This window comes from Staurois parvus, unplaced genomic scaffold, assembly GCF_062004578.1.
Source record: "Staurois parvus isolate SC_StPar_1 unplaced genomic scaffold, SC_StPar_1.0 ptg000795l, whole genome shotgun sequence".
NCBI classification, from domain to species: Eukaryota; Metazoa; Chordata; class Amphibia; order Anura; family Ranidae; genus Staurois; species Staurois parvus.
The window spans coordinates 1,436,282-1,508,370 of NW_028318591.1; positions in this window are offsets into that span (position 1 = coordinate 1,436,282).

The following is a 72,089-nucleotide window of genomic DNA, read 5'->3' on the forward strand; positions in this document are numbered from 1 at the left end:
GAGTAATATGAGATTTTAATAAATACAAACGGTTTTTATTTACTGCACCATCATGCCTTTCCTTTATTTCTGAGTGGTATTGCCATATCTTTGGAGGATGATCGATATATAAAGGGTCTTGGCCATACTTCAGAGTGCTGCAGAGTATTGCTCCTGGTATCTGGATGATTTCAAACTGCAGAGTGTTGCTTCATGATTTGGATTCTCTCATCGCTCCCAGAGCAAATGCGCTTGTGCTGATTTATAATTTGATCAGCATTGAGCTCTGGGGAGTTTATTCCATTCATCTGGTGGTGGATTGAGCACGGTGTATTTATACGTTTAAGAAGAATTTTCTTTGGGGAGTTGGACTTTTTGCACTAATAATAATTTATGGATTGTTTCACTGGGATATTTTTTATATGTTGAATTTATGGTGTTTGGACTTTTTTGCACAGCATATGAATTTTGGATATAATTTAGCGCATTCCGATTTTTGATTTTACACCAATATTTGGGTTAGAGGTTTGCTGCTTTATAGGATTGATATTATTGATTGGCGCTTTCTTTTTCTTTTTTGTTCTTGCAGTAAATGGGTCATGGGTTCGATTCCCAACCATGGCACTTCCTACATGGAGTTTGCATGTTCTCCCTGTGCTTGTGTGGGTTTCCTCCGGGTACTCCGGTTTCCTCCCATACTCCAAAGACATGCTGGTAGGTTAATTGGATCTTGTCTAAATTGGCCCCAATATGCGTATGTATGAATGTAAGTTAGGGACCTTAGATTGTACACCCCCTGAGGGTTAGGGACTGATGTGAATGTTCAAAATATATATGTGTAAAAGCACTGCGTAAATTGACAGCACTATATAAGTACCTGAAATAAATAAATATAAACGGAGACAATATAGTTCAATACAAGAGGGATAGGAGGACCCTCATCCTGGGAGCTTACAATCTAAGAGGGAGGGGCTAGTGGTACAAAAGGTAGTAACTGTGGGGGATGGACTGGTTGGAAGAGTAGAGGATTCCATTATTAGCTGAGGGCAGGATAGGCTTCCCTGAAGAGATGGGTTTTCAGAGATCGCCTAAAAGTGGGCAGAGTAGGTGATAGTCTGATAAATTGGGGTAGAGAGTTCCAGAGGATGGGGGAGCTCTGGAGACGAGCATGGGAGGAGGAGACAAAAATTGTTATTGTACGTGAACACAACTTCCAATTTTCATTAATATGTATAGTAATTGTAGGGAAATAATCAAATAGAAAAAAACGCATAATCAAAAGCATAGAGAGTTCCAGAGGATGGGGGAAGCTCTGGAGAAGTCCGGGAGGCAAGCATGGGAGGAGGAGACAAGGGAGCCAGAGAGCAGGAGGTCTTGCAAGGAACAGAGAGTATGGTTCGGGTGATATTTAGAGACAAAATCGGTAATTTATTGTTTATGATTTTTTAGTGTACAGAGCACTAATGTTTTTATGTTTTGTATTTTCTGGTGTTCAGGGAAAGAGTAGCAGCAGTTCACTAATTGTTTCACTATTATTTCAGAATATATATTTTTTTCACACATTTATTCACATATTGCGTTGTCTGGGCTGTAGCGCAGGTTTTTTTTCCCCCTTTTTTTCTGCAATTAAAATCTGCCTAGCAACAAGAAAAAAAAAAAGAATCAAAACGCATTAAAAACGTGACAATGCAAAACGCAATGCAGAAACGCATCAAACGTAACCTGCATGAACCTAGAGCCGCCGATCCTCTTTACATCATAAAAGTTTGCAGGTTTTCCCTTACTTTTCTAAAGTGGGCGCGCTGCCGTGTGACATCTAGTGGGCAGCACAGAAATGACATGACCATTCTCTAGCCTTCTGTGAGTCTTTATTGCACATATGTTAAATAAATGACAAATTACCGCATGCGTTTCCGTCCGTGTCCCCCATCTGCTCCGCTGAGACAGCGCCGCTTTCCATCTGCGCCGTAATTAGAGCGTTGTCTTTCTTTCAGATGGCCCCAGTATTTGCAGACTGTGTACATTTAAATAAAACATTGTTTCCTTAGAATTAGCGTTTATTGTATTTGTTGTACTGAAGCCGCCGAGGAAGTTGTAAGCTCTGACAATCGAAGCTCATTATCCTTTTGTTGGCGCTTGAAAGAGCTGTCATTTTTAAGTCGTTTTTTGTGTTAGCGGCTATTGTATTGTAGACAAACCGCAGATTTGTTAGAGCCTGCCCTGACCGTGTACGCCTTCTGCTGCTGTGCTGATATAGTTCTCCCACGTAAAGGCCAGGCCATGGACATCGAAGGATTTAGATTTTCTTAACAAACAGTAAATTAGCTTTAAAGCAAGCTCTCGCTGACCTATGTAGCTGCAGGAACTGTGGAGCAATCCATACTTAAGGTTCACAGTAGAAGCCTTAACCCCTTCCCGCCTAAGGGTAAAACAAATCTAAATGCCTAAGCACAATTTTGCAACTTTGACGTGTGTTAGTAAAACTGTACATATCATCACAACTACTTTGTACATCCAGGTGGATTATACCTTGTTTTTTTCAGGACAAATTGGGCTTTCATTTGGTGGTAAATGGTAATAAATATCTCCTGGTTTTTTTTATTATCAAAGGAAAACTGGCCCAAAATAGTAATAAAAAAAGAATTTTTTTAATTTAGCTGTGTGTTTCTTGTTGCTACCATAACGTACCACCAAAGAGCAACCCAAACTAAATTCTACAGCTCCTGGCGATCGCAGTGATACCATATATGTGTATGTTATTTGTTGTTTGTACCCGGAGTACAGCCCAGAAACAATAGTGCGCAGTTTGTTTTATTGTTATCTAAAACACACTGACACTGATACCAGTTTTGTTTTTTAAATCCTGAACTTTGACCCTGACTTTGACCCCAACACTTCCCCTCACACTGAACTAGATCAAACCTTGATCTAGGTATATTTTCTTTATTTTTAAATATTTATTTTTTTATTTAAAAAAAAAAAAATTTACAACATATTTTTTTCTCTATGCCAGGAGTTAGAGAGATACAATGTATCTCTCTCCTCCATTCATAGAGGGAAAAAAAAACAAGGGAGCCGGGCTGTACAGTGACTGATCACTGTGATAGCCAATCAGAGGCTATCACAGCGATCATGTGACCAGGAATCAGGAGTCCCGATCGTTAGAACGGGACCTGGGACTCTCTGTGACACTGCGGTCTTTGTGCTGGGAGCGCGCTGTGCAGAGCGCTCCCAGCAGAAAGACAGGTACGCAAATATGCGGCCCCACGGGAAAAAGCCCAGTTCTGTGAGGCCGCATATTTGTGTTATGTCGGCATCAAGGGGTTAAAGTCCTTTTTCTTGGCTGCTCAGCTTCCCCTCCCAGGAGTGACTCAGGAGCTCTGCTCCACCTGCAGCCCCACCCAGTAGGAACACAGCAGCTCAGCCCCTCCTGCTCTCCTATCCCAGCAGCTCTGCTCACCCTGATCCACCCCCATCTCCTAGCAGTGATTCAGGAGTTCAGCTCCCCATGCACTCCCTTCCAGCAGTTGACTCAGCAGCTCAGCTCACCCTTATCCCCTCTCCCAGGAGTGACACAGGAGCTCTGCTCTTCCTGCAGCCCCACCCAGTAGGAACTCAGCAGCTCAGCTCCTCCTGCTCCCCTATCCCAGCAGCTCTGTGCACCCTTATCCCCCCATATCCTAGCAGTAATTCAGGAGCTCAGCTCCCCATGCACTTCCTTCCAGCAGTTGACTCAGCAGCTCTCCTTACCCTGATCCCCCCCCATCTCCTAGCAGTGATTCAAGAACTCAGCTCCCCATGCATTACCTTCCAGCAGTTGACTCAGCAGCTCTGCTCACCCTGATCCCCTCTCCCAGCAGTGACTCAGGAGCTCTGCTCCACCTGCAGCCCCACCCAGTAGGAAATCAGCAGCTCAGCTCCTCCTGCTCCCCTATCCCAACAGCTCTGCTCACCCTGAACCCCCTTATCTCCTAGCAGTGATTCAGGAGTTCAGCCCCCCATGCACTTCCTTCCAGCAGTTGACTCAGCAGCTCAGCTCACCCTGATCCCCTCTCCCAGGAGTCACTCAGGAGCTCTGCTCTTCCTGCAGCCCCACCCAGTAGGAATTCAGCAGCTCAGCTCCTCCTGCTCCCCTATCCCAGCAGCTCTGTGCACCCTTATCCCCCCATCTCCTAGCAGTGATTCAGGAGTTCAGCCCCCCATGCACTCCCTTCCAGCAGTTGACTCAGCAGTTCAGCTCACCCTGATCCCCTCTCCCAGGAGTGACCCAGGAGCTCTGCTCTTCCTGCAGCCCCACCCACTAGGAACTCAGCAGCTCAGCTCATGCTCCCCTATGCCAACAGCTCTGCTCAACCTGATCCCCCAGCTCATCTAGCAGTGATTTAGGAGCTCAGTTCCCCATTCACTCCCTTCCAGCAGATGACTCAGTAGCTCAGCTCACCTTAATCTTCTCTCCCAGCAGAGACATGGGACCCCTGCACCCCCTCGCAGCACTGACTCCACATCTCAGCTCAATATAATGTACAATATATATGTAAGGTGATATATAAGTACTTGTAATAAATAAATAAATAAATGGGCAGGTAGGTTTGTGTAGCTTTTCCACCCACTTTATTTGAACTTTACCTATAGGTGCGGCACATCGCATGTGATTCACACAGGAACCGCACCGCATCCCTATGCAAATCGCACCACATCTGCACCAAAAAAAAAGTGCAGGACACTTTTTTGTCCGCTCCAGAATCAGATGGCATGGGTATTCACATCCATGAGATCCATTTCTGCACATTGCGCCACGTTTTGAGAACTTATTTCAGGGTGTCGTTAACTTAACATGCACACCTGCATCGGTTCGTATGAACGTGGTGCGATTATGATGCAGTACGGAAATCGCACAGAAACCGATGCAAATTCTGCACTGCAACAGTGTGAACCCAGGCCTAAGGACATTACACGACATGCATTTCAGTTGCTTTTTTTCTGCATCCAAAACGCACAGAAAGTAGGTTCTATGGTTGTCAGTGTCATAGTTCACATCAGTGCTTGCAGTTCCAGTGCATTCTGGGTGCAGAAAAAAAAAAGTAGAACAGGCTGCATTTTTCCTGCACAGAACTGTACTGTCATGTAAAATGCACTGTATTGCACTGGAACGCACATGTTCCTATTTAACCACCTCCCGTCCGGCCCATGTATATAAATGGCCTCCCCGCCCCCTCCCTGGGAGCGATCCGGTGCTCGCTGTATCGTATGGGACCTCTGTGTGAGATCCCGATCATGTGATCACTGATTGGCCAATCAGTGATCACATGCAGAGTAGTAAGCAAGATGTCACTTCTGACATCATTGCTTACTACGTGTGAAATCTGTGAATGATCACAGAGGTCACATGGTACAGGACTATTCACAACAGCCTTGTACCATGTGACAAGCTGTGACCAATCACAGCTCACTCAGTAGTTCTCAATGGCTGCAAGAATGCAGACAGAGAAAGAGAAATTATCGCTTTTACAGCCTTTATGGGTGTAAAACCAATCAGTGTAAAAAAAAAAAAAAAATCTTCATCACCCCCCACAAGTAGTACAGTGACATTGTACTGCTAGGGTGACAGTATGTAAAAAAAAGCAAAAAAAAAAAAACAAGCTGCGACCAATCACAGCTCACACAGTATTTCTCAATAGCTGCAAGAATGCAGCCAGAGAGAAGGAGAAATAATTACTTTTACAGCCTTCATGGGTGTAAAAGCAATCAGTGTGAAAAAGAAAAAAAAAAAATCTTCGTCACCCCCCCACAAATAGTACAGTGTCACCATGGTGACACTGCACTGCTAGGGTGAGAGTATGTAAAAAAAAAAAAAAAAAAAAACATAAATAATAATATAAAAAAATAAAATAAAAATGTAAAAAAAGTTTAAAAATTATAATTTTTGATTATAAACTAATTTGTTTGTTTTTTTACTAAAAAGATAACTGAATAAATTTTGGCCAAGATTTATGATGATATATTATTTATTTGCTAAATTTTAGAAGAAAAACACTTTTTTTTTACATTTTTGAACTTTGTAATTTACATAGGAAAAAAAAATGAAAATCACAGCGGTGAATAAATACCACCAAAATAAAGCTTTATCTGTCTCAAAAAAAATTTAAAAATACATATGGATGCAGTGTTGCATGACCGCGCAATTGTCATTCAAAGTGCGATAGCGCTGAAAGCTGAAAATTGGCCTGGACAGGAAGGGGGTAACGTGTCCGGACTGGAAGGGGGTGAAAGTGTCCAGACTGGAAGGGGGTGAAAGTGTCCGGACTGGAAGGGGGTGAAAGTGTCCGGACTGGAAAGGGGGGAAAGTGTCCGGACTGGAAAGGGGGGAAAGTGTCCGAACTGGAAGGGGGGGAAAGTGTCCGGACTGGAAGGGGGGGAAAGTGTCCGGACTGGAAAGGGGGGAAAGTGTCCGGACTGGAAGGGGGGGAAAGTGTCCGGACTGGAAGGGGGGGAAAGTGTCCGGACTGGAAGGGGGGTGAAAGTGTCCGGACTGGAAGGGGGTGAAAGTGTCCGGACTGGAAGGGGGTGAAAGCGTCCGGACTGGAAGGGGGTGAAAGCGTCCGGACTGGAAGGGGGGGAAAGCGTCCGGACTGGAAGGGGGGGAAAGCGTCCGGACTGGAAGGGGGGGAAAGCGTCCGGACTGGAAGGGGGGGAAAGCGTCCGGACTGGAAGGGGGGGAAAGTGTCCGGACTGGAAGGGGGTGAAAGCGTCCGGACTGGAAGGGGGTGAAAGCGTCCGGACTGGAAGGGGGTGAAAGCGTCCGGACTGGAAGGGGGTGAAAGCGTCCGGACTGGAAGGGGGGGAAAGTGTCCGGACTGGAAGGGGGGGAAAGTGTCCAGACTGGAAGGGGGTGAAAGTGTCTGGACTGGAAGGGGGGGGAAAGTGTCTGGACTGGAAGGGGTTAAATTGAAGAAAAAGAAAGGGGGTAGAAATTAACTGGAAAGCATAAAAACCGCACCAGAACGCATCAAAAAAGCATAAAAAACGTGCATGTGGAAACGCATCCGGAGCGCATGTGGACTGCGTTTCTATAGTGTGAACCGGCCCTTATCCCAAATGTCATTGTATGAGCGCTGTGCACTAGTTGTGTGAAGTGTAAAGGGCTCATCCCATGAAAAGTGTGGCCCTTGCCTACATCTCCATCATCTCTGCACGGAGCCATCCAGCAGCCGCCGACAGACAAAGCTGCAATCGGGGTCTAAAAGGGTTACTGCAGATTCCTTTGAAGTGGGATAAGATTATATAGATCCCCGACTGCGCTCAGGAGAAAAAAAAAAAATCAGCGCAGCGCGGCACCGGCTCAATTTGTTTTTATTTCACAATTTTCTCTCCTCCATCACACAGCCTTTTATCTGATGCTGGTAGCTTAAGATGCTTTATCAAATCATACTTTCCGTTCCTTTATAATCAGCTTCAGAACGTGAATCGGAGAGATAGGATTTCCAGGAGCGCCTCGGTAAACGAGAAAGAAGCTCGTATATCGGCGGTCACCTTGTCAGCCCAAGTTCGATGGCTTTGCGTTCCTCCCGGAGGAGTGCAGTATATTTACACACTATGTATCACAGTCTCCTGCTTAGGACATTAGCTCGGTCTAATGCCGGCCATAGACGGGTCGAAAAGCGGACGATTTTCGCACTGTTAGTGGGTTAATTGGTCGGCCGTTTTTTTTGCACAGTCTTTTATTGGTCATGTTGAAAAATTCATGGCCGATTTGGACGATCGGCCGATTTTCCCGGCAATGATGGGCAAATCGGCCGATCGTTTTACCGATAAAAAATCTGCGCATGAGCCGTGACCTGCAAGGTTGCCAGCATTCTTTTTACTGTAAATGCGCACACACATACACACACACACATACATACACACACACACACGTATATATATATATTGTTTCTGAAAGTGCAAAATTAAATTGTATTCCTAGAAAAGGTAATGAGGTTCTAAAAAGGTCCTTTAAAATGTTCTATTTTCCAAGCAAAGATAGGTTTATAGGAGTAGAAAAAAACCAGTTGTTTCAGCAGATGTCCTGAGAAGTAGCAGAAGGAGAAGAAGGAGGAGGAGGAGAAGGAGGAGGAGGAGAAGGCGGAGGAGGAGGAGGAGGAGGAGGAGGAGAAGGAGGAGGAGGAGGAGGAGAAGGAGAAGGAGGAGAAGGACAAGAAGTAGAGGGAGAAGGAGGAGGAGGAGAAGAAGGAGGAGGAAGAAGAGAGGGAGAAGGAGGAGGAGAAGGAGGAGGAGAAGGAGGAGGAGGAGGAGGAGGAGAAGGAGAAGGAGAAGGAGGAGGAGAAGGAGGAGGAGGAGGAGGAGGAGAAGGAGGAGAAGGACAAGAAGTAGAGGGAGAAGGAGGAGGAGGAGAAGAAGGAGGAGGAGAAGGAGAAGGAGGAGAAGGACAAGAAGTAGAGGGAGAAGGAGGAGGAGGAGAAGAAGAGGGAGAAGGAGGAGGAGGAGGAGGAGAAGGACAAGAAGAAGGAGGAGGAGGAGAAGGAGAAGTAGAAGGAGCAAAAGGAGGAGGAGGAGTAGGAGAGGAAGGAGAAGAAGAAGAAGAAGGAGGAGAAGAAGAAAGAGAAGGAGGAGAAGGAGAAGAAGAAGGAGGAGAAGAAGGAGGGGAATGAGGAGAAGAAGGAGGAGAAGGAGGAGAAGAAGAAGGAGGAGAAGAAGGAGGAGAAGGAGGAGAAGAAGAAGAAGGAGGGGAAGAAGGAGAAGAAGGAGAAGGAGAAGAAGAGGAAGGAGAAGGAGCAGAAGAATGAGGAGAAGGAGAAGAAGAAGAAGGAGGAGAAGAAGGAGAAGAAGAAGGAGGAGAAGAAGGAGAAGAAGCAGGAGAAGGAGGAGAAGAAGAAGAAGGAGAAGGAGGAGGAGAAGAAGAAGAAGAGGAAGAAGGAGAAGGAGCAGAAGAAGGAGGAGAAGAAGGAGAAGGAGGAGAAGAAGGAGAAGGAGGAGAAGAAGGAGAAGAAGAAGAAGAAGGAGAAGACGAAGAAGAAGGAGAAGAAGAAGGAGGAGGAGGAGATGAAGGAGAAGAAGAAGAAGAAGAAGAAGAAGAAGAAGAAGAAGAAGGAGAAGCAGGAGAAGAAGAAGAAATCCACTATATATTTATATGAAAAAGTCTTGGGGTTGCAACAAATGTATCCAAATAAAAACATAATTTCTCTCATTTTCTATGTGCAATTGCTAGCTCCTGCGTGGGTGTGATTTGTTGCTCCTGTGTTAATTGCTATAAATTAATAAAACCATTGAAATACAAATGAAAACATAATGTCTTAGTATTGCTGTCACATTGTATGGTGCGCTCCCATATCTGTCAAACTGGTTTCTTGTCCCATTCTTTCGTGAGCATTGGTATCAGCATTGGCAACGGCACCGACTGATTTTTCATTTATCGGCCGACAATTTGGCCGATAAACAGCCCGTCTATGGCCTGCATAAGACCCGGCCATCCAATGTTTTCAGGGGGGGGGACGCATGGAATATTTTTCAAATATTTTGGGCAGAAAAAAAATCAGTTGTATAAACACGATTAGGATACAAATGAATAAATAAACTCTAAGAAATAAAATCACATCAGATCACCCCTCCCCCTTTCCATCACAGTCCCCCTTTCCAGCCCTCTATTACGTCAGAGCCCCCACTTCCATTACTTTCATTAGAGCCCACATTTCACATCAGAAGCCTCACTTCACATCAGAACCTCTCCCCCTTCCATCACAGTCCCCCTTCCATCACAGTTCCCCTTTTCCATCAGAGTCTGCCTTTAACATGTGAAGCCTCCAGTACATCAGAAATCCCCTTCTATTGGAGTCCCCTATCACATCAGAGCCACCCCCTTCCATCAGAGCCCCCCTTTCACAGCAGAAGACCCCTATTACATCAGAGCCCCTCTCCTACATAAAAAGTCCCTCTTTACATCAGGACACCCCCTTCTATCAGAGGACCCCTATCACATCAGAAGCTCTCATCAAATCAGAGCCTTCCTTTCACATCCAAAGCCCCCATTACATCAGAGTCCCTCCTTTCCATCAGAGTCCCCCTTTCACATGTGAAGCCTCCCCATTACATTAAACCCCCCCCCCTTCCTTCACAGTTTTCCTTTCACATCAGAAAGCCCCCCCCCATTACATCAGAGCCCCCTTTTCCAACAGAGAACCCCTTTCACATGGGAAGCCCCCCATTTCACATCAGAAGCACCCCTGTTACATCAGAGTCTCTCTTTCACATCAGAAGCCCCCCTTCACATAAGAGTCTCCTTTTCCATTAGGGCCCCCTTGCACATAAGAAGCTCCCCTATGTATCAGAGCCCCCCCCCCCATTCAAAGTCCACCTGTCACATCAGAAGCCCCCCCAACACATCAGAGTCCCCCTTTCCATTAGGGTCCCCCTTTCACATCAGAGTCCCTCCCCCAGCACAACAGGGCCCCATTTCCTTTCCAACAGAGTCCCCGAAGCCCCCCCCCCCCCCATCACATCAGAGCAAGCCCATCTATCATAGTCCCCTTTCACATCAAGAGACTCCCATGACATCGGAGCACCCATTTCTATCAGAGTCTCCCTTTCACATCAGAAGCCCCCCATTACATCAGAGCCCCCCTTCCATCAGGGTCCCTCTTTCACATCAGAGTCCCCCTTCCATTAGGGCCTCCTTTCACATCAGAAGCCCCCCCCCCCACCCCAGCACATCAGGTCCCCCTTTCCTTTCCCTGAAGCCCCCCATCACATTAGAGCACCTCCTTCCAGAGTCCCCCTTTCACATCAGAAGCACCCCATGAAACCAGAGCACCCCCCTTCTATCATAGTCCACCTTTCACATCAAAATATCCTAATCACATCAGAGCCCCCCTTCCAACAGAATCCCCCCATTCACATCAGAAGCCCCCCCCCCATTACTTTAGAACCCCCCTTCCATCAGAGTCCCCCTTTCACATCAGAGTCGCTCTTTCACATCAGAAGCCCCCCCCCCCCATTACTTTAGAACCCCCCTTCCATCAGAGTCCCTCTTTCACATCAGAGTCCCTCTTTCACATCAGAAGCCCCCCATCCCATCAGGAATTGCTGTGGGCCCAGGGTTAAATCTTGTGTAAACCCTTTTCTAAGACGTGGATTGTTTCTACAGAAGAAGACAGTTTAATGCCCAACTCCGGGCTTCTTCATTCTTCAGTAAGTTTTATTGAATCTTTTCAATGTTCAGAAGAGCTGTACCTGACAGGGATGAAGGTGTACAGAGGAGGAGGAGGAGGAGGAGAAGGAGGAGAAGGAGGAGAAAGAGGAGGAGAAGGAGGAGGAGGAGGAGAATGAGGAGGAGGAGAAGGAGGAGAAGGAGGAGGAGAAGGAGGAGGAGGAGGAGAAGAAGGAGGAGGAGGAGAAGGAGGAGAAGGGGGAGGAGGAGAAGGAGGAGGAGGAGGAGGAGAAGGAGGAGGAGGAGAAGGAGGAGAAGGGGGAGGAGGAGGAGAAGGAGGAGGAGGAGGAGGAGGAGGCGGCTGCTACTTCATGGAGGAAATCTGTCAGGACAATAAGTGAAGCGGTACATTCATATGAGGTGAAGCACAAAGCTGCAGGATCACTAAGTGAGGTTGTAACAATAGAAGTTCTGGGAGATAAGTTGCAACATGTAGATGACAGTTCAGTACATACATCATACTTCATACCTATTAGGGAGCTTTGGTTGGGGGGGGTGAAAAATGGAGTGCAAGCAGAGGCGGACTGACCATTTGGAAACTCGGGCACTGCCCGAGGGCCCGGGGTCAGTAGGGGGCCCCATGAGATGCCCCTGGTACCTTTTTCATAGGCTTTTTTGAGTTTTGGCAAGGACATAGGAGCCCCATGATCCCCTTTTGCCTGGGGGCCCCATGATCCCCTATTGCCCGGGGGCCCCATGAGTTGCCAGTCCGCCCCTGGGTGCAAGTGCTAAATGTCGGAGAAAAACGAGGCTGTGGACCCGTGAGGAGGTAGGAAAGTCGGGGAAAGAGCAATTTTTTAAAATTATTATTAAAAGATCACAAAGGAAAAGGTAAGAAAACAGAGGCTTCACCTCTACATGGTGGGGAATGTGCCCTCAATTCATGGTGGGGAATGTGCCCTCGATTCATGGTGGGGAATGTGCCCTCAATTCATGATGAGGAATGTGCCATCAATTCATGGTGGGGAATGTGCCCTCAATTCATGGTGGGGAATGTGCCCTCAATTCATGGTGGGGAATGTGCCATCAATTCATGGTGGGGAATGTGCCCTCAATTCATGGTGGGGAATGTGCCCTCAATTCATGGTGGGGAATATGCCATCAATTCATGGTGGGGAATGTGCCATCAATTCATGGTGGGGAATGTGCCCTCAATTCATGGTGCGAAATGTGCCATCAATTCATGGTGGGGAATGTGCCCTCAATTCATGGTGGGGAATGTGCCCTCAATTCATGGTGGGGAATGTGCCCTCAATTCATGGTGGGGAATGTGCCCTCAATTCATGGTGGGGAATGTGCCATCAATTCATGGTGGGGAATGTGCCATCAATTCATGGTGGGGAATGTGCCATCAATTCATGGTGGGGAATGTGCCCTCAATTCATGGTGCGAAATGTGCCATCAATTCATGGTGGGGAATGTGCCCTCAATTTATGGTGCGAAATGTGCCATCAATTCATGGTGGGGAATGTGCCCTCAATTCATGGTGGGGAATGTGCCCTCAATTCATGTTGGGGAATGTGCCCTCAATTCATGGTGGGGAATGTGCCATCAATTCATGGTGAGGAATGTGCCCTCAATTCATGATGAGGAATGTGCCATCAATTCATGGTGGGGAATGTGCCCTCAATTCATGGTGGGGAATGTGCCCTCAATTCATGGTGGGGAATGTGCCATCAATTCATGGTGGGGAATGTGCCCTCAATTCATGGTGGGGAATGTGCCCTCAATTCATGGTGGGGAATGTGCCCTCAATTCATGATGGGGAATGTGCCCTCAATTCATGGTGCGAAATGTGCCATCAATTCATGGTGGAGAATGTGCCCTGAATTCATGGTGGGGAATGTGCCCTCAATTCATGTTGGGGAATGTGCCCTCAATTCATGGTGGGGAATGTGCCATCAATTCATGGTGAGGAATGTGCCCTCAATTCATGGTGGGGAATGTACCATCAATTCATGGTGGGGAATGTGCCCTCAATTCATGGTGGGGAATGTGCCATCAATTCATGGTGGGGAATGTGCCCTCAATTCATGGTGGGGAATGTGCCATCAATTCATGGTGAGGAATGTGCCCTCAATTCATGATGAGGAATGTGCCCTCAATTCATGGTGGGGAATGTGCCCTCAATTCATGGTGGGGAATGTGCCATCAATTCATGGTGGGGAATGTGCCCTCAATTCATGGTGGGGAATGTACCATCAATTCATGGTGAGGAATGTGCCATCAATTCATGGTGGGGAATGTGCTATCAATTCATGGTGGGGAACGTGCCATCAATTCATGGTGAGGAATGTGCCATCAATTCATGGTGGGGAACGTGCCATCAATTCATTATGGGGAATGTGCCATCAATTCATGGTGGGGAATGTGCCCTCAATTCATGGTGAGGAATGTGCCCTCAATTCATGGTGGGGAATGTGCCCTCAATTCATTATGGGGAATGTGCCCTCAATTCATGGTGAGGAATGTGCCACCAATTCATGGTGAGGAATGTGCCTTTTGCGATAGAGAATACATGAATAAATGAAAACCGATCATTGTATGCACCAGAAGAACGAAAAAGTAGTTTTGTTTTGTTTATTCGTTTTCAAAGTCAATTCTAATTTTCCAAATTCGGTCAAATTGAATTCCATTCGACCGAATTCGAAAAATTCAAATCGAATTATTATTTATTATTATTATTATTATTATTATTATTATTATACAGGATTTATAGCGCCAACAGTTTGCTCAGCGCTGTACATTACAATGGGAGACAATACATAAGACAGTACAGTAACAACACAATGCGATACACGAGGGGTTCGAGGGCCCTGCTCCTTGGAGCTTACAATCTAGGAGGGAGGGGATAGTGGCACAGGAGGAGCTGTGGGGGATGGAGTGGTAGGAAGAGTGGAGGAGGTCGGCAATTCAAAAGGTATCGAATGGGCTTTCGAATTAGAATGTATTCTGTTTGAAATTCGAATTTCGGAAGACAGGTTTATTCTTTCTATTTTATTTTATTCTTTTCTATTCTATTCTTTTATTTGCAATTATTTTCTATTCTAATCTATTCTACTCTTTTCTATTTTATTCCATTCTCTTTTTTTCGAAATTCAGATTTCAGAAGGCAGCTATTTTATTCTATTCTATTATTTTCTATTTTATTCTTTTCTATTCTATGCTTCTTTTTTTTTTTCCATTCTGTTATATTCTATTCTTTTATCTTTAGATTGTAAGCTCCACGAGCCGGGCCCTCACATTCCTTCTGTACTGAAAGCATTGTAAATGTATTGTCTCCCTTATATTGTAAAGCGCTGAGCAAACTGTTGGCGCTATAGAAATCCTGTATAATAATAATAATAATATTTTCTATTTTATTTTACACTATTCTTTATATTCTGTGATATTCTTTTATATTCTATTCTATTCCTTTATTTTCTATTCTGGTCTGTTTTACTCTATTCTTTTACTTTTATTCTTTTCTATTCCTTTATTTTTTGTTCCATTTTATTCTATTCTTTTACTTTCTATTCTATTACACTCTGTTTACTCTATTCTATTACATTCATTTCTATTCTATTCTGTTTTATTTCTATATTTTTTCATTTTATTTTATTCTATTCTTTTTTTCGATTTAGATCTCATTTCCTAATTCGATTGGAATTTGAGACAAAATTTTGTTTCATTATTTCAAATTCATTTAAATTTGTTACTATTGTGATTCAGAAATTCAGATACATCTGAATCTCCGATTTACGGAAAATGCATCTGAACTTCAAATCAGAATGAAATGAACCATGCATGTCTAGTAAGCACCCCCATCCAGAGGTAAATGATTTGCCCCAACCCTGTAAACTGATACATCTGCAGGAGAGCTTGTTCTTTTGAAAAACAGGCTTACTGGCTGGATCATCAGTAGAAAAAAGAAAGACTAGAAAAAAAAAAGCTAATGCAGCCATCACATCTAAGTATTATTAAGCTGCAATATAATAACATTTTTCTTTTGGGTTTAATTCCACTTTAAAATTCATTAAAAATATTTTTTTCCTAAACATAATAAAGAAATAAATGATATGCAAAAACAAATAATTTAATTTAGTAATATCAAGTTTCTTTTACATTTTTTTCTGGAGGTTTAACATTTTAAATAAATAGGTATTTAACCTCCTCGGCGGTCTGATTATTTCCAATTTTTTGTGCTGAAAGCGGTACATTATTTTGCATGGAAATATGTAGTTTTTTATTGTAGGCTGTAATTTTTAGGAATAACTCACTGAAATCTGTCCGAACAAGAGTCTAGTAAACATCCCGGGTATGATAAAACTTGAAACACGAAATCATAAATTATAATTTAATAAATAATCATAAAAATAATAATATAATAATAATAAATTTAATTCAATAATATAATCAAACCAAAAACACTAAAATTTGAAATATAGCGCCAAGTTCGCACATCGCTGAGCAAAGTCGCAGAATCGTTTTCAGTGTCTGATGAGGAATTTCCCCCACGAATCATTATCACTCAATTCTGCAAGTGGTTCTGATTTACTATCGCTGTTCTCTAGCTGATCTAAAACCGCGTCTGACCTAAAGGGACGCTTTTTGGATGCCATGGACGTTTCTCAGTTTCCAGGCAGAAAGAACAGTAAAAATGCAGGCAGGGCGCCGGACAAAGCACTCGGGACAAAATGTATGTGAAATGGTTTGATACAGGAATGTTATACTATGTAATAGTCATTAAAAAAAAATGACATTTTTTAAAAATTTGCCGCCGGTTCTGGCACCCGTACGTCCCGACGTCACAGGGACCGGAACACGGAAGCCGGATGCCGGCATCGGCCGGAGGAGATGGCCGGGGACACTGCAGGGGACACATCGCGGGAGCGAAGGACAAGGTAAGTGCTGCAGGGACCCCCAGAGCAGCGCCGCATGGTAAGCCCGAGTGTAGCTGGGGGTTACCGCTCTTGGTACTCAAACTTTACCCCGAGCTACACTCGGGAATACCGCCAGGGAGGTTAAACAATTAATTAACTTTTTTTTTTATCCTGATTTCAGCCAGAACATTGTATTTGGGTTTGGAAGGGTTGGAGCCTTTGTAAGGTTTTTATTGCTGTCCGTGTCTCGTTTCAGGAGATGTTTGTGTTACAATTCAGTTTCAATTGAACATTTTTTGTTTAAGCTTTTATTTTTTGCAGCTGATACACAGCAAAGGTGGGAATAAAAGGAAGTTCCGGAGAGGAAATGAGGCATGACCTGTGCAGCAGAGGCGGTAGGATCTCGGCAGTATGGAGGTGTCATGGGTTGTTATGTCTGTTTGTATGGACCTGCCTGTGTTTGTATTTCACTGTTGTGTGTCATGCTGGTGCGCCGTCATGATATAACCAATCCCGTCACAGCGTTTTCTGTGGAATGGCAATGATGGGAATACAGAGCTTTATATACCTGCATTGTTGTGTCTATGTCCAGTTGGATAAACAATTATTTATTTATTTTAGGTATTTATACAGCACCATCAATGTATGCAGCACTTTACATATATATATTGTACATTCACATCAGTCCCTAACCCTCAAGGGGCGTACAATGGAGGTATGACTACTGCAACTCCCTCCTCACTGGCCTTCCTCGCCGCTGGCTATCCCCGCTTCAGTCGATCCTGAATACGGCTGCCAGACTCATTCACCTTTCCAACCGCTCCATCTCCGCCACCCCCCTCTGCCAATCCCTCCACTGGCTTCCGATTGCGCAACGGATCAAATTCAAAATCCTAACGCTGACGTACAAAGCCATCCACCATACTGCCCCGAACTACATCACTGACCTAATATCCAAGTACCGCCCAGCACGCACACTCCGCTCCTCACAAGACCTCCTTCTCTCTAGTTCCCGGGTCTCCTCCTCCCATGCCCGCCTCCAGGACTTCTCCAGGGTGTCACCCATCCTCTGGAACTCCCTGCCCCAACCCATCAGATTATCACCTACTCTCCTCTCCTTTAGGCGCACCCTGAAAACCCATCTCTTCAGGGAAGCCTACCCCACCCCCTGCTAACTTGCCGACCTCCTCCACTCTTCCTACCACTCCATCCCCCACAGCTATCTCCTCCTGTGCCACCATCCCCTCCCTCCTAGATTGTAAGCTCGAAAGAGCAGGGCCCTCGATCCCCTCATGTTTTACATTGTATTGGTGTTGTTCTGTCACATGTTCTGTCCCCCTTTGTAATGTACAGCGCTGAGCGAACTCTTGGCGCTTTATAAATACTGTATAATAATAATAATGAGGCACTGCATATAATAGAGAGTAATGAGGCACTGTGTGTAACAGGAAAGATGAGGTGCTGGGTATAATATAAAGATAAGAGGCATTGCATATAACATAGAATAATAATGCACTATGTGTAATAGGGAAAGATGAGACATTACGTATAATATGGATGTATTTATTTATTTCAGGTACTTATATAGCACCATAAATTTAAGTAGCGCTTTACATATATATTGTACATTCACATCAGTCCCTAACCCTCAAGGGGCGTACAATCTAAGGTCCCTAACTCACATTCATACACATACTAGGGCCAATTTAGACAGGAGCCAATTAATCTACCAGCATGTCTTTGGCGTGTGGGAGAAAACCAGAAGAAACCCACGCAGGCACAGGGAGAACATGCAAACTCCAGGCAGGTGGTACCATGGTTGGGATTTGAACCAACAACCGCAGTACTGCCAGGCGGAAGTGCTAACCATTTAGTCACTGTGCTGCCCAACAATCTCCTTTTGCACTTCTTCATTAGGGAGGAACATGTTAGAAAATTTTCACTTTGCCACAATTTCAGTGAACATCTGGGAAATTTTTAAGAAATTCTGCCATTTATGTGAAATGCATTGCAGCCAATGAGGAATGTAAAATTAAAGTGGACCTATAGGAAAATGTTAAAATGGCATGTACTGTATGATGCAGTCTGTCAGTAGCATTAACACAGCAGACTTTGTTTTTCAGAGTCTATCTGTAACTGTTTTTATCTATTGATCCTGCCATCAAATCCATCATAATCCTGTATAGTAGGTGCCCAGTGTAGTTCCCCAAATTGGCCACTAGATGTCACCACAGTTAAGGTCAGGAACCTTCCCTTACCTAGTGAAGTGATGAGCTCAGGTGTGTTCCGACACAAGCCTGACCCCGCCTGAGCTATTCCACTGGAAATCTATCAAATCTGACAGCCAATCATAGGAGGAGGAGGCATTTCCCACCATGGAGCCGTATGTATACATGCCCCTCCAGGGGCAGACTGACAACTCATGGGGCCCCCGGGCAATTGGGGATCATGGGGCCCCTGTGTCTTTGCTCAAACTCAAAACACACACAAAAAAGCCTATAAAAGGTACCAGGGGCATTTTATGGGGCCCCCCTACTGACCCCGGGCCCTCAGGCAGTGCCCAAGTGCTCAAATGATCAGTCCGCCCCTGTGCCCCTTCCTTACGTGTGGTGGCAGTATGGGGAATGCCACACTCGCCTATGTTTGGCTGTCAAAGCTTCCTGGCAGGATAGCTCATGCAGGTTCGGACTTGTGTCCAAACACACAACAAGTTTTTATTAGGTAAGGTTTCTGACCTTAACTACACCAGGCACCTTTGTGCCCCTACCCAACAGGCTAATGATTAATCAGTTTGCAGGATATATGTGTATTAAAACTATGTTACAGAATGACTCAGAATACCAAAATTTGCTGTGTCAATACTACTGACTGACTGCGTCATAATTGTCATTGTTAGAAAAAAAAAAAAGCCTGTCAGGGCCTGGATCACCTGTTGGTGGCACTGTGGTTCCCCGAGCAGAGGGTTGTAGTTACAGTGTCCACCAGCGGGTGTCTCCCAGCGAACAGCAGATCCCAGGAATCAGTCTCCCACTTGTTGCTGGCTGCTGGCAGGGTATTTAGTTCCTCTTCAACTAGTGCCTCTCATGTCAGTGTTTTTCCTGCCAGCCAAATGCATGCATGTTTAATCCTGATCCTGCCTTGCACCTATATCTTGCCCCTATATTATACCCTTCTGCCTTGTACCTGCCCCACTTGTTAATGAGCCCAGTCCTGGTTTCTTCGTTCCTTGCATCTTTGGTATTCCCTGTGATGTGTGCTCCTCATTTTGTACTCAGCACACAGACCAAGGGTCCAAGGGTCTGCTATGTTTTGTGGGAGATGTTTGGAGGGGGCCTATGTGCTGTTGTTTTTTTTTTTCTTTTCTAAAAAGTTGGAAATGAATGTCATTTTCCAGCAATTTAAACTGTTTTTCTTTGTAAATGTTATTTTTCCTGTAGAACATACAAGAATGGAAAATAAAATTTCATAGTGTATCTCCCTCAAAATCCACACCAGGCTCATTGAGTCTTGTATGGATTTTAAGAGGGACTCCGCACAAAAAAAAAAGCAAGAGGACCCTCTAAAAATCCATACCTGAGCCTTAATCTGAGCATCTGAGCATGCAGGTTGACCAGGAAAGGGGAATTGGGGGGGGGGGGGCATATGATAAGCATGCTCCACCCTCTTCCTCTTTCTGAACCATACCAGGCCACATGCCCTCAGTATGGGGGGGGGGGGGGTGTCCCCCTGGAAAAGCACTTTTTGCCCATGTTGATGAGGACAAGGACCTCCCAGATATCACCCTCCCTACGTGAATGAGTGTTGGATACCTGGCACATAGTTATGGGAGCCAAATCTATCAAATAAAAAAATGCCCATTTTATGGGCAAAGGGGTAAAATAGCATGGGGGTGGAGCACTGCCCCGGTGAACCAATGTAAAAAGTTTTTTGTTTTTTTTTTAATTCCAATTATTTGAACACTGTTTTTATTTTTTTTAAGCATTTCCAAAGGAAAAAGTGTTTTAAATTGCCAGTAAATGACTTTTCCCTGTCAGCATAAGGTAAGTCCACGTTGAGGGCATGTGGTGTGGTATGGCTCAAGGGGATGCAATTCCTAAAACTTTCTCTTCCCCGCACCTAACACAAACCTGTGCTGGAAATATGTGCATACCTACCCGGGGTGGACTGACCATTTGGAAACTCGGGCATTGCCCGAGGGCCCGGGGTCAGTAGGGGGCTCCATGAGATGCCCCTGGTACCTTTTTGTCACGATTGCGGTGTCAGACCCCAGACCTTCTCACCAAACTCGTGACCGAAGGACTAGCTGATCTAAAACCGCGATGTCACGTGCGTAACAATGCCACACCCAGCTGCACCCTGCACAACGATTTTCCAGCTAATTGGACCACAATCGATGAACCGGCAGCCTGAGCGATTGTTACTGGGTCAGGTTAATTACACAATTAACCCTTCACACTGCCACCACCTCCTTTTTGTACAGAGAAAGAGGAAACTCAGCAATCTCAGCAATAACACTATAATGGTTGAGGTAATCATCTGCATAACACGGTTAAACAAACACAGTAGCATTCTCTTTCGAGGCAGGAATTCGTAAATTGCAATAAAGCGCTATAGAAACAGTTCAACACTTTCAGAAGGAAAGATGTTTTACTAAAAGGTCAAACAGGTGCAATAAAAATATTTACAGAAAAGAGGTAACTAAGATATATATATATATATATATATATATATATATAAACATACAGAGACCAACAGCACAGCAAAGAAATATCAGAGAGAGCTGAAAGGGTTAAGGTATTTGCCAAAGTCCTGGGTTAGCAGATCCATGTTTCAGAGCAAAAGGGCACGGGTTTCCCCAGGTGGTATTGATGTTAAAATGGGAGACGTCTTCCACTTACTCTCTTAGGCCTGACAGCCTATTTTGTAGTCCCCAGCAGGGGGTGTCTCTGAAATCAAGGACCAATACCCCGCTTAGGGTGTGGAGGTATGGGTGGATACCTCAACTAGAGCCAAAATCTCCCGTAACTCATATTTTGGCCCATAACTTTCCATCTGCACAAGTGACATTCCACCCGCGGGTAGATTATTATGCAGACACGTCTGAGGATTGATTAGATATGAATTATGAAATTATACACTGAGCAGTTCACGAGATCTATTTTTCAGCTTTCCCATGTGTCCGAGACAAGGCAAGTGACCCATCAAACTGTTTGCCTGCTCATTGCCAATCTGACGATATGCCTGGTTTTTATGTAAGTCTCTCATATTCCAAGATATGAGACATAGGGGAAAGACGGATTTTAACAAAGGTTATCTGATTCTGTCACCTACGCTGAGTTAGGTTTATTAGGTTGGAATCTCTTTCAACTCCTGGGAAAGCTTGCCTTATCTCTTCCGAGGTGTTACAATTTGCAGGTTCCTAGGACAGGGAGGCCCCGGCTCCCTTGGGGGGCTTTATAGCTCCTATGACCCTCCTGTGACATTCCTAACACACACACATACTGGCCAAATGACGCTGGGCCTCTCCAATAGGGAGGGGGGAAGAATGAGGGAGAAATATGAAGATTCTTAAAATGGAGGCTGCGTCAGTCTATGGGTATACACTTGTTACACCTTTTTCATAGGCTTTTTTGAGTTTGAGCAAGGACACAGGGGCCCCATGATCCCCTATCGCCCGGGGGCCCCATGAGTTGTCAGTTGTACTTACCTATTTTCAGAGCAATTCGGACCGGTCACATGATCTCACCTGTATGAGCAAGCCCCAGCTACAGAGGAGAAGAGAGAGCGCTGGACAACAACTAATAAAGCCTGGGGTATTGACGTCACCCATAGACTTACTATGGCTCATCCATTGTTGGTGGCCCCTTCCCTCCCCTGCAGCCGCCCCTGGCTGACACAAGGGATCCAGATGACCGAAAAGTAGCGATCTCAAGATAGTGTGGTTGTAAATGGGATTCACCTGGAAAAGACACCAGTCACTAGTGGTGTACCACAAGGCTCTATACTAGGTACTACTCTATTTAATCAATATGTTAGGGAAACAACTAAAGGTTTGTTGGGTAAGGTATGTCTTTTTGCTGATGTCACAAAGGTGTGCAATAGGGTTGATATCCCTGGGGGTGTATGTAACATGGAACATGATTTGGCATTGCTGGAAGATTGGTTAAAAAGTAAAATGTAAAATGATGCACCTAGGGAAAAAGAAGCCCTTAAGAGAATACCACATTGGGGGTACATTCTTGGCCAGCACTACAGAGGGAAAGGACTTGGGGGTACTTATTTCAGATGATTGCAAAATGAGAAAACAGTGTGGCCAGGCAGTGGGGAAAGTGAATAGAATTCTTGGATACATCACTAGAGGTCACCAGCAGGAGGAAGGAGGTCCTGATTCTCCTATATCGATCTTTATATCACTAGGGGGGTCACCAGCAGGAGGAAGGAGGTCCTGATTCCTCTATATCAGCGTTTTTCAACCACTGTGCCGCGGCACACTAGTGTGCCGTGAGATATTGTCTGGTGTGCCGTGGGAAAAATTCCAATTTCATCTGTAACATGTGGCTTCGGCTCACAAATAGACCAATCATTAGAATCTAATGATTCAGTGGTCGGCAAGCCGCGGCTCGCGAGCCACATGCGGCTCTTTACCCAGTCTAATGCGGCTCTTCTGTGTGCCGGGCGCCTGCTCCCCTCCCTCCTCTCGGTCGGCCGCTCCCCTGCCTCCTCTCGGTTGGCAGCCCCAAAAGTCCGCGCGGACCTTTTAATCCGGCTTGCGGATGTGGCTGTCAGGATGTGTGTAGGCGGGGCAGCGTGCCGAACGTGAGGGGAGGGGAGCTAGGCTCCTCTCACAGTCCGCCCTGAAGACCCGAACGGCGCGGGAAGACAGCGAGAGGAACGCAAAAGGTAAGTGAATTGACACGGGGGACTTGGCTTACTAGAAGGGGGGGGGGGGGAATAGTACTGTGGGGGATGAAATACTATATGAGGGATGAATTACTTTATGAGGGATGAAATACTATATGGGGGGATGAAATACTATATGGGGGATGAATTACTATATCAGGGATGAATTACTATATGAGGGATGAAATACTATATGGGGGGATGAAATACTATATGGGGGGATGAAATACTATATGGGGGGATGAATTACTATATGAGGGATGAAATACTATATGGGGGGATGAAATACTATATGAGGGATGAAATACTATATGGGGGATGAATTACTATATGAGGGATGAATTACTGTATGAGGGATGAAATACTATATGGGGGGATGAAATACTATATGAGGGATGAAATACTATATGAGGGGATGAAATACTATATGGGGGGATGAAATACTATATGGGGGATGAAATACTATATGAGGGATGAAATACTATATGAGGGATGAAATACTATATGAGGGATGAATTACTATATGAGGGATGAAATACTATATGGGGGGATGAAATACTATATGGGGGGATGAAATACTATATGGGGGGATGAAATACTATATGAGGGATGAATTACTATGGGGGATGAATTACTATATGGAGGATGAATTACTATATGGGGGATGAATTACTATATGGGGGATGAATTACTATGGGGGATGAATTACTATGGGGGATGAATTACACTATGGGGGATGAATTACACTATGGGGGATGAATTACTATATGGGGGATGAATTACTATGGGGGATGAATTACTATATGGGGGATGAATTACTATATGGGGGATTAATTACTATGGGGGATGAATTACTATATGGGGGATTAATTACTATGGGGGATGAATTACTATGGGGGATGAATTACTATATGGGGGATTAATTACTATGGGGGATGAATTACTATGGGGGATGAATTACTATATGGAGGATGAATTACTATGGGGGATGAATTACTATATGGGGGATTAATTACTATGGGGGATGAATTACTATATGGGGGATTAATTACTATGCTTACTATGGGGGAATATTACTATACTTACTATGGATGACACATACACATCATTCATCTACTCTTGGTCCGGCCCCCGGGTCCAATTATAAAATACTTTATTATTTCATAATAAAGTAATTATAAAATAATTTCTTTGTGTTTGATTCCTATTCAAGAGAATTACTTTATATATAGTCAATATAGGCACAGAGGTAAATTTTTTTAACATTTTCTAATGGTGGTGTGCCTCGTGATTTTTTTCATGAAAAAAGTGTGCCTTTGCACAAAAAAGGTTGAAAAACACTGCTCTATATACATCTTTATATCACTAGAGGGGTCACCAGCAGGAGGAAGGAGGTCCTGATTACCCTATACAGATCTTTATATCACTAGAGGGGTCACCAGCAGGAGGAAGGAGGTCCTGATTCTCCTATATTGATCTTTATATCACTAGAGGGGTCACCAGCAGGAGGAAGAAGGTCCTGATTGCTCTATATAGATATTTATATCACTAGAGGGGTCACCAGCAGGAGGAAGGAGGTCCTGATTCCTCTGTATAGATCTTTATATCACTAGAGGGATCACCAGCAGGGGGAAAGAGGTCCTGATTCCTCTGTATAGAGCTTTATATCACTAGAGGGGTCACCGGCAGGAAGAAGGAGGTCCTGATTCCCCTATATAGATCTTTATATCACTAGAGGGGTCACCAGCAGGAGGAAGGAGGTCCTGATTCCTCTATATAGATCTCTATATCACTAGAGGGGTCACCGGAAGGGGGAAGGAGGTCCTGATTCCTCTATATAGAGCTTTATATCACTAGAGGGGTCACCGTCAGAAGGAAGGAGGTCCTGATTCCTCTATATAGAGCTTTATATCACTAGAGGGGTCACCAGCAGGAGGAAGGAGGTCCTGATTCCACTATATGGATCTTAAGTGAGACCTTATTTAGAATACTGTGTCCAGTTCTGGAGACCTCACTTACAAAAAGATATTGATAAGATAGAACGAGTACAGAGACGGGAACAAAAATGGTGAAAGGTCTGGTGGATAAAACATATCAAGAGCGACTTCAGGAACTTAACATGTACAGTCTGGAGGATAGAAGGGAAACCTTTAAATATACAGTCATGGCCGAAATTGTTGGCACCCTTGATATTTTTCCTGAAAATCAAGTATTTCACACAAAAAAGGTATTGCATTAACACATGTTTTGCTATACACATGTTTATTCCCTTTGTATGTATTGGAACAAATATAAAACAGAGGCAGAAAAGCAAATATGACATAATGTCACACAAAACCCCAAAAATGGGCTGGACAAAAGTATTGGCACCCTTAACTTAATATTTGGTTGCACACCCTTTGGAAAACATAACTGAAATCAGTCGCTTCCTATAACCATCAATAAGCTTCTGACACCTCTCACCCGGAATTTTGGACCACTCTTCCTTTGCAAACAGCTCCAGGTCTCTCTTATTGGAAGGACACCTTTTCCCAACAGCAATTTTAAGATCTCTCCACAGGTGTTCAATGGGATTTAGATCTGGGCTCATTGCTGGCCACTTCAGAACTCTCCAGCGCTTCTTTGCCATCCATTTCTGAGTGCTTTTTGACGTATGTTTGGGGTCATTGTCCTGCTGGAAGACCCAGGATCTTGGACGCAAACCCAGCTTTCTGACACTGGGCCCTACAGTGCGACCCAAAATCCTTTGGTAATCCTCAGATTTCATGATGCCTTGCACACAGTCAAGGCACCCAGTGCCAGAGGCAGCAAAACAACCCCAAAACATCATTGAACCTCCACCATATTTTACCGTAGGTACTGTGTTTTGTTCTTTGTAGGCCTCATTCCGTTTTCGGTAAACAGTAGAATGATGTGCTTTACCGAAAAGCTCTATCTTGGTCTCATCTGTCCACAAGACGTTTTCCCAGAAGGCTTTTGGCTTACTCAAGTACATTTTGGCAAACTGTAGTCTTGCTTTTTTATGTCTCTGTGTCAGCAGTGGGGTCCTCCTGGGTCTCCTGCCATAGCGTTTCATTTCATTTAAATGTCGACGGATAGTTCGCGCTGACACTGATGCTCCCTGAGCCTGCAGGACAGCTTGAATGTCTTTGGAACATGTTTGGGGCTGCTTATCCACCATCCGGACTATTCTGCGTTGCAATCTTTCATCAATTTTCCTCATCCGTCCACGACCAGGGAGATTAGCTACAGTGCCATGGGTTGCAAACTTCTTGATAATGTTGCGCACTGTGGACAAAGGCAAATCTAGTTCTCTGGAGATGGACTTGTAACCTTGAGATTGTTGATATTTTGCCACAATTTTGGTTCTCAGGTCCTCAGACAGTTCTCGTCTCCTCTTTCTGTTGTCCATGCTTAGTGTGGCACAGACAGACACACAATGCAAAGGTTAAGTGAACGTCTCTCCTTTTTATCTGCTTTCAGGTGTGATTTCTATATTGCCCACACCTGTTACTTGCCCCAGGTGAGTTTACAGGAGCATCACATGCTTGTAACATTCTTATTTATCCGCAGTTGTGAAAGGGTGCCAATACTTTTGTCCAGCCCATTTTTGGAGGTTTGTGTGACATTATGTCGAATTTGCTTTCTTTCCTCCCTTTTTTTGTTTTGTCCCAATACACACAAAGGGAATAAACATGTGTATAGCAAAACATGTGTTAATGCAATACGTTTCGTGAGAAATACATGATTTCCTGGAGAAATATCATTGGTGCCAACAATTTCGGCCATGACTGTATATCAGGGGGGTGAATAAGGTTCAGGAGGGTCATTTTGAATTGCTGAAATATGCTCTCCATCCCTATCTATGGTAATTTTCTGAAAAACAGCTACAGTATAGCCTGCACACCTGACCCTCATTAACCACCTATAAATGGAACTCAGAATTTCTGCCCCGTGCCTGATGAACAGGTTCAGTTAGCCCTGGTTCACATATATATGGCCGTGTGGGCCACGTTTTGCATGGGCACGAGAGCCCATGCATTTGAATGGACTCCCGTGCCCTGTGACACGCAGGGAAGAAGTCCCTGCAATTCTTTGGAAACCGCAGCCCTCACGGGAATCTCGGTTCCCAGTACAGTTGCGTTTTCCATTGCGGACGGCGTGCCATTAGAACTAATGGCACCTGCCCGCGGGTCCGCATCCCTCTGTGCGGGTGGTGCGGGTGCACGGATTTTCATGCGGATCTGCAGCGGCACCACCGCACAGATGTGATCCTAACCTTACTCTGTATTCTGCTTGGCTTCACCACGATTATGATGCTTTCTGGAATTTGACCTCAACTTGCATTTTTTTCATTTAGTTCCTGTCTGTCAACTGCCTAATCATTTGCCTGTCTGGTCACACTTTTGTCTTTTGATTTGGTGCCAGTTGCTTTGAATCAATAGCAGGATGTCCAAATCTGCATAGCTACATTTATTAAACTGGGACCAGATCATATATATTTAAAGTAAGATGTATTTACAGTGAAACTAAAGTCCAATCAAACACCAGCAAACAACAAACAAAAAGATATAAGTGAACCAAAATCCCAGTGGCAAAATACCTAACTAAACAACCTAGTGAACTAATTATACAATATATACCAATGGGGAACATAGAAAAGCACAGTAAACTGAAGGTACAGTACATGGAACATATAGGAAGGAGGAACCAAAATTGGAATCAGGAATGAGAGGGATAAGAACAAAGCAGCAGGTTTCAGGGTAAAGGTACAAGACAGAGAGCATGGTCAAGAGCAGGGACAAAATAATGGCTAGCAGTATCTGGCAGCAAGCAAAACACTGGAGAGAAGTGTAACAGTGAAGAGGCACTAAATACCCTCCCAGCAGCCAACATCAGGTGGAACTGATTACTATGATCTGCTAGCTGTTGGGAGCAGGGGTGTATTTACCACAAGGCAAACAAGGCATTTGCCTAGGGTGGCATTTTTCAGGGGGGCAGCAGCATTTTTCAGAGGGGCAGCGCTGTCCCCTGAATGAAGGAAAGGAAGAAGGGACACACTCAGCACACGGACCAGGTGGGATCTGAGAGAGGTTGTGGGCTGCTTGATGGTGTATGCAGAGCCTGACTCTTGTTCCTGGGGATGTCTGGAGCTGTGAAGGTGAGTGTCTTATCTCTTGGGGTGGGGGGGGGGGGTTTGCCAGTATATGGGGGGCGGTGGTAGTGGAAGGCTCTCTCGGGTAGGGGTGGGGGGTGCTGAGGTGTTGGTCAATGGGGGGAGCCAATTTTTGTCTGCCTAGGGCAGCAAAAATCCTAAATACACTACTGGCTGGGAGACACCCACTGGTGAACACCACAGCTACAACCTTCCATTCTGCCACCAGCAGGTGATCCATGTCCTGACTCCGGGCCTGGTTGTTTTCTGGTTATCCTCTCTGAGTTGAACCCTGGGGTGTTAGCAGAACATCCACGCCACTAGTAACTCTGGAGAAGATCTAATGCTTGGGAATCAATCTTCAGAGTATGACACAGAAAGTTTTCTAACATAACTGTTGGATGTTAGGTCTGGTTCAAAGTCATGCCAGGCCATACACATTTTAAAACAAAAATATCTATTTTGAGTAGAATGACAAATTAAATTGAAAGTCTAGATTTATGGCACGTTGTACTGTGTGCAGGGGCGGACTGACCATTTGGAAACTTGGGCACTTCCCGAGGGCCCGGGGTCAGTAGGAGGCCCCATGAGATGCCCCTGGTACCTTTTTCATAGGCTTTTTTGAGTTTGGGCAAGGACACAGGGGCCCCATGATCCCATATTGCCCGGGGGCCCCATGAGTTGTCAGTCCGCCCCTGACTGTGTGTCACCTCGAGATTGATTTTTTTAATAAAGAGGACAATTTGGAAGATCAAAAAACGTCACTTTTACTCACCTTAACCCCCTTTATAACGTAGATTGTGGGTCATAAGGTCACATCAGCACTCTAGAATCTTATTTCTCCAGGAAAAAGGTTACGGCGATGCGACTTCTGCTAAACACGTGTCTTCCCGCAGCCGAAAAGGCTGTTTGGCGTTAATGTGTTCCGCGGAGATAGAAAGGGAAGCTGATGAATCATTCGGTGTCTTCACAGCTGATTCTTCCACGTGACCCCTTCACCCCTGGGCGATATCAATACGCTGCTGGATATTGTCTACATCCATCATAACAGCTTTTTTTTCCCCCTGACCGTATCAAAGTCTTACATCCTTGTATAATCCGAGGATATCACGGCTAAGTCAACAGACATTAATTACTCTGCCTGAGGGGACCATGATGTTTTTCCTGGATATGCAGTAGGCATTTTTGTGTAATGATGCGTTGTCTTACAGATTTCAGAAATGCAACCTTTCCCCTCTACTACGAATAATGCTGGATACAATGCCAAGTACGGGAATCCAGATTTGTAGCTAACAACCGGGGTTGCTGTTCATGCTCAGGAAAACACTTGATTTTTTTCAAACATCGCATTGTTGAAAAAAATAGAGCTGAACATCTGCGATGTTCAAGCACACTTGATTTGGTGCAAAAAATGCACTAAAAGCTTTGCAGCGTAGTGACAATATGAGCATAGAATTAAACACACAGTGGTTGTCATCCTATGAAATAAAATGAATAAAGTATATCCTTTTATAGTGTGTACTTGCCTCCATTCAAAGCACTTAGTGTGATTGCTATCTCCTCTCTCATTCCTCTGCTTTGTGTATGCGTCACTTGTAACAGGTAATGCTGACTTCAAGGGATCCAGGGGGACGGGGGAGGGGAGCTGTGCATGTTTTTCTATGATCTGCGTGGGGGGGAGGTATCCTTTCCCTCCACTCAGGTCTCAGATTACACTCAGTTCTCCTCTGTACAGTGTGCGGCATCAGATCTCCACCCCCTGCTTTCTGGAGCTCAGAAATGCTGTGCAAAATGTGTGCTTTAGGAGGTTGTAGAGAAGATATAGCTGCATATAAATAGGCACAACTTATGTAGGAAGATGTATTTAACCCTTTGAGGACCATAAGATTAACGCCAAACGCCAAAAGAATCAGTTTTTTGTTTTTAAAGTTCGTACACACAGGTGCTGTAACTAAGCCATTTCATGAAATAATTGGCAAAAAGCTAGATCCATTTGTTGATAAGAACTAATATTTTGACTCAAACCAAAAAACAAAAGTATTAAGTTCTTAATCAGATGATACAGGCAATTAAAAACATGGGACAAATACGTCCCTTGGTCCTCAAAGGGTTAATTTCTGTGTGTCACCTGAGGCCAGTCACTTCACTGGGTATATGTAAGGGTTTGTAGCCACTTTAAAGTCTGGGGTCTGATTACATTGTGAATTTGTAGGCCAGTACACGTCTGGTTTATAAATTGGCAATGTATTGTCACCAAAATAACACAGAAAGCCTCCTGTTCTGTCTCTCCAATCTAAGCATTGAAAGTGTGATCTCTGAAAGGTACAGTTGTGATGAGATAGCGATAACTCCAATCTTAGATGAATAACACAGGCAGTGACTTGATCTGATGACACCTTGTAGATCTTGTGAAGAGTATTCCATAAACAGAGAATCTTACAACAATGAACATCAGATAGGTCAAAAGATCATAATGTGATCTGCTTCATGACATGAGGCTTGAAACTGAAATGCCTTACTGGGAAAAGGGGGTGGGCTATCTATACAGCAAGAACTAAACCAAAGGAAAGGGAGGAGCAGAGACAACATACAAGAACACTTAAAGGCATATGACAGTCATGTGACACATGACACCCCCCATAGCTGTAAGTGGTATATAGAAATTAAAAACTGGCATTAATAATCCAACCAGCCTGGGTCGCCCGGAAAGAGAGGTCAGCGTGCACGCAGCCCCCATTTTGCTGTACAATACCAGGTTATATGCCTTTCAACATGGGGGGGATGGGTGTCAAAGTGCATGGTTGAGAGGAAAAAGGGGAAAAGAACCTCTACTCCACTTCTGTGTGCTCCAAAAATGAGGCGGGGCTAATGCTAAAATGGGAGGGGACCTAACATGGAACCTGGAAGTCCTCTTTATAATAAGAGGACAACCAGATACCATCCCTTTCCCAGGACAATGAGCAGTGGTGTATTTAGGTTCCATGCTGCCCTAGGCAACACAAAAATCGCTGCCCCACCCACAGAGAGACCCTGACACTGAAAAACACCCCCCTCCCCTGACATTGACCAACAACACCCCTCCCCAGCCCCACCCTAGAGAGCCTTCCACTACCACTGCCCCATACACACTGGCAACCCCCCCACCCCAGCGTGAGAGAAGACACTCACCTTCACAGCTCCAGACATCCCTGGGAACAAAAGTCAGGGTCTGCATACACCATCAAGCAGCCTCTCTCAGATCCCACCTGGTCCCCATGCTGCGTGTGTCCTTTCTTCCATCCCTCCTTTTGGGGGGCAGTGCTGCCCCCCTGAAAAATACTGCTTCCCCCCTAAAAAAATGCCGCCCTAGGCAAATGCCTTGTTTGCCTTGTGGTAAATACGTCCCTGACAATGAGTACGGGGATAGATTAGTATCTGAAAAGTACATAAACTCAAACTGAATATAGCTAATGGGGCTTTTTAACGGCTCCATACCAACAGGAAAATCAATATTCAAAATATAAAAAATTAAACCTTTATTGAACAAAACCAGAGTTGTGGTGAAAAGTTTTGAGCATTCACATAGCTCATATTAAAAGACATGTGTAACTTGTGCATAGTAACAGGCTTCATACATAACATTGCAGAATATCCCTAGATAACATAACTAGCATAGTTGACATCATTTCCTCAAGATCCTTCTCCGACGCGTTTCGCTGGACAATAGGCGGCTTCCTCAGGGAGATATAACATACAGTTCTAAAATTATATAAACAAAGCCAGAAAGAGCATACAACATATCAAGAAAATGTCAGGAGTAGGGGTGTAGTTTGGTACCAGTAATGGCCCTGAATGAAGACGGTATGAAAACAGATTCAGGTATATATACTAGTTGTATGTAAAATACAGGGCTGGGACAAGGAGTGTGCAAGAAGGGCAGCTGCCCAGAGCACACTAGTTTATTGTAGGAAGGAGGGTGCAGAGTATGGTGAGTTTCCTATGGAGCAGGCAGTGTACTCACAATGGCCAGCGGGACACGCATGTGCTGTGGCAGTAAGCCTGATGAGACACATGCTTCCAAGCACAGTGATCACATGACTTTTTACATTCTGAATGCACCCTTTCTGACCAAAAGTGAAGGACAGCAAAAAAAAGGCACGCCTCGGTTGTCTTTGAAGCCACTGTCATTCATTTTCGTGGAGGTATGCCTTCTGTTTGGTGTCCTTTTGTGCTACCTGTTGGAATGCCCACCTTCCTTGGCACTGCACTTATGAGGAACATGGTCAGCAAGAGGTTAATAGGCTATTCCAAAATTTGTTTTTGATTGATTTCGAGTTTACAGTCTGATCTTATCGAACAGTTTTAATTAGTGTGTTGGTGCCTTATTTATGGTCCGATCGTATTCCTCTGCTGGACAGTAAATTATTATTATTATTATACAGTATTTATAAAGTGCCGATAGTTCGCTCAGCGCTGTACATTACAAAGGGGGACAGAACATGTGACAGAACAATACCAATACAATGCAAAACATGAGGGGATTGAGGGTCCTGCTCCTTGGAGCTTACAATCTAGGAGGGAGGGGATGGTGGCACAGGAGGAGATAGCTGTGGGGGATGGAGTGGTAGGAAGAATGGAGGAGGTCGGCAAGTTAGCAGGGGGTGGGGTAGGCTTCCCTGAAGAGATGGGTTTTCAGGGTGCGCCTAAAGGAGAGGAGAGTAGGTGATAATCTGATGGGTTGGGGCAGGGAGTTCCAGAGGATGGGTGACACCCCAGAGAAGTCCTGGAGGCGGGCATGGGAGGAGGAGACCAGGGAACTAGAGAGAAGGAGGTCTTGTGAGGAGCGAAGTGTGCGTGTTGGGTGGTACTTGGATATTAGGTCAGTGATGTAGTTCGGGGCAGTGTGGTGGACAGCTTTGTACGTCAGCGTTAGAATTTTGAATTTGATCCGTTGCGCAATCGGAAGCCAGTGGAGGGATTGGCAGAGGGGGGTGGTGGAGATGGAGCGGTTGGAAAGGTGAATAAGTCTGGCAGCCGTATTCAGGATCAACTGAAGTGGGGATAGACAGCGGCGAGGCAGGCCAGTGAGGAGGGAGTTGCAGTAGTCGAGTCGTGATATGATGAGGGAGTGGATGAGCTGTTTAGTGGTTTCTGGGGTTAGGAACGTGCGGATTTTGGCGATGTTGCGGAGGTGGAGTCTGCACGAGTTTGTTAAAGATTGGACTTGGGGCTGGAAGGATAGGTTGGAGTCCAGAATGACACCAAGTACTCTGGTGTGCGGGGCGGGTTTGATGGTGGCGTTGTTGAACATGGAGAAGTCAATGGGGGGTGGTGTCCGGGCTGGGGGGAAGACAAGAAACTCGGTTTTGGAGAGGCTCAGTTTAAGGAAGTGGAGCGACATCCAGTCTGATATGTCCCTCAGTAGGTGTGTGATTCGGGCGGAGACCGAGGGGGACACGGTGAATTGCCACCATAAGGGAGCTTTGGATAGCTTTAAAAAACCTGGTGGGTTCCAACCCTTGCCCAAATCCAAAACTGTAAAAAAAAGGTTTGGTTTGACCTACACCCTAATTAAATCTGGAACTTTTCAGTGCAAGCCTCATCTCACCTCATTTTCACCTGAAAGTAAAAATGAAGTAGAGATCTTCCAGGGAGTCATTCTACCAGCTGCCCGAACTCAGAACCCAATTACGAAGCAAAACATCTGTCAAGCCAAATAGTCTTTCATGTAAATGTCCATCTGCAATAGAGGACTGTGAGGAGCAATAGCCAAAAGCACCAGTTGAAAAAAGAACAATTTTTAATCTCGTTCTCCATCCATTGATGGGATATTTGTCACAGCGGTGAAAATTATAACTTTCATTAGTGTTCGGATCAGAGGTACACATCTTGTTCAATGGGCAGCCTGATTCCTCATGTTTGAAACTCTGAAGGAACTATGGCCGCCTAAATACAGCCCATGGGACAACGCAGACCTCATTACAGATCGGCCAGGCTCTTGGATGTGCTTCTGTAAGACTCTTTTGCCTGATAGCGGCAATCTGCCTTGGATTAATGGAGTCCGGTGGGAACCATTTATTGCTCTAACTTAATAAGGCCTGTTTATATCACAGAAAAGGCTGATGAGAGGAGTTTACGGCTGGAGATACTGCTTCTCGGGCTGAACAATTGATCCTACTTGTGATTAGGCTTTCAGAGGAGCAAAACAATTAAAATGGACTTGTTTAAAGGTTCTTTAGCCATGAGTGACCAGATGTCCCTAGTTTTACGGGACAGTCCCCGATTTTATGGGGCTATCCCTGAGAAAAAAAAGTGTCCCCGATTTAGCCCCTCAGTTAAAAGAACGTGGTCCTGATTTCTTTCCAGCTTTAATATGGTGTCCCCGGCTAAAGGATAATACATCTCTGTGATTGGCCTGGAGCAGGAGGATGGGGAGGACTGTTTCTGCTTTTGGCTGTGTTCAGGAGTATCCATGATGTCATACACATAACTCTTTGCAAACAAATAGGATTTTTAGGGCACCATATGGTGGCAAATTGGTCGTTTTTTTTATATTACCAGGTGGGTCATGGTTGGGACTCTATGGAGAACTCTTGTGTCTGTCTTTCCCCTTTGATGGTGCAGCATATGGTGATCATCAGGTGTGATTTGTAGGACTAAGCTGTCTATAAATTCTATGGACACCTGAAACCCATTCCATCATGCAGATCATGATGTACACTGAAAGAGATCTAAAATTGCATCAGACTATATACTGTGTTTCTGGGAATCCGGTACTTTGGGTATGCAAAACAAGTGTTATGTGAAATGAGTATATAGACAGCTGATCATTGGATAGTTAGTAGAGTGGTCTTTCTCTATATAGGGGTCAGCTCTTATTGCTTTTAAAGGTGTATATTTTATATATTTTATCTAAATCCAGTTAAATTCTGAATTTTATGCTGTATGTATCTCAATGCCATTCATGGTGCTTTAAAATCCCATTTTTGGTAAAAAGGAGTGGTTGTTAATTGAGGAATGCGGCAGTTAGTTGTCAAACATGGCCCAGTTGCTTATATAAATGATGTGACGTGCTGATATTATGTGGTCTACCTGGAACCCCCCCCCATTCCCACCTTGGCTTGTGTAGACATGTTTATGGGAGGTAATGATATCAATTATTTGCTTCCTTTCTCTTGTGATGTGATGGTGACCTTCAGTGCACGTTTAGGTTTGAAGCCTAGTCAACACAACACTAGGGTACAGGGCCAGAACAAGAGGATGGGTGGGCAATCAGGATCAGGAGGAGCATCTGCCCTGTGCACAACTTTTTAATGTGGAGGAGGGGAAAGTAGGTTTAGCTAAATAAATCGGAATTGTAGCTGGAGAGCCCTCTGCTGGCAGCCAGCTCTAAAAGCAGTCTTGAAATGAGCTGTCAAACTAAACCTATCCTTTTACTGTGTTTTGCATGTATTAAACCTGTGACAATGCTTCTGCTCTTTATTTTACTACTGTGCTGTGAATAGCCTGTGTTGTCACCTGAGTAGCACTATATAGGATGTACCCGACTGTGCATATCAGAGGAGAGATCAACCCCCTTCCTCTCATAAGAGACAGCGGCTGTCTGAATTTTCTGTCCTCATTAGTAGACTAAGCCAAACATATGATATGTTTAAAAAATACACTAAAACCTTTATCATTGCCTGTTGTAAACCCTGAACTTAATTTCTCTTTTTCCTCCCTTTGGTCCTGCCAAAAAATGCAAGTGAGCTTATAACTTCCTGTAGTGACAACACAGCACAGTGTCTCTAACTAGTGTTATAAAATTAATAAATAAAATCAATAATACAAATATAAATAAAAATATAAGACAGATATAGTAATATACATACACTATATTGCCAGACGTATGGGGACGCCTGCCTTTCCACACACGACCTTTAATGGCCCCCCCAGTCTTAGTCCGTAGGGTTCAATATTGAGTTGGCCCCGCCCTTTGCAGCTATAACAGCTTCAACTCTTCTGGGAAGGCCGTCCACAAGGTTTAGGAGGGTGTCTATGGGAAGGTTGGACCATTCTTCCAGAAGTACATTTGTCAGGTCAGGCACTGATGTCGGGGGAGGAGGCCTGGCTCACAGTCTCCACTCTAATTCATCCCAAAGGTGTTCTATGGGGTTGAGGTCAGGACTCTGTGCAGGCCAGTCAAGTTCCTCCACCTCAAACTGGCTCCTCCATGTCTTTATGGACCTTGCTTTGTGCACTGGTGGGCAGTCCTGTTGGAACAGGAAGGAGTCATCCCCAAACTGTTCCCACAAAGTTGGGAGCATGAAATTGTCCAAAATGTCTTGGTATGCTGACGCCTTAAGAGTTCCCTTCACTGGAAGTAAGGGGCCAAGCCCAACCCCTGAAAAACAACCCCACACCATAATCCCCCCTCCACCAAACTTTACACTTGGCACAATGCAGTCAGGCAAGTACCATTCTCCTGGCAACTGCCAAACCCAGACACGTTCATCGGATTGCCAGACGGAGAAGGTTGCTCCACTGCTCAGTGGCGGTGTGCTTTACACCACTGCATCCAACGCTTTGCATTGCACTTGGTGTTGTAAGACTTGGATGCAGCTGCTTGGCCATTGAAACCCAGGGAAGACACCTCGAAACTCAAAGTGAAAAAATTATGCAGCAGGCAAGTCAATTTTGCTGAAATTTCATTGCAGCAACTCAAGATGGTTCTCAGTAGTTTGTATGGCCTCCACATGCTAGTATGCACGCCTGACAATGTCGGGGCATGCTCCTAATAAGACGATGGATGGTGTCCTGGGGTATTTCCTCCCAGATCTGGACCAGGGCATCACTGAGCTCCTGGACAGTCTGAGGTGCAATCTGGCAGCGTCGGATGGAATGAAACACAATATCCCAGAGGTGTTCTATTGGATTTAGGTCAGGCGAGCGTGGGGGCCATTCAGTGGTATCAATTTTATCCTCCAGAAACTGCCTGCATACTCTCACCACATGAGGCCGGGCATTGTCGTGCACCAGGAGGAACCCAGGACCCACTGCACCAGGAGGAACCCAGGATTCACTGCACCAGCATAGGGTCTGACAATCATTCCAATGATTTCATCTTGATACCTAATGGCAGCCAAGGTGCCAATGTCTAGCCTGTAGAGGTCTGCGCATCCCTCCATGGACCAGACCATCATTGACCCACCACCAAAACGGTCATGTTGAAAGATGTTACAGGCAGCATACAAGCTCTATGGTGCCAGGCAGTGAGCACAGGGCCCATTAGAGGATGTCGGGCCCTCAGGCTACCCTCATGAAGTCTGTTTCTGATTGTTTGGTCAGAGACATTCATACCAGTAGCCTGCTGGAGGTAATTTTGTAGGGCTCTGGCAGTGCTCATCCTGTTCCTCCTTGCACAAAGAAGCAAATATTGGTCCTGCTGGTGGGTTAAGGACCTTCTACGACCCTGTCCAGCTCTCCTAGAGTAATTGCCTGTCTCCTGGAATCTGCTCCATGCTCTTGATACTGTGCTGGAAGACACAGCAAACCTTCTGGCAATGGCACGTATTGATGTGCCATCCTGGAGGAGTTGGACTGCCTGTGCAACCTCTGTAGGGTCCAGGTATTGCCTCATGCTACCAGTACTGACACTGACCCTAGCCAAATGCAAAACTAATGAAAAACAATCAGAAAAGATGAGTAAGGAAAAAAATGTCAGTGGTTTCCACCTGTAAAACCATTCCTGTTTTGGGGGTTGTCTCATTGTTGCCCATCTAGTGCACGTTTTGTAAATTCAATTAACACCAAGCAGCTGAAACTGATTAGCAACCTCCTCTGCTACTTAACTGACAAGATCAATATCCCAGGAGTTTAATTGACTTGATGCAATACTCTGATTAAACAGTGTTCCTTTAATTTTTTTGAGCAGTGTATATTATACCTATATTATATTTTTATGTTACTATACATTTTATTATAAATATAATACAGAATATAAAAAGAATATGAATATATTCATATTCTATGTATATTATGTAATATATTTTATATATACATCATTTATGATTATTATTTATAATTACAATATACAGTATATAATATTATTATCTAATCATATTTAACTAAAATATAAATTTAGATAAAATGTAAATATATCACAATATATATATTCATAATTATAATATATGTAAATAAAATCTAAATTAAATTGCATTTGTATATGTATATATATATATACAGTTGCAAGAAAAAGTATGTGAACCCCTTGGGATTACGTGGAGTTTTGCATGAATTGGGCATAAAATGTGCTCTGAATGTCATCTAAGTCACAACAATAGAAGAACAGTCTGCTGAACATAATACTACACAAACATTAGATGTTGCCATGGTTTAATTGCACATAACATGTAAACATTCACAGTGCAGGGAGGAAAAAGTATGTGAACCTTTGGACTTATTAACTGGTTGACCCTCCTTTGGCAGCAATAACCTCAACCAAACGTTTCCTGTAGTTGCAGATCAGACCTGCACAACGATCTGGAGTCATTTTGGACCACTCCTCTTCACAAAACTGTTTCAGTGTAGCAACATTCTTGGGATGTCTGGTGTGAATCGCTCTCTCAAGGTCATGCCACAGCATTTCAGTCGGGTTGAGGTCAGGACTCTGACTGGGCCACTCCAGAAGGCGTATTCTGTGCTGTTGCAGCCATTGTTTTGTTGAATTACTTGTATGCTTTGGGTCATTGTCCTGTTGCATCACCCATCCTCTGCGGAGCTTCAGTTGGCGGACAGATGGTTGTACGTTTTCCTGCAAAATGTCTCGATAAACTCTGGAATTCATTTTCCCATCAATGACAACAATCCATCCAGCCCTGAGGCAGCAAAGCAGCCCCAAACCATGACGCTCCCTCCGCCATGCTTTACAGTGGGGATGAGGTTTTGATGTTGGTGTGCTGTGCCTTTTTTTCTCCACACATAGTGTTGTGTGTTCTTCCCAAACAACTCAATCTTGGTTTCATCTGTCCACAGTATATTTTGCCAGTAGAGCTGTGGAACATCCAGGTGCTCTTTTGCAATCTTCAAACGTGCTGCAATATTCTTGTTGGACAGCAATGGCTTCCTCCGTGGTGTCCTCCCATGTACTCCATTCTTGTTTAATGTTTTCCTTATTGTAGATGTGTCAACAAAAATGTTAGCATGTGCCAGAGATTTCTGTAGGTCTTTAGCTGACACTCTGGGATTCTTCTTTACCTCATGCAGCATTCTGCGCTGTGCTCTTGCAGTCATTTTTATAGGACGACCACGCCTAGGGAGAGTAGCAACAGTGCTAAACTTTCTCCATTTGTAGACAGTCTGTCTTACCATGGACACATGAACATCAAGGCTTTTGGAGATACTTTTGTAACCCTTTCCAGCTTCATGCAAGTCAACAATTCTTGATCGTATGTCTTCTGAGAGCTCTTTTCTGCGAGGCATGGTTCACATCAGACAGTGCTTCTTGAAACCAGTAAACCCAAAACAGGTGTGTGTTTTTTAAGGGCAGGACAGCTATCAGCAACACATCCAATATCATCACACTGATTGGAGTCAAGGTTGGCTCACTCCTGGCTCCAATTAGCTCTGGGAGAAGTCATTAAGCTAGGGCCTCACATACTTTTTCCTCCCTGCACTGTGAATGTTTACATGTTATGTACGATTAAACCATGGCAACATCTAATGTTTGTGTAGTATTATGTTCAGCAGACTGTGTTCTTCTATTGTTGTGACTTAGATGACGTTCAGAGCACATTTTATGCCCAATTCATGCAAAACTCCACGTAATCCCAAGGGGTTCACATACTTTTTCTTGCAACTGTATATATATATATTGTGGGAACTAGCATCACAGGTAGAGCTTTTGAAGCACACAGCCACTCGCTTTTCTTCTTTTTAAAGGCCGTTTTCCCCCAATTTTATTTAAAAGAAAGTTCCATACAGGGGCGGACTGACAACTCAACTCAATACTAAGAGCTCACAGGCGCGCACTCTCAGCACATATGTGTTTTCAAAAGGTATGCTAATATGCTGCCGCTCAGCATCAAGGCCCGGCTGCTGAGAGGCCGCATATTTGCGTACGGTCAGCGTCAAGGGCAGGGGGGGAATGACAACTCATGGGGCCCCCGGGCAATAGGGAAACATGGGGCCCCTGTGTCCTTGCCCAAACTCAAAAAATCCTATGAAAAAGGTACCAGGGGCATCTCCTGGGGCCCCCTACTGACCCCGGGCCCTCGGGCAGTGCCCGAGTTTCCAAATGGTCAGTCCGCCCCAGGACCCGATAAACCAGCAAAAATGGTCAGTCCGCCCCTGGTTCCATACAATATAGGTTTCCCATGCAGGGGTATCCACCATCAATACAAATGAAACAAAGATTCAGCCTCCTGGCTCTCTCAGGTATACAGCCCCTTGCTGCTCTGGCTCCCAACTCTCCTAGGTGGAGCCCTCCTGACTCCTGGGCAACGACCTCCTGTCTGCCAAGGTGGAGCCTAGAACCATGGTTTGGCCTCTATAAAAGGCCTGCACACACCTGTGCAAACAGTGTGCTGGGGGTTCTGAAAATATGGACGCGGGATTGGAGATTTCATCCCTCCCAAATCACTTCGAAATCTCCAGGCCCCAGGTCCTGCATTAAGCAAACCGCCTGGAGCCCCTCAACCTGTTTAGTTGAGAACCCTGGGTTATAACCTCGATTTAGACCATGGCAGGATACTGCACTGCCACAATATAAAATGTAAATATAATACAATATGATGATTCAGAATATACTATTAATATAAAATAATATGAATTCAATTATATATTTAGTATTATATAAATATCCGCCCATAAATATCATAAAATATAATATAAAATAAAATTTAAATATAATACAATATAATGATTCAGTATATACTATTAATATAAAATAATATGAATTCAATTATATATATTTAGTATTATATAAATATCAGCCCTGCTTAGGTGGATTACAGAACACTTTTCACTTTTGTTCTTGGAGAAGGGAGGTGTTCTATAGTCCAAATCAGGAGTGAGAAGCCTAGGGTAACAAGAATGCACCTCCATAGATACAGTACTGTGAGTTCTGTCATCCTAGGGTGGAAAATGTATCACTGGCAGGAGCACTGGGTGAAAATAAATGAAAAGAGCCTGAAAAAACAAATTCAGCCACCACATCTAAGGACCAGTATGCATAAATATATTACATTTTTGCTCTTAGGTTTAGATACACTTATAGATATTACAGTAGAGGTGAATTATTCCCATTATACCATATGTCTGTCACGCGGTGCGCTGTGTCTTAGCCTTAGTATCAAATCTAAGGTTTACAATACAAAACGTATAAAGAACCTCAGCAGGACTTGTTCGCTATTCTCGCAGCATAATTTTCTATTTCAGTAATCAATGTTCTTTCTAAAAGCCGACGTGTAAAAGCCACCCAAATTTCCACATATTTATAGCTGGCCGCTGTGGCTAAATTAGTACATTACCCCAGCTAAATGAATAGGTTCTCCTTCTGTCTTCTAAACCCCGGCATGAAGCCAAAATGCATTTCCTGTGCGTGGTATGAAGAGGGCTGCTGTGAGAAAATTAATTTCGATTCTCCTATAAGTTGGTCTAATTTATTGCAGGGATTAGACTAATTCTAATATCACAATGTATTCTACCAAATTACAGGGTAATATGTTGTTTAGCAACAACGCTGAATATACAGTACATTTAGAAACAAGAGCGCCCTCTGATGGTTATGATGTGCATATGAAAAGTTATCGTGAAAAATGTGACAGCAAAGTACTAAAATCTGAACACGCTATCAGTTCATTTTCAGCCAGTTTATTCCAAGTCCTTTATACAACAGTAATTTAGTTGTATAAGTGAGTCTAATCTTACAGTGCTTGTCAATTATTTTAATGTATTTTTAGGTACAGTTTATAATTATATATGTAGGTGAGCAGAGCCATATCTGCTCATATGGTGGGTTATTATTCTTACTTAGTAGTTACAGTGGCGAAAATAATTATTTGATCCCCTGCAGATTTTGTAAGTTTGCCCACTTACAAAGAAATGAGGGGTCTATAATTGTTATCAAAGGTGATTTTTAAATGATAGAGACAGAATGTCAAGCAAAAATCCAGAAAAAACACAATACAAATGTTAGAAACTGGGTTGCAGTTCAGTGAGTAAAATAAGTATTTGATCTCCAAGCAAACATGATTTAGTACTTGGTGGAGAATCCCTTGTTGGCAAGCACAGAGGTCAGACGTTTCCTGTAGTTGGTTACCAGGTTTGCACACATCTCAGGAGGGATTTTGGTCCTCTCTTCTTTACAGATCTCTAAATCCTTAAGGTTTCTTGGCTATTGCTTGGCAACTCAAAGTTTCAGCTCCCTCCATAAATTTTCTATAGGATTAAGGTCTGGAGACTGGCTCAGCCACTCTAGGACCTTCATATGCTTCTTCTTGAACCACTCCTTTGTTGCCTTGACGGTATTTTTTAGAGTCATTGTCATGCTGGAAGACCCATCCATGACCCATCTTCAGTGTTCTGGCTGAGGGAAGAAGGTTCTCATCCAAGATTTTACAATACATGGCTTCGTCCATTGGCCCCTCAATGTGGCAAAGTCGACCTATACCTTTAACAGAGAAACAGCCCCAAAGCATAATGTTTCCACCTCCGTGCTTGGAATCAAATAATTACTTTCCCCACTAAATCTCTTCTCGGACTTTTGGCTAGGGGTGCTCTGCCATCATTCCACCTTGGATGGCCAGCTGTATAGTATCCTTACTGGTCTGATTGGAGTCCTGAGGGACACTGCGTAAGATGGGAGTCAGTGGTACTTTCCCAGTATAGTAGGACATGAGGGGTCCAGTGCCTCCTTATCTGGCCAGAGGTTGGAAAGGCTAAGAGCCTACTGTGTTAAGTGCCCCCTAGGAGAATGGGCACTAGGCCACAACACCACGAGTTGGAGGTGTTGACTTGGGCTCCAAATTCTTAATCCAATCTGTGGTGTGTGCTGAAAAAACAAGTCAAATCCATGGAGGTCCCAACTCTCAACTCACAAGTCTTAAAGGACCTGATACTGGCTGCTTGGTGCCAGATACCACAGTATACGGTCAGAGCTGAGGTTGTGTCCATGCCTCTATGGGTCAGGGCTGTTTTATGGTAAAAGGGGGACCTACTCAATCTTAGGTGGGTGGTCATAAAGTTATTGTTGATTGGTTTAGCATAAATAGCACCACAATTGTATCCAAGGACACTATAATCATGCACCAAATCTTTTTAAAAAGAGTAAATGTGTTTCGGGGATCTGAACACTACCTCATCATAAGGAAATGGATGTTATAAATCTTCCTGTAAGGACTCATGCAGCAAACTGGATTTATGTGAAGCTTGTGTGAGTGATGCAAAATCTCAAATAGATCTGTCAGCAAACAAATTCTTGGATCCATATTATTATTGTAGATATAAAGCATGACTGGAATTCCACTTTAGTCATCCACAACAGAACTGAGCCATCTATAACCCCAAAGGCTTGCTATGGAACATTGCAGTCTGTTTGATTGGAATCGCCAAGTAGATGAACCCAGGTTCAGCAATGGTAATTAATGTAGCTGCTGACATATAAAAGTGCTGGTCCTTTCTACTTCAGTACAGGGACTTTGGAGATCCCATTGGAAGTAAAGAGATAATTTGATATCATGTATGTTTACTGATGTTCATTGTCTTTGGTGATGTTTATCTATAGGAAATGATATTCCCAGCCATCTCTCCAATTCATCAGATCTGAATTATACTGGAAAATCCTCATTATCTATGAGCCAAGCTCAATCAACTTTAATCAGCGTCTGCTCCTTCAGCATGGCATCTTGAAGGCTCTTGATCAGTGATAGAGAAGTGCTGATTGTAACACAATCAATCCTCACAGTATGTTCATCTTTTTTACATAACAAAGAACCCGGCACACTATGTTTTGTTTAATTGCCGTCATGTATGGACATTAATGAAGATAAAAATATTATTCGTTAAAGGAAGCCACGCTGAGAGGCTGCCGTGTAATAATCACTGACGTGGAAATGGCGAGCAGCAAAATGAAAGCCATAGAAAAGTCAAAGTTCCTCATTGTGTGCTTGATCAGTGACTCAGAACAAAGAAGAGGCCACCAGTGGCAGCCTCCATATTTTTCTCATGATAGATGCACTATAACGTAAAACTGTCACTGGATATTACATTGAAAATAGCCTTGCCTGGAAAAGAAGCAAACCAAGGCTTACCTTTCTGGCTGTCGCACAGCTCTGTTCAATAGCAAGCTTTCTCCAAAGTCCAAAGGGTAGTCAACACTTTTAGGAGTGTCCATCTTCTGGGTGCCCTTCAGTGTTCGGTGGTTCCTCCCTATGACGTCCACATCACTTTAATATTATGTGTAGGGAACCTGCCTTAAGTTGTTGGAGTGTCGCTAGTCTAAATTTATTGGGAAGCTTGGCTATAGTCAGCCTAAGCGCTAAATGTTGTTGTTGTTGGGTTTTCCCTCTAAGTTCAGACTATTGTTTGCTTCTGCCTGTTGTGGGGGAGAGCAAAAAGAATCCATAGTAATATTTCTATAGCACTTTTTTTCCCTGATCCAAATCGCTTGGGATTTGAGGCAGCCATCTTGGACACATTCAGTTGAACCAGTTAAGCCCCCAGCACGTCTTTGGAATGTGGTAGGAAACCAGAGTACCACCATGCAAATCATGTTCTGACCTCACAACTACTATATTATGTGTAGGGTCACTGTTTTAGGCTGGAGTGTCCCTAGTCTAAATTTAGTTGGAAGCTAGGCTGCAGTCAGCCTAAGCTCTAAATGCTATTGCTGTTGGGTTTCCTCATTGTTCAGACTACTGTTTGCTTCTGGTTTTTGCAGGGGAAAGTCCCTAGCATACAGAACAAAAAGACACAATATTAATTATTTCTATAGCACCTCTGTTCCCAACTCTAAGCATCTAGGAGCTGAAGCATCCACCTTGGACATACTCAGTTGTGCTTGCTGAACTACCAGCATGTTTTTGGGGTGTGGAAGGAAACCAGAGTACCGCCAATGCAGATCCATGCAGATAGTGTTCTGATTGGGACTTCAACCTGGACACGCTAATGCTGCAAGGCAGCGTGCTAACCACTAAGCCACTGTGCAACCCTTACTGAGTTATGAATACTTTTTCTTGCTGGCAAACCTCTAGTAGGGTTATTGCCAGTAATGCATGCTGGGAAAGGATATACATAATTTAGGGTAACCTTGAAGAAGGATCTTGGTACTTCCAGGCATTGCTCTGGAAGGAGGTTAATGCTGGAGGTCTTTTGCCTCCTATGCATGTGTTCTAGGTTGTTGCTAAAAAAGGAGCTTGAGTCTGGGCCTAGGGAATGTTTGCTGCCTTGCTCAAGGGTACATCCAGAGGGAGTGGAGCAGAAATATATCTGCCTGTATAGAAAGAAGATTCACTGCTGAAAAGTGATGTGGAGTGCTGGGTATTAGCTGCTTATTGCAGGATATTGCATGACGTTCTGGCTTCTGCTCCTAGGAGGTATTTGTGCAACCTGGTTGTGATTAACAGTCTACCAATCTCTGTAGACTTTTGCTAGAAGATAGGTCGGGTGCTATTTTGCCTTTTTGGTATCCTGTGCCCTAACCCTCCCTCACTGAGTTTATTGTGCTTTAATAAACTCCTTAACTACTTCCTGTCCGGACACTTTTACCCCTTCCTGTCCAGGGCAATTTTTAGCTTTCAGCGCTATCACACTTTGAATGACAATTGCGCGGTCATGCAATACCATCTATATGAATTTTTTACCATTTTTTTGAGACAGATAAAGCTTTATTTTGGTGGTATTTATTCACCGCTGGGATTTTTATTTTTTTTACTATGTAAATGAAAAAGTTCAAAAATTTTGAAAAAAAGTGTTTTTTTAAATAAAATTTTGCAAATAAATAATATTTCATCATAAATCTTAGCCAAAATTTATTCCGTTATTTTTTTAGTAAAAAAAAAAAAATCCAAATTAGTTTATAACCAAAAATTATAATTTTTAAACATTTTTTTTACATTTTATTTTATTTTTTTATATTATTATTATTATTATTATTTTTTTTTTTACATACTGTCACCCTAGCAGTACACTGTCACCATGGTGACACTGTACTACTTGTGGAGGGTGATGAAGATTTTTTTTTTTTTTTTTTTACACTGATTGCTTTTACACCCATATAGGATGTAAAAGCAATCATTTCTCTTTCTCTCTGTCTGCATTCCTGCAGTCATTGAGAATTACTGAGTGAGCTGTGAGTGGTCACAGCTTGTCACATGGTACAAGGCTGTTGTGAATAGCCTTGTACCATGTGACCTCTGTGATCATTCACAGTTTTCACACATAGTAAGCAATGATGTCACAAGTGACATCTTGCTTACTACTTTGCATGTGATCACTGATTCACCAATCAGTGATCACATGATCGGGACCTCGACGACCGGTGTTTCACTGTGTCCGGAGGACACAGCGGGCACCGGATCGCGGTGGTGCGCGCTCCCAGGGAGCGCGCACAGCTAGAAAAGGCGGATGCCGTTTATGGACGGCAACTCGACCCTGGACTGCCACCGTCCTGCCGTTTATAAACAGCAGGCGGACGGCAAGAGGTTAAAGCACATCAAGATCAACAATACAACTATCAGTCCTTCCCCTCATGAAAGGGTACTCGGTGCAATTTTGGATTTTGACATGTCTTTTCAGCTCCAAATCCAATCACCGTCCAAATCTTGTAGACTTCACCTCCTTAATATCTCCAAAATTCACCCCTTATTAACTGCTGAAACCACTAAGAAATGTATTCCCTCCCTGATTATCTCTCACCTTGACTATTGTAACTTCCTGCTCATAGACCTACCTCTTCGCAGGCTATCCCCTCTTCAGTCTATCATTAATGCTGTTGCTGGGCTCATCCACTTTACCAACCATTCAATGTCTGCCACCCATCTCTGCCAATCCCTCCACTGGCTTCCCCTTGCTCAACAAATAAAATTCAAAACATTAACAGTAACACACAAAGCCATCCATATCTCTGCCCCAAGCTACATCACGAATCTTGTCTCCAGGGGCGGACTGACAACTTATGGGGCCCATGGGCAATAGGGGATCATGGGGCCCCTGTGTCCTTGCCCAAACTCAAAAAAGCCTACTCTTTCCACTTTTAGGCGATCCCTGAAAACCAATCTCTTCAGGGAAGCCTATCCTGCCTTCTTCACAGTTATCACCTTTTGTTCCACCAGCCTCTCCCTACTAGATTGTAACTTTCCAAGAGCAGGGCCCTTCTAACTCTCTTGTTTTGAATTTGTATTGTTGCTGATTATTTCCCTTTATATTGTAAAGCGCTGCTGTTGGCGCTATATAAATCCTGTATAATAATAATATAAAATTAATAACTGTACTAAGGTGACTGGTGCCCAATTTTCTGTTTGCTTTACAACAAGCTGAGGATCCCACCCTGAGAGTTGAAATGCTATCCTGCCAAGTCAACTGAGGGACCTTACCCACCACTCAGGGGTAGGGAGGTGCTACACTTGTGATATGTGGCGGTCAGAGAGAAGAACCACTGGGCAGTGCAGGGGTCCTAAGAGATCACTATTTCTGGAAGTGTTGATTTCCCTTTGAATGTCATCTAGGGATTTCTCGTGAATGGAGCTCTGGCAGTGTAGGCAGTGGGAAAGGTAAAGTACTGACATGCTTCTTTTTTAGCTATGACTATTTTCAATGGATGATTCAGAATCGGTGCTCCTTGAAAAAGAAGTCAATTAGTCAACCCACTGGTTCTACAGCCTCAGCATTCAACAGAGTTCTAATGGTAATCAGTGTCACCGCAAGTTAAAAGATGTATAGGAGCATGGAATTAAGGGCATCATGAGTTCTCCAACTGCCATTCAAAAATGCACCACTAAATCCAGTTTATTACTTTTTTTTGTGTTTTTGGATATGGCCTTCATCAAACATGCTTATTCCTGTTCTGATATACAATACAATTTTGCTTTGAGGATAAAAAATGACTAAAAAGCAACAAACAAAGTGGGTGCTGCTATATAGTCAGGGGTGGACTGATCATTTGGAAACTCGGGCACTGCCTGAGGGCCCGGGGTCAGTAGGGGGCCCCATGAGATGCCCCTGGTACCTTTTTCATAGGCTTTTTTGAGTTTGGGCAAGGACACAGGGGCCCCATGATCCCCTATTGCCCGGGGGCCCCATGAGTTGTCAGTCTGCCCCTGTATATGGTTGATTATATTTAGCACTCCTGAAATAAGTGCTGTTTGTCATATAGACAAGTTGCTGTTTTTAATCCCACAAACTTGCAATAAGAGAGATTTTACAAACCATCCAAGAACTTTAAGGGTTTGTTCACTTGGGATGCTAGTAGGTGATAAAACCAGGAGGTTTTACTTCCCTCCAATGGCCTGCAAAAACCAGGACATGCAGCCTGGGAGTGGGGCTTTGGGTTTGTCTGAATTTGGCGCCAAAGTCCATACTCCTGATCCAGCCCTTCTAGAACATTGTCCCTCCTGCTGAGGTCGAACTCTCCACCATCTTGTGCCCTGCTCCTTGCCATAGACCTCCACACAACATTCCCAGCCATAGACCTTTATATCCCAAGGAAGGAATGTCCATATAAGAAATAGGTTTTGCTGCATCTTACTGGTGGTACTCAGGAAACAGCATTACTGCCGCATCATAAGGAAATACATTCTGGAGTCACTTGCCATTAGACAGTCAATCACATATAGTGGATGGTCCACAGCAGTCACAAGTGAAAGCATGTGCAGCACTTCAGAAGTAATCTTCCTACAGTCTCTCCTCTACCCGGGGTCATTAGTACTCACAGGACTGTGCTCTCTGTAGTCACCTCCTTAGAACTCTCCAGGGAAGCAGCCTCACACAGGGATATCCATCAGGCCTAAAAGCCCTTTTGCACTCCACCCTAGCTCATATCTTCATAAGGGAAAGAAAAACTACAGCCTGCTCCTCCTGCATACAGGTCCCCTCCACTTGGCCTCCTACTCTGTCAGGGGCCTCCATGTGCTGGATACATGCTCACAGATGTTCTCCTCTCTGCCTGACTTATATATGGGTGCTGACTTACCCCTGACATTCCAGTAAGATGGCTCTACCTAGAAGGGGCCTAGCACCTGATGACAATACCTGCTTTAACCAGACACTATTCTGGCACAGAACCACCTAGCGGCAAAGCAGGTACCTTTTTCATAGGCTTCTTTTTTGAGTTTGGGCAAGTACACAGGGGCCCCATGATCCCCTATTGCTCGGGGGCCCCATGAGTTGTCAGTCCGCCCCTGCCCTTGACGCTGACCGTACGCAAATATGCGGCCTGTCAGCAGCCGGGCCTTGATGCTGAGCGGCCGCATATTAGCATACCTTTTGAAAACACATATGTGCTGAGAGCGCACGCCTGTGAGCTCCTAGTATTCCCCCCAGCCTGTGCCCCCTCCCCTGACTTCTCCATCAAGATCAATAACACAATCATCAGTCCCTCCCCTCATTCCAGGGCACTAGGTGTAATCCTAGACTCCCATCTGTCCTTTCAGCCCCAAATCCAATCGCTATCTAAATCTTGTAGACTTCACCTCCACAACATATTCACTCCCTTGTTATATCTCGCCTTGACTATTGTAACTCCCTCTTCATTGGCCGACCTCATTGCAGGCTATCCCCTGTTCAGTCTATCATGAATGCTGCTGCCAGACTCATCCACCTTACTAACCGTTCTGTATCTGCCACCCCTCTCTGCCAATCCCTCCACTGGTCTCCATTCAGTGTCCTCCACCCCTCTCTGCCAATCCCTCCACTCAGTGTCCTCCACCCCTCTCTGCCAATCCCTCCACTGGCCCCCATTCAGTGTCCTCCACCCCTCTCTGCCAATCCCTCCACTGGCCCCCATTCAGTGTCCTCCACCCCTCTCTGCCAATCCCTCCACTGGCTTCCCATTGCTCAACGCATAAAATTCAAAACACTAACAATAACATATAAAGCCATTTATAACTCCGCCCCAAATTACATCACCGATCTTGTCTTCAAATATCACCCAAACCGTACTCTCCGCTCCTCGCAAGACCTCCTACTCTCCAACTCCCTTGTCTCCTCCTCCCATGCTCGTCTCCAGGACTTCCCCAGAGCTTCCCCCATCCTCTGGAATTCTCTACCCCAATTTATCAGACTATCGCCTACTCTGCTCACTTTTAGGCGATCTCTGAAAACCTATCTCTACAGGGAAGCCTATCCTGCCCTCAGCTAACAATGGAATCTTCTATTCCTCCTACCAGTCCATCCCTCACAGTTACTACCTTTTTGTACCACTAGCCCCTCCCTCCTAGATTGTAAGCTCCAAGGATCAGGGCCCTCCTATCCCTCTTGTGTTGAACTGTATTGTTGCTGTATTGTCTCCCTTTATATTGTAAAGCGCTGAGCAAACTGTTGGCGCTATATAAATCCTGTATAATAATAAGTCAGTAAAGGAAAGGTCCCAATCTCCCCTTGCGATCGGGACCTTTTTCGATCATGTGACCGCCATGACAGCGAATCACATGAATCTAAAACCCCGCCCCGCCTCCTGGCATCTGTAACCCCTTAAAGGGCCGGGAGAAGCCGGCGTGAAGAGGTTAAAGAACAATTTACAGAGCTGCCGGAAAACCTAAAAAGGTTACTTTACTGGATGGAGGAGGCACAAAGTGCTTTGTAAGCCATTTAAGTTGAAGCTTCTGATATCCTTACAGTTAATAAATTTTTTGGATGTTGATGCATTTATTATTAATGCCGACTTGGATACTGCTAGCATGTCACAGCTGAAGTCATTATTTATGATCCATGATTAAGGACACTGTTATGCTATTGAACTTCAGCAGTCTGAATATTTGACATGTATATGGCAGCGTCTTCATTTTTTATATCTACTAGCTTAAGTGTGTCAGTTCGGGCAAGGTTGGGGATATTACAATAAAATGCTGAAGAAGGGTTTTATATATAGAAGTGTCAATAGGAAGAATAATCTATGTACTGTATACAATTTTGGAGAAAAAGAGAAAATTAAAGTTTCTTTGTACAGAAGAATGGCCAGAGGGTATAACAGGCCATTATGTGCAGGAAAGGAGTACAGAGGGTATGACAGCAGACAATATGTGCAGCAGATGAGTATATTATTGGGCAGTAAATGCAGGAGAAAAGTGTAGATGGTATGACTGTGGGCATTATGTGCAGAACAGAAGTATAATATGGGGCATTATATGCAGCAGAGGAGTGCAGAAGGTTTGATTGTGGATAGCATGTGCAGAGGGTATGACAGAGGGCAGTATGTCCATAAAGAGGAGTGCGGAAGGTATGACACTGAACAGTATGTGCAGGACAGGAGTGAGGAGGGTGTGACAGCGAGCTGTATGTGCAGGAGAGGAGTGTCAAGGGTTTGACAGGGAGCACTATATGCAGGAGAGCAGTGCAGAAGGTGTGACAAAGAGCAGTATGTGCAGGATAGGAATGCAGAGGGTATGACAGAGGGCAGTATGCGCAGGAGAGGAGTTCAGAGGTGTGAAAGAGGGCTGTATGTGCAGGAGAGGAGTTCAGAGGTGTGACAGAGGGCTGTATGTACGGGAGAGGAGTTCAGAAGTGTGACATAGGGCACTATGTGCAGGAGAAGAGTGCAGAGGTGTGACAGAGGGCAATATGTGCAGGAGAGGAGTTCAGAGGTGTGACAGAGGGCAGTATGTGTAGGAGAGGAGTGAGAAGGGTGTATCAGAGGGAAGTATGTGCAGGAGAGGAGACTGGAGGGTATGACAGTGAGCACTATGTGCAGGAGAGGAGTGTGGTGCGTATGACAGTGAGCACTATGTGCAGAAGAGGAGTGTAAAGGTGTGACAGAAGGCAGTATGTGCAGGTGAGGACTGCAGAGGGTATGACAGAGGGCAGTATGTGCATGAGAGATGTGTAAAGGGTGTGACAGCGAGTGCTATGTGCAGGAAAGGAATTCAGAGAATGTGACAGAGGGCAGTATATGCAGGAGAGGATTGAAGAGACTATGACAGTGAGGAATATGTGCAGGAAAGAAATGAGGAGGGTGTGACAGCGAGCACTATGTGCAGGAGAGGAGTGCAGAGGGTGTGACAAGAGGCAGTATGTGCAGGAGAGGAATGAGGAGGGTATGACAGAGAGCAGTATGTACAGGAGAGGAGTGCAAAGGGTGTGATAGTGAGCACTATGTACAGGAGTGAAGACAGTATGATAGAGGACGGTACGTGCATGAAAGATGTACAAAGGATGTGACAGCAAACACTATGTGCAGGAAAAGAGTTCAGAGGGTGTGACGGTGGACACTATGTCCAGGAAAGGTGTGAGGAGGGTGTGACAGAGGGCAGTATGTACAGGAGAGGAATGTGAAGGGTGTGACGGCGAGCACTATGTGCAGGAGAGGAGTGCAGAGGCTATGACAGAGGGCAGCATGTGCAGGAGAGGAGTGCCTATGATGTCGTAGAGAACAGCACATGCAGGAAAGGAGTGAGGGGGGTAAGACAGAGAGCTGTATGTGAGGAGAGGAGTACAGAGTGTGTGACGGGGTCAGTATGTATAAGAGAGGAGGTCAGAGGCCATGACAGAACATCTCCCCACCTCCATAATATAGGGGGTAGGTGCCACAAATTAATATTTATTTCAAGCTGAAAATGAAGAATTTGAGGACAGAGTTACCTCTATGAACATTAAGAATTACATTTATGCTTTAGCCCTGACATTTATCTGTCATCTTTATCCGTCATTCCATAACAGGAGATTTCTGCGACGGATCGAGACATGGGTATAATGTGGAAATTTATCATCTCAATAACATTGAAGTGATTTGGAGAGGGGCAGAGAACGAGCTTTCTCTGGCGAAATTAATCTCAGCAAACTCTCTATTGCTTCCCGCACAGCCAGCAGAGAGGCACAATGGATGGCAATGGGGAGAATTCAGGCTACAATACATCTCATTACAGCCGGGAATGAAGCACAAACCGTGGCTATAATATATCTGCAATCAAAATAAAGACTTCTCTGTGCCCCTTGCAGTGAATTTATCTGCCTTATTTATATGGCTGCAGCCATTCGAGTGAAATATATCTCGCTGCAAATCAGTGCATCAGCAAATGGAATATCTGAGGATTTAAAGGATGGCTGAATCCAAAAACCGCTAGCCTGGTACGGCAGTGGCATGCCAAGTTCAGATTCTGGGCTCTCCACACATTACCATGGGCAATCCACTGGGAGGCATAGGACAGAAACCTACCTTTGCAATCCTCTATGAATTCTGCATAGGAATACAAAACAAGTTCATTGATATCTGTGACAATAGTAGTAGTAATCATAGGCATGCTGGGTCATGGGCAAGTTTTTTCAATAGGGTCCAAGACATCAGTAAAGACTTAAAGGGGGATGAAATCATTGCTCCTTTACATACAAAGCAGAAAAATCAATTGTGTTGCACAAAAAGTTTATTTTTTTAGACAGCAATAGAAAATGTGTAACAATGGTACATTGAAGAATAGTGTATACATGGATGACGGAAATCAGAGCCCAATGTGAAAAGGAATATGTTTAGATTATGCTGCATGGGCAAAATGAGAATGAGAAGTCTAGCACAGAGTGTAGGAGGACCAGCAATCCAGTGAAGAATGCTCTGTGGTACCAATTACTGTCAGGGAATAGGAAGATCGCTGCGGCGATCAAATCCACACATGCGTAGAGTCCTGACAAAACGTACAGGCAGGTGGGCACTAGGACCCAGGCGCGCCTGTCACCAATGACGGCGCCGGGCAAGCATTAGGACCCAGGAGCGCCTGTCAGGAGTCGGGCGGGCTATTTAAACCCAGCTCTTGCAATGCTCAAGTGCCGTATGGTCCTTCCTGTGTTCCTGTGAGTTTACTTTGCTGCTGACCCTGCCTGAACCTGATCTGCTGACTTCTCCTGCTCTGACCCCTGGCTTGCCTGACCATTCTCCTGCCTGCTCCTGCACTTTTGATCTCCTGTTGCCAAACCCGGACCGTGACCCGTTTATTCTTCTGCCTGCTGTTTTGTACCGACCTGCTCCGCTGTTACCGACCCGGCCTGTCTGACCTCGCTTACTCTACCTCCTCACATCAGACTCTCACCTGCTGCGTACCACCGACAGGTGCCTCTACCACAGCTGGTTGCACCCAGGGGTCACGACCTGGTCTTGGCTTGCTCCAAGTCCATCCCCACCATCAGGGGCTCTGGTGAACAAGCAGGTCGGAACTTAGATTCCGCGCCCTGGGGAATTCTGATCTGTGGAACACTAGAGGCTACCACCGGCTGGTCCCTAACAATTACGTATCTTTGAAAGTAGGGGGGGGATGGAGTGCCACCAGTTCAAGACTAAGGCACACGAGCAAGGGAGGAGAAATGTAGAGAGGCAAGAGAAGCTAAGAAAGGGGTGAAAGAGTAGCAAGGGGGAGCAAATATAGAGAGAGGATACTTGTCTGAGGTAGACAAAGAGAGAGGAAAAAAAAGGAGGAGAGGAGGGAGGGTTAGTAAATAAGCTCATGTGGACCATCAGTCAAAAGGCTAAAGGGCAGTCACGAGTGATGTCACACCAAGAGCAGAGATCCCAGGTGAGCATTGTAGGATATTCAGGGGTCCCAGAATTTCAGGAACTTGGCATGTGAGTTTTCAAGTAAAAAAAGTGAGCTTCAAGTGAACCATAGTCCCCATCAATCTATGTTGGCAAAATTAAGGAAAGGTTGTTTCCAAGCTCTAGCCAACATTTGCTGAGCGGTGAGGAACACAAACCCCACCAGCTTTTGTTGAGTTTTGGTAAGGCACAGGATCAGCTTGTGTCCCAAGGCCTCCCAGGGATTACAGGCTAGCGAGGTATTTAGGACTGACCTAATCAGGCAATATACCCTTGTCCAAAATTGGATTGCTTTGGGGGATGACCAACAGATACGGAAAATGGTGCCGCGCTCCCTACAGCCTCGAAAGCACATCAGTGAGGCAGTGGGAACAAATTTCGACACGCAGTCCAGGGAGATGTACCAATGTGAGAGTACTTTGTAGGTGTTTTCTTTTGGGTGACATTGATTTTTAAAGAAGTTTACAGATTCAGAGCTGTCATTCCCTGGGCCGCTGTAGCATTAGCTATCAGCATTGAAAACTTTAAACTGGAGGGGCATGAAATTTAACAAATAGATTACTGGGATATGTTTATTTTATTGTGCTCAATGTACTAAATTAAAAAAACGCTGAGGGTTTAATGCTGCTTTAAATTCTGACCTTGATTAAAAAGTTGCTTTTGTATGAAATAGTCCTTTTTAATTGTCTCTTGAGCAATACCAAAAGCCTGAAGGAAATGTGATTTTAGCACTCGAACATATAAATGGCACATAAACTGCTATGATGATAAGTGTTGAGCAAAGATGTTGTGGCGAAGTCATTTACATCAATTTACAAGGAACTGATAAGTGTTGACTTTTATGAGTCTATAAAATTAGTGTAAAATCTGCAAATTTTCAGTTCATTATAGGAACACCTCTGTATAAAAACTTTATTGTAGACTTTCACACAGAACTGAAATAGATGCCATTACTGAACAACTGAGTAAAAACTAAGCTGCAGTGTATAATCAAATACTTTTCATGAGTTCAAAGGGTCCCTTCCGCGAAAAAAAAACAGATAATTTAGTTGATTTTGATGTTGGTCAGCTGACTTACTTATTGCTTGTACAGTTGTGTTCAAAATAATAGCAGTCAGACATCACTAACCGGATCAATCACTGTTTTTGGTAGAAATAATATTTCTAAATGGCAAATAATTTACTAGCAGGTGTAGTAGAGTAATAGAAATCCAACAGACCCAACAGTCATGACATGCATGCTGCTGATTCTGTGTAATTGAATCACTCATTGAAAGGGGCATGTTCAAAATAATAGCAGTGTGGAGTTCTATTAGTGAGGTCATTCATTCTTTGAAAAACAGGTGGCAATTATTGCCCTTATTTAAGGAAGGAAGGCAGCAAATGTTGTACATGCTGGTTACAGTGCATTTCTCTCTGAAATTCTGAGGAAAATGGGTCGTTCCAGACATTGTTCAGAAGAACAGCGTACCTTGATTAAAAAGTTGATTGGAGAGGGGAAAACATATTAAGAAGTGCAGAAAATGATAGGCTGTTCAGCTAAAATGATCGCAAATGCTTTAAAATGGCAACCAAAATCTGAAAGACGTGGAAGAAAGCGAAAAACTACCATTCGAATGGATAGAAGAATAGCCAAAATGGCAAGGACTCACCCAACAATCAGCTCCAGGAAGATGAAAGAAGGTGTGACGTTCCCTGTGAGGACTGTTACAATTAGAAGACGCCTATGTGAAGCCAAGCTATCTGCAAGAAGTCCCCGCAAAGTCCCACTGTTGAAAAAAAGACATGTGCTGAAGAGGTTACAATTTGCCAAAGAGCACATTGACTGGCCTAAAGAGAAATGGCGCAACATTTTGTGGACTGATGAAAGTAAGATTGTTCTTTTTGGGTCTAGTGGCCGGAGACAGTTTGTCAGACGACCCCCAAACACTGAATTCAAGCCACAGTACACTGTGAAGACAGTGAAGCATGGTGGTGCAAGCATCATGATATGGGGATGTTTCTCATACTGCGGTGTTGGGCCTATTTATCGCATGCCAGGGATCATGGATCAGTTTGAATACATCAGAATACTTGAAGAGGTCATGCTGCCTTATGCTGAAGAGGAAATGCCCTTGAAATGGGTGTTCCAACAAGACAACAACCTCAAACACACCAGTAAACGTGCAACATCTTGGTTCCAGACCAACAAGATTGATGTTATGGAGTGGCCAGCCCAATCCCCGGATCTTAATCCAATAGAAAACTTGTGGGGTGACATCAAAAATGCAGTTTCTGAGGCAAAACCAAGAAATAGAGAAGAACTGTGGAATGTAGTCCAATCATCCTGGGCTGGAATACCTGATCACAGGGGCCAGAAGTTGGGTGACTTCATGCAACACAGATGTACAGCAGTTCTCAGAAACAGTGCTTATACAGCCAAATATTCATGAAGTCATTCAAAGGAAAGCAAAATCTTCAAACATTTTTCAGTTTATATAGTGAATGTTTGAGTTTGTAAAGAAGAATACAAACACTGCGATTTTTGTGAACCGTCTAATATTCACTTTTCTTCAATTTTTTTTAGAGGAACAACACAAATTTGATCTATTTTTCTTCATGTTTTGATTTGGAATAGAATGTGTCGTGTTCCCAATGCATTTGTGTGTATGGAAATAAAAGCTAATAGAAGGATTTCAAGCTTTATTCACTTTTTTCTATACACTGCTATTATTTTGAACACAACTGTATATTTTAGAGAGCCTGTTTTAAAATTATCCATAGAAGATTTTAAGTATACACTATGTGGCCAAAAGTATGTTGGTTTCCCTGCAGTTCAAGAGTTTCCAGTGAACGGTTCACTTAATATTACAACATACAAAGACATTTTAGATAATTGTGGGCTTCCAACCTTGTGGTAACAATTTGGGGAAGGCTCTTTTCCTTTCCAGTTCCCCTGTGTACAAAGTCAGCTCCACAAAAACTGGTTTGATGGGTGTAATGTAGAGGAACTTAAGTGTCCAGCACATAGCCCTGACCTCAACCCTTCTGATCACCATCCATAAGACATGGTTTGATAAGTTTGGTGTGAAAAAACTCCAGTGTCCTACACGGAAGCTTGACCTCAACCCTAATGACCAACCACCCTCCATAAAGACAGGGTTTGAGGAGTTTGGTGTGGAGGAACTTGAGTGGCCTGCACAGAGACTTGACCTCAACCCTACTTAACACTCCCCATACAGACATGGTTTGATGAGTTTGGTGTAGAGGAACTTGAGTGGCCTGCACAGAGACTTGACCTCAACCCTACTGGCCACCCTCATAACGATATGGTTTGATGAGTTTGGTGTAGATGAACTCAAGTGTCTTGCACAGCTTCTTTTGATAAAAAAGAAAAAAAAGATTTATTTTATATTTTAGATGACTCGTGGTATGGTCAACTTGCTCACTTTGTATCAACACTTCCACAACCACTGAGGACGCTGGAGGATCAGTACCCATTTGAGAAATTGTTGAATGTAACTATAACCCCGAATTATGGCACCTCTAGGATATATAATATCCTTGGGGATATAGAGAGTACTGACCCTCCTCAGTTCAAAAATGGGAGTGGGAGTTGGGATCAAAGATGAGCGAACAACACACGAATGATTTATTTAAATTAGCACATGAGGTAACAAATATGAACACAGTGGAAATGAATTATAAATGTATGGCCAGATGGTACATCACACCAAGTATAGCACATAAACAACAAGCAGAGATTTCACCTTTATGTTGGAGACGTTGGGGGGAAGAGGCATGATGGCACATATTTGGTGGGAATATCCAAAGATACAAGAATATTGGAAGGTTATATTACAACATGTTCAGGAGATATGTGGGATTATTATACAGAGGGATCAATGGAGCTGTTTATTTTATAAATTTGAATCTTTGACCAAGTTACGCAAGAATATGGTACCTTACCATCTAGTTAGAGCGGTTAAGGGCCTGATTCCTAAATTTTGGCTTGTCCCTGATCCTCCAAGTATGAATGATTGGGTTTATAGAGTGGATAATATTTATAGAATGGAGGAGTGACACGTACCTGATTGGAGACTGAAATGACGAGGTCGGCCTCACTTGAGTCACTAGCTCTGACCCCACTGGAAGTGGAACAGAGGGTGTCTAGGGACCAGGGGTTACAAGAGCGCCAGCAGATGTTGTTTGCAGCTCTTGCAACTGGAGACTTTGGAAGACTGATGAACCTCCGATTCAGGAACAGTAGTGTTATGCAGCGCTGGTATGGTAGGTCGCCAGGTGTGCACCAGAGCAAGGCAGCAAGCTGGGATGGGAGACAGGAGCAATGTCATAGGAAAAGCCGGGGTCATCAATGGGCGGACAGCGAGGTATCAAATCATAAGCATGCCAAAGTCAAGAGCAGAGCCAAAGTCAGGAACAAGTATTAAGCAGGAGAGTAATCAGAGTCAGGTCAGGAACAATCCGGGTCAGCAACAAGGGAATCACACAGGAACGAGGAGGAAACAGGGAACAGCTGAAGACCAGTCAGCACAGACAGAGGCACCTTTTAAATAGTCTGTCTAGTGCCAATCTTCATCGTGCATGTGCGCAATAGCGCATTTCTGTGCGCATGCACACTTCTATTCGCCAATTGTCTCACCAGGATTCCCTTACAAGGAGCTGTGTCATATTAAAGAAGATAAAATGGAAAAATTTAGAAAAACACGGAGTCAGTGGTTGGCCTTTAAAATGACTAAAAGATATGTGGATCTACTTGGAATTTAAGTAAATGAGTATTGAGGGGAGCATGTAGGAGTGCCCACAGAGAAGCGGTGTCAGGAATGGACTCAGCACTGGTGGTCGGACTCACCTGCCGTGTGGGCTGCAGTACCAGAGCTGACCAGCGGGTGCTCTCAGCAGCCAGAAGCTCACTTCTGCAATCAGCCAAACCTGGGGCTGATTGCAGAAAGGTGTATTTAAGGCATGACCAGGCCTGTGATCTGGGCCTTGGTGTATGTTTTCCCATGAGCCTCTGTACCTGGTATCCTGTGTTCCTGCTTCGTTGCTGACCCTGCTTGATCCTGACCTCTGCTGACCGTCTCCTGTTGAACCCCTGGCTTGCCTGACCATCCTTCTGCCTGATCCCCTGTACCGCGCTGCCCGTGAGTTACTGAACCCGGCTTGTGACCTTGACCATTCTCTGCCTGCTCCTTTGGTACCTTGCTGCCCGCACATTGCTGACCTGGCCCGTCTGACCACGCTAACTACTCTGCCATCCATCCATCCTGCACGGATCCAGCCGTCCCTGCTCACACCTTCTGCCTCTTCACATCAGGCTTTCTACCTGCACATACCTCTGGCGGATCCCTCTACCACTAGCAGGTGTACTCAGGGGCCGCGACCTGGTTCCTGTCTGCTCCAAGTCCATCCCCACCATCAGGGGCCCTGGTGAATAAGCAGACTGGGACTTAGACTCCGCGCCCTGGGGAATCCTGTCCTGAGGACTGCTAGAGGTACCACCAAACGGTCATTACAGAACCCTACGGCCGGCCTGACCGTTCCACCTCTCCAGCCCTGACTACGCCTGTGTTCCTGCACCTCCTAAGATTAGTGGAAGGTTGGTTTGCTCACTGTGCGTTTATATATATATTTATATATATATATCTGGGTGGCTAATAATAAACTGTATTATACTGTACCTGAGAACTGCGTTTCCCTGTGTCAGTCCACACCTTTCTGGTCATTCCTAGATTCCTGACAAGCGGGGACAGGAGGAAGGGAACACAGATATAGACTGATAATGACGAAGGTTAGAAATTAGGAAGGTGGTGCGGTTTTAGAGTTTATGGGAATGAGGAGAGGGTGGGGAAAATCTAATATAAGTTATTTGGGATGTACTGGAGAAGCTTGTTATTGTATGTGCTTTCTTTTCCCCAACTTATGTTTATTTGAAGTTCCTTTTCTCTTTTTTTTGTATTTTAAAGGAGAAAATCTAATAAAAGATATAAAAAAAAGTGTCCTGCACAGAAACTTGACCCCCAACCATAGTGAACAACTTTGTGTTCAACTGGAATGGCAACTGTTAGCCAACATCAGTACCTGACTTCTTAAACGCTCTTTTAGCTGAATGTGCCTACATTTCCACAGACACCCTGCAAAATCTTGTGGAAAGCCTTTCCAGAAAAGTGGAGGCTGTTATAACTGCAAATGGAGGCCAAGTCCATATTAACCATTAGCCGCCCGGCCTATAGCCGTTTGGCGGCCACAAAAATGCTCTAGCTTTCCGGGTGTACGCCATTTGGCGTCCTCCTGCACATGCGCAGTTCGTGCAGTTGCAGAGCCGCGCAGCAGTGCGATCTGTCACCGGCCGTGTACCTCGGACACGGCCGATGACAGATCTGAGTACTGGCCCCCGTTGCCGGTACCATGTGACCTGCTCTGACCAATCACAGCAGGTCACATGACAGTTGTATACAATGGATGGCTTAATTCATGCCATCCATTGTATACTAGTGCCTAGCTGTGAATGGTCACAGCTAATCACAAGCACATGTCATGTGATTAGCTGTGGCCAAATCGCAGCTAAGCACAAAAAAAAAACAAAAAAAAAAACCGGAATGAATCGATTTCATTCAGGTAAATGCTTGCTTATAGCAAAGTAATTCTTTGCTATAAGCAAATTGTGTAAAAAAAAAAAAAAATACTGATCACTTCCCCAAAGTAGTACAATGTTACTATGGCAACATTGTACTACTTTGGTCATAGTAAAATATGAAAAAAAAATCTTAAAAAAAATAAAAAAAGTCATAAATATATATATATTTTTTTTTTTTTCATACTGTCACCAGTCAGTGTCCCTGTTCACTGCCATGCCATGCACACTGTACTGCACTGGTGACAGTATGTAAAAAAAAAATGGTGAAAATAATTTTTTTCATTTTTTCATTTTCCAAAAAATTATGACAAAAAAAATACAACTTCAAAAAACTCGCCATTCCTCTTATGAAGTACGTCGGACTGTCTACTCTGCAAAAAGGGATCATTTGGGGGATATCTGTACTGTCCTGACATTTGGGGGATATCTGTACTGTTCTGACATTTGGGGGATATCTGTACTGTCCTGACATTTGGGGGATATCTGTACTGTCCTGACATTTGGGGGATATCTGTACTGTCCTGACATTTGGGGGATATCTGTACTGTTCTGACATTCTTGGACCTCAAGAAATTAGATTGGCTGTCAGTACTTCAGGATTGATCAATATTCAGATCTATACCATAGTTTGTGAACTCTATAACTTTCCTACAAACTAAAAAATACATCCTAATTTGGGTTATTTTCACCAAAGACATGTAGCAGAATACATCTCAGCCTAAATTTATGAAGAACAATTATTTATTTGTAAACTTTTATAATAGAAACAAAGAAAAATGTGGGTTTTTTTCAAAATTTTTGGTCTTTTTTTGTTAATTTAGCAAAAAATAAAAACCCCAGCGGTGATTAAATACCACCAAAAGAAAGCTCTAATTGTGTGAAGAAAATGATAACATTTTAGTTTTGGTACAATGTTGTATGACCGCGCAATTGTCATTCAAAGTGTGAGAGCGCTGAAATGTGAAAAATGGCCTGGGCAGGAAGGGGTAAAATTGCCCGGTATGGAAATGGTTAATGGCCATGGATATGCAACAGCAGGCAAGCTCATAGAGATGTGATGAACAGGTGTCCAAAACTGTTTGATCATAGTGAATATTTTTTTTAATCAGGCAAATAAATATTATTGTGTAGGACTATTTTAAATGGCATGTCCAACTAGTAGGTGGGGCTTAGAGGTGAAATTATTATTATTTTTTTTTTAAACAGCACTAGGGATGATACTTACGATGGCTGAAGAGGGACCTGTGTGCTAGTGGCTGCTGTGTTCAGATAAATCCTAAGCCCTCTGCCCCCAGATACCCCTGCAGCAATGATCTTCCAGTGCTGCAGAGGGTTAACAATGCAGGAACAGCAGTCCTACTTTCTACAGAAGGAAGCAAATGGCTTGCCTATAACCCACAGCATTGGACAGCATTGGAGAGACCTGGCTGCCGAAAAAAGCAAGGAATAAGGTAAAGATATCACTTTATTCATCATCTCCTAAACAAAATCAGCAGCTAACCCCTGAAGTGGGAAGGGCGACCTGCTGCAAGGGTAAATATTATACAGGGGAATATCAGCATAACCCACCATCAGGGCCGGACTGACCATTTGGAAACCTGGGCACTGCCCGAGGGCCCAGGGTCAGCAGGGGGCCCCATGAGATGCCCCTGGTACCTTTTTCATAGGCTTTTTTGAGTTTGGGCAAGGAAACAGGGGCCCCATGATCCCCTATTGCCCAGGGGCCCCATGAGTTGTCAGTCCGCCCCTGGCCACCATATTTTAACCTTCTCCACTGACTCCAGTGCATTTCACCAAGTTGGCAAAATTTCATTAAAATCTATCAATTTTTCAGATATAAAAAAAATCCCCAGTAGAAATCTATCATGGAAAATTCGCCTTGAGTCACCCATATTTTATAAATATGCTCTTTAGTATCTAGAAGTTGTTCAGGCACTCAAGCGCTGGCAGCCGCTGATTGCAATCCATATGAGACGGAACATCTGACAGATTCCTTCCGAGATGACAGGAGATGACAGCTATCAGTCCTTGCTGCAGTCACTCCGGTAATTACTGGGTAAAACAAAGAATATATTACGTATTATGCATTCAACAGCCAGTCTGCTATCTGGTAGAAAAAAAATCTGTAATGCTGTGTTAATTTTATCCATATCAATCCATCATTCTCTATTCTCCCCATATGTCAGAACTTGTACCAGCTCAATGAGTATGCAGATCGACTGGCAAGAGGTTGTGGTCCTAGCCCAGAGACCTTTCAATGATCTGATCCATTTGTTGGCAGGAGAATTACATTAAATGTACACTTTCAACACTTTTCTTCCTTTGACCTCGGTACCACCGAAGAGGTCACTAAGGTCTTCTCAGAAGCCCGCCTCACCACCTTCCCCCTGGACCCTGTCCCCTCACAACTCCTTTGGTCACCCTCCTCTTCCATCCTATGCTTCCTCACTCACATCTTCAATCTTTCCCTCTCTACAGGTGCCTTCCCCTCCCCTCTAAAGCACATCACTCCCATACTTAAAAAACCCTCCAAGGACCCCACCAACCTGAACAACCTTAGACCCATCTCCCTGCTGCCATTTACCTCTAAACTCATAGAACGCTTAGTCTACAATCGCCTGAGCTCCCACCTCACCACAACAACCTTCTTGACCCTTTACAGTCTGGCTTTCGCTCACTACACTCCACCGAAACTGCTCTACTATAACTTTCTAATGACCTACTAACTGCTAAAACCAACGGCCACTATTCAATACTCCTACTACTCGACCTCTCCGCGGCTTTTGATACGGTTGACCATCCCCTTCTCCTCAAAAAACTTCACTCTTTTGGCTTCAGCGACTCTGCTCTCTCCTGGTTCTCCTCCTATCTATCGCAGCGCTCCTTCAGTGTTACCTATAACACTGCCACCTCCCCCTCACTCCCTCTCTCTGTAGAGGTCCCTCAAGGTTCCGTCCTTGGACCCCTTCTCTTCTCCATCTACACCTCCTCCCTTGGTCACTTGATAAACTCCCATGGCTTCAATTACCATCTCTATGCTGATGACACGCAAATCTATCTGTCTACCCCTCACCTCACCCCTTCAGTTTCCACCCGCATCGCTAGCCTACTAAGCAACATGTCGGCTTGGATGTCACTCCACTTCCTCAAACTCAACCTTTCCAAAACTGAGCTCCTAGTATTCCCCCCAGCCCGCGCCCCTTCCACTGACATCACCATAAATATCGATAACACAATCATCAGTCCATCCCCTCACACCAGGGTACTAGGTGTAATCCTAGATTCCCATCTATCCTTCCAGCCCCAGATCCAATCGCTGACAAACTCATGTAGACTTCACCTCCGCAACATCTCCAAGATACGACCGTTCCTAACCACAGAAACCACTAAGCAACATATTCACTCCCTTGTCATATCACACCTTCACTATTGTAGCTCCCTCCTCATTGGCCGACCTCATCGCAGGCTATCCCCACTCCAGTCTATCATGAACGCCGCTGCAAGACTCATCCACCTCACGAACAGTTCTGTATCCGCCACCCCTCTCTGCCGATCCCTCCACTGGCCCCCACTCAGTGTCCTCCACCCCTCTCTGCCAATCCCTCCACTGGCCTCCACTCAGTGTCCTCCACCCCTCTCTGCCAATCCCTCCACTGGCCTCCACTCAGTGTCCTCCACCCCTCTCTGCCAATCCCTCCACTGGATCCCAGTTGCCCAACGGATAAAATTTAAAACACTAACACTGACGTATAAAGCCATATACAACACTGCCCCAATTTACATACCCGATCTTATCTCTATCACCTAAACCGTAATCTCCGCTCCTAGCAAGACCTCTTACTCTCTAGCTCCCTTATCTCCTCCTCCCATGCTCGTCTCCAAGACCTCTCCAGGGCGTCACCCATCCTACCCCAATCTATCAGACTCTCACCTACTCTACTTGCCTTTAGACGATCTCTGAAAACCTTTCTCTTCAGGGAAGCCTATCCTGCCCTCAGCTAATTCTGGAATCCTCTACGCTGCCTACCACTCCATCCCCCACAGTTATTACCTTTTGTACCACTCACCCTGCCCTCCTAGATTGTAAGCTCCCAGGAGCAGGGCCCTCCTATCCCTCTTGTATTGAACTGTATTGTTGCTGTATTGTCTCCCACTATAATGTAAAGCGCTGAGCAAACTGTTGGCGCTATATAAATCCTGTATAATAATGTACACTGCAGCCTATTTAACTACTTGCCTATCGGGCACATTTAATTACAATTGCGTGGTCATGCAACACTGTACCTATATGAAAATGTTATAATTTTTTTCACGCAGTTAGAGATTTCTTTTGGTGGTATTTATTCTCCACTGGGGTTTTTTTTTTTTGCTCTATAAACAAAAAAATAGCAAACAATTGGGGAAAAAAAAGTTTTTCTTTGTTTCTATCATAAAATTTTGCAAACAGGTAATTTTTCCCCTTCACTGTTGTGTGTTGATGAGGCTGCACTGATGGGCTCTGATAGGCGGCACTGATGAGCTGGCAAGGATAGGCAACACTGATGGGCACTGATATGCAGCACTGCTGGACACTGATGGACGCAACTGCTGGGCAGCACTGATGGGTGGCACTGCTGGGCATTGATGGGTGGCACTGGTGGTCACTGCTGCGTGGTGCTACTTGCCGGCACTGATGGGTGGCACTGCAGGGCACTGACCATAAGTGCCCTGATTATCAGTGCAGATCTGCTCTGTGACAGTTGCTGGTTACCAGCACTACTTTCCCTGCGTTGTGGCAGTGCGAAGAAAGTGCTGCTGATAACTGGCAACTGTATTTACTGTGTGAGCTGCTGTGTCATTGGACACAGCTGATCATGTCGTAAAAGGCCGCTGTGATTGGCCTTTTACCTCGTCATGTGATCAGCTGTGTCCATAGGCCACATCGATCACTGACAGCGCTGAGTGCGCTCCACTGGGGGCACGTTCTGGGCGGACGTCATATGATGCCCTCCCAGAATTGGACAACCGCACCGTAGCCGCCTTTCGGTTATAGCGCAGATGTAAAGTGGTTAAAAAATTAAAGCGGTATTAAACCCAAAACCAAGAATGTGATATATTGTAGCTTAATCATTACATGTGGTGGCTGCATTAGTTTTCTTTCCCTCTATTTTCCCCTGGAGATCTGGCCAATAACACATCTCCTATATTAGAGCGCCCCCCCCCCCCACCCCAGAGAAAAGAGCACAGGGGGTACCTTTGGACAGCAGCATTTTCAGTCTGGGGGGAGGGGAGTGTTATATGTAGAGGCAGGTTTAAATACAGTGACAAATAGAAGATAATACTTTTTAATCAGTCAAAGCAGACTGTTTTTTTTTTCCTATTGGGATAAAGGTTTTACATAAATAAAAGCTGATCATTTTAAGCGCCCCGCTAGTGTTAAATGGTTTGTCTCATCTCTGTAACTGCAAGAGAGCCTTTGTGTTGAAAAACAGCAGACTTACTGGCTGGATCATCAGATGAAAATAAAAGAAAGAAAGCCTAAGGGTCGGTTCACACAGTCCAGATGCGGTCTGCATGCACTTTTTTGGTGCATTCTGGTGCGTTTTTGATGCCTTCCAGTTAATTTTTTCACTTTTTGTTCAATTTAAGTAGGGACATGTGTGTTCCATTGTATTTTTTTGTCTGCATTTTGGTGCGTTTTTGATGCGTTTTTGATGCTGTACTGTTCCAATACAGTTCTGTGCAGTAAAAATGCAACCTGTTCTACTTTTTTATCTGCATCCAGAACGCACTGGAACTGCAAGCACTGATGTGAACCATGACATTGACTACCATATCACCTACTTTTTATATTTTTTGGATGCAGAAAAAAAGCAACTGAAACACATGTAGTAAGAACTGTCCCTAAAAATAAAAACAAATGCAGCCGTCACATCTAAGAATTGGTAAGCTGCAATATAATAAATGTTTGCTTTTGGGTTTAATACTGCTTTAAGCTTTGCTATAGATACAAAAAGTAAACTTTAGACCTCTGAAATGAAAAATGGGCACGGCATATCCTACTACAGCAAGCCTGGGAAAAATGCAGCCCTAGGGGCACATCCGGCCCTTTGGCTGTCCCTACCCAGACTTGAAAGCCTCCACTGTCAGCATGCCTCTGAGCCTCTCTTCCATGAGGACGCTAACAGACTCAGAGACTTATAGATCAACCAATGGGCAACCGCCAGGTCATATCCCGGGAACCCAAATAATTGTAAAATGTGCCGCGTCCTATCTGCGAACACTGATAACGAACTGGAAAATCATGGACTTTATGGGCACAGAAGGACGTATGTAAAATCACAAAACAACTTAACCACTTGCCGCCCTGCCACTGTATATATACGTGTGCAGGGCGGCACTGGGGCGCAAAAGCACGTTTTAAAACGGGTTCCGCGCTCCTGACGTTTTCGCCGGCAGGGGGCGCGCGTGCGCGCTCCCGCCGACCCGTGGGTGACACCATTTGATCCCGGAGGGATCAATCATTCGATTTCAGCCAGTGATGTCTGGCTGAAATCAGATGATCGGTCCCTGTCCTATCCTGTCCTGTGTTGACATTTACACAGGACAGGATATGATGTCATTCTTCTCTGCCTGGACACATTCCGTTCAAGACAGAGAAGAAGACATCCAAACAGTGAGTAAAACAGCACATACCCACAGTTAGAACACACTCTAGGACACATTTAACCTCCTGATCGCCCCCCCCCCAGTTAACCCCTTCACTGCCCTGTCACCAGTGTCACTGATCAGTGAACCGATTTTTACTGCTCACTGTATCAGTGTCGCTGGTGACTTCCGATAGTGTTAGCGCCCCTCCCAGGTAGCGCCAGATTGCCCGCCAGTACACCAGTAATCCCGTTTAACCCCTTGATCGCCCCCCCCCCCAGTTAACCCCTTCACCCCTTCACTGCCCTGTCACCAGTGTCACTGATCAGTGAACCGATTTTTACTGATCACTGTATCAGTGTCGCTAACGACTTCCAATAGTGTTAGCGCCCCTCCCAGATAGCGCCAGATTGCCCGCTAATACACCAGTAATCCTGTCTAACCCCTTGATCCCCCCCCCCCGAGTTAACCCCTTCACTGCCCTGTCACCAGTGTCATTGATCAGTGAATAGATTTTTTACTGATCACTGTATCAGTGTCGCTGGCGACTTCCAATAGTGTTAGCGCCCCTCCCAGATAGCGCCAATTTGCCCGCCAGTACACCAGTAATCCCATTTAACCCCTTGATCGCCCCCCCCGTTAACCCCTTCACTGCCCTGTCACCAGTGTCATTGATTACAGTGAACAGATTTTTACTGATCACTGTATTAGTGTCACTGGTGACTTCCGATAGTGTTAGCACCCCTCCCAGATAGCGCCAGTTTGCCCGCTAATGCACGGGGGTTTTTTTTTACCAAAAACATGTAGCAGAATACATTTTGGCTTAAATTTATGACTAACTTTGAGTTTACAATATATTTTTTATAGCTGAAAGTAGAAAATATTGTTTTTTTTCAAAACTTTTGTTTTTTTTTGTTTACAGCGCAAAAAATAAAAAGCACACAGGTGATAAAATGCCATAAAAAGAAAGCTCTATTTGTGTGAAAAAAAGGACGTAAATTTTGTTTGGGTGCAGCATTGCATGACCGCGCAATTATCATTTGAATTAGTGCAGCGCTGTATAGCAAAAAAAGGCCTGGTCATTAAGGGGGTAAATCCTCAGGAGCTCAAGTGGTTAATTGATACATAGATTTTATGGTGCTTATATAGCACATTACATATATATTGTACATTCACATCAGTCCCTAACCCTCAAGGGGCGTACAATCTAAGGTCCCTAACCCTCAAGGGGCGTACAATCTAAGGTCCCTAACCCTCAAGGGGCGTACAATCTAAGGTCCCTAACCCTCAAGGGGCGTACAATCTAAGGTCCCTAACCCTCAAGGGGCGTACAATCTAAGGTCCCTAACCCTCAAGGGGCGTACAATCTAAGGTCCCTAACCCTCAAGGGGCGTACAATCTAAGGTCCCTAACCCTCAAGGGGCGTACAATCTAAGGTCCCTAACCCTCAAGGGGCGTACAATCTAAGGTCCCTAACTCACATTCATACATACACATACTAGGGACAATTTAGATAGGAGCCAATTAACCTACCAGCATGTCTTTGGAGTGTGGGAGGAAACCCACTCAGGCACAGGGAGAACATGCAAACTCCAGGCAGGTGGTGCCATGGGTGGGATTTGAACCAATGATCCTAGTATTAGCCAGGCTGAAGTGCTAACCATTTAGCCAAATACTGATTCATGTAGTAAAAGCCTTCCGGCTTCCAACATTGAATTTCCACCGGTCAATAGTTCGACATGTTTCGTGGGAAACCGCTTCTTCTGGAGCCTCAGGGTGCTGAGTCAGTTAAAACAAAAAAGTCAAACATGTTTGTGATTCAAGAAACACACTGGTAAGGCTTAAAGATATAGGAGATGGTATAAAAAATTTGAGATTAGTTTTGTAACACACCAAGAGATGGCAGCACAAGGCTGCACGCACAGTCACAGGGAGCCCCGGCCTTCATAATTCAGTGGTCCAAAAGACATCGTCCTGTCTACATCGGGAGCTGTGCAACTGGTGCTATTCTGACCACGTGCGTTACCGCATCTTCTATTTCATCATGAACAGCAAGTTAGAACAAAGTTAGAACAGTGTCTGATACAGCAGGTAGTGACACCAGGGGTTAGGCCCATTTTAAGTAGATCCCTCCCACAGTGATGTCAGGGGTGACTCAGCAGCCACATATAAGCCAGGTGGGGAGCAGCACACATGCAGGGATTGGGAACTAAACAACCCACAACTGTCAGGATCAGGGGCGGACTGACAACTCATGGGGCCCCCGGGCAATAGGGGATTATGGGGCCCCTGTGTCCTTGCCCAAACTCAAAATAGCTTATGAAAAAGGTACCAGGGGTATCTCATGGGGCCCCCTACTGACCTCGGGCCCTCGGACAGTGCCCAAGTTTCCAAATGGTCAGTCCGCCCCTGGTCAGGATGTAGCCAGCACATGAAGGCTCTGGACAGGGCAGGAGGTCAGGTGGAGTGGATCTGTACACAGGAGAAGCCGGCTATAGTCTCTGTCCCTTATAGAGGTAGGGGCAAAAGCAATGGATTGCAACAGGCCTTTTAGACCAGGCTGGAGATCCCTGTGTAAAACTTCTAGTGAGAGATGTACTCAGCAAGGAGGTGACTACAGAGAGCAGTTTTGTGAGTACTAATGACCCCGGGCAGAGGAGAAACTGTAAGGAGATGGCTTCTGAAGTGCTGTACATGCTTTCACTTGTGACTACTGCGGACCGTCCACTAAGTGTGATTGACTGTGTAATGTCAAGTGACTCCAGAATGTATGCCTTTGTGATGTCACTATAATATGCTGAATACCGCCAACAAAGCAAAGCAAATCTATTTCTTGTGTGAACATTCTTCCTTGGGATATAATACGACCTGGAATTTCATGCAGTGGCCTATGGTAAGGAGCAAGGCACAAGATGGCGGAGGGTTCGGCCTGAGCAGGTGGGACAGCGTTCTACCAGGGCTGGAGTGGGGGTATTGACTTGTGCTTTGACAACAAAACTAGCCAACCACAAAGCCCCTCTTACACACAGTGCACTATTTTTGACGATTTCAGATGCGACTTGTATTGATAGCTGTGCATAACGTCACGCAGATAGTAGGCAAGCCGCATATGAAATTGCACCGGGTTCACGGCTTTGATTGCGCTACTTCAAGTGTAGTAGCACAATCTCAATGTCGCATTCAGTGTGAACCAGGGCTAAGAGCACCATTGGTTAAATAACATTTTATTTTTGTTTTAAGTATTTTGTGGTTGATTTTAATCCCACCTGGCCCCCATGCTGTGTGTGTCCTTTCTTCCATCCCTTCTTTCGGTGGGTGGCGCTGCCCCCCTGAAAAATGCTGCTGCCCCCCTGAAAAAATGCCGCCCTAGGCAAATGCCTTGTTTGCCCTGTGGTAATTATGCCCCTGCCTACGCCACACATATGCATCCATGGCCAGCCGAGGTTAGCTGAGAGTGTGCTCACTGCGTTCTTCCAGCACAGTGACTGAGCTGTCATAGACAGCTCCCAGTGATGATTGCGTGCTGGTTGAATCTGCACCTGATCTTGTGACTACGGTGGCAGCCAGTTGCAGTGGTCACGTGATCGGGAGGTGCTTCCAGCCCCCGGGTGTAAAGACCCAGTCCATGGACCTTAGTGGCCTGGCGGGAAGGGGGTTAAGAAAATGTAAAATCACAAGATGTAAAAATCAACATGTAAATGCATAGAACAATAATTGGTAATGTACAGCGCATAAAATTGCCTAAATATACTGGAAGGATAGTATAACCAGCAATTACATTGCCTGTTTGGTAACAGATGTGCTGCCAAATGTCTAGTACGACTCGGTCTCTTTACGACCCATAAAATGCGCTTCCAACTGTCTGGCAGATCTGCCGCCGGTGCAATATTGATATTTCTCTGAGCTACTACTGCAGGGACACGCATTGGGCACCATATTCTAGAAGGGGAAAGGTGTCAGGGTTGTTGTCGGGCTGACTTATAGGTAAAGTGACTTCAAGGTAACTTTAGAAGTCTGCATGAACACATTCCCGACATAGCAATACG